General features: G+C 44.2%; 1 protein-coding gene across 1 annotated transcript; it reads right to left on the reverse strand.

The window, feature by feature from the left end:
- Positions 1–6,585: 6,585 nt before the first annotated feature.
- Positions 6,586–50,558, reverse strand: LOC115096207 (solute carrier family 35 member G1-like). The gene is made up of 3 exons (XM_029610718.1): positions 50,348–50,558; positions 8,122–8,302; positions 6,586–7,516 (listed from the first exon to the last, which is right to left on the reverse strand). The coding sequence occupies exons 1-3, from the start codon at positions 50,556–50,558 to the stop codon at positions 6,697–6,699; spliced, it is 1,212 nt and encodes a 403-aa protein (XP_029466578.1). The 3' UTR covers positions 6,586–6,696.
- Between the last annotated feature and the right edge of the window lie 21,531 nt (positions 50,559–72,089).

Genomic DNA, 72,089 nt, shown 5'->3' on the forward strand with positions numbered 1-72,089 from the left:
GAGGATAATCGTAGTGGGTTTTTCAACTTGATGAGGGGGATCCTCAAATATTCCACTAGACTTCTGAGAATGAAGTTGCTCCTGCCCTCGAGTCCACCAGGGCAGGAGTCTGAACCGTGACTGGTCCGTAGGTCAAGGAGACTGGGAGAGAGAGTGTAAGAGAGGGCGCAGTAAGGCCTAAGAATAGTCCTCCTGTAGGACTTTGGCCGATCCGTGCTTTCGGACGAGTGGAGCATGCAAAGACATCATGGCCGGGCTGACCACAGTACATGCAAAGGCCGCGCTTCTTCCGAAATCTTCTCTCCTTGTAAGTCAAGTGTCCATGACCAATTTGCATAGGTTCATCGGTATCGGCAGCAGGGACTACTGGAACCATCCGAGGTGTAGAGACCGCACTGGCCTGTTTCAACCCGGGTAACACCCTAGGCCGGAGTTCCTTCACCTTGTCCCAGAGACTTAGATCAATCCGAGTAGCCTGGGATATTAATTCATCCAGCGAGTCAGGTGTTTGGCCAGCGGCCAACTCGTCCTTCAAACGGTTATCCAGGCCTCTGCAAAAGAGAGTCTTGTGACATCTGGGGTCCCAGTGTAGCTCTGCCACAAGAGCTTTAAACTCGATGGCGAATTCAGCCAATGATCTGCTGCCTTGCTTCAAATCCACTAAAGCAAAACAGGCTACAGACATTCGAGCAGGGTGATTGAAAACGGATTTAAATAAGTCCATAAATCCTTCTATGTCCTGCAAAATGGAGTTCTTGCATTCCCACAAGGTAGATGCCCAAGGCAAGGCCCTACCATCCAGGTATGAAAGGATGTAGGTAGTCTTGGAGAGAGCTGTAGGAAATAGAGACGGCTGTAAGGTAAAGTGCATGCAGCACTAGTTAAAAAAGCCCCAGGTTTTCTGGATTTCTCTGGAAAAGCGAATTGAAGCCGCCAGTGGTACAGCAGTCTTTAAAGTTATCTCCTGTGACTGACCTTCTCGGTTGGAGGCTGTGTCTTGAACCTTCTGTGTGTGTAGCTGATGAAATGCTGCAGTAAGTTTCTCCAAGGCGTCTTCCTGCTCTACAATGCGCTGGGCCAGGCCCGGTATGGCCTGTAAGACATTCAGTTGTGCCGGATCCATGGAGTTAGCAATCTGTTCCGTTCGTAGTTAACAGTCTGCTTGGGATTAGCAATGTGTTTGTTATTTAGGAGAGTTGTGGGTGGATCCTTGGACCGGTGGCAGATGACCACGTCCCTGGGGGGGAAGATCCCGAGAGGGACCACCGGTCAGGCTCAGAGTATGGAGACAGACACACAGTAGTTCATTTATTAGACAGTATACTGAACCACCAGAGGTGGCAGTAGTGAGCTGGAATGCACACCTGGGCTGTAGTCCCTCAGATACTGGAACAGCGATTCCTGGAGGCTGAGCTGTAGAGAAACTGAAATAAATATAGTGAGTAGGCAGGGTATGCAGAGTTCATGTACTGAACCAGATGGTAACACTCACACAATGTCTCATAGAAGCCCAGGAGCTGGAATGTATAGGCCCTCGAGGAGCGAGTACCTGGTTCCAGGGAAAGCTCTGAGAGAGTGATGGTAACTCACTGATGGAGACGGCAGTGATGACTTCCAGACAGAAGAGAGTACCGAGTAAGTCTGGGAACGAGGGCCCTTGAGGAGCGAGTACCGGTTCCAGACTGTCATCTGAAAAACAAAGGAGAGAGCGAGGTCCCCGAGGAACGGGTACCCCTAGTAAGTCCGAGGAGGCAGAGTAGCTTGGGTAGAGACCCTTGCTGACTATGAGGAGGCAGAGTAGCTTGGAAAGTCGAAGCGAGTCCGAAGTCAATCCTTGCTAACTCAATATGTTAGCAAATTCTAAGACCTTATATATCCGTTGCGGGTGACGTCATCTTCGGGGGTTGCCCCTGAGGTTCGCGCTATCCCCGGTACTTTAGTCAGGGCTGCGCCACGCGCGCGCCTTTAGTCCTCCAGGAAACATGGCGGTTTGCAGCGTCCAGCCGGTCCGGGGACGCCGGAGGACTTCGGTAGAAGAACGCTGCGGCAGCCAATTTTCCCGCGGACGAAGAGGGAGGCGCCAAAGAGGTAAGGAGGGCGGAGAGAGGGCGTCGGGAGCCGACGGACACAACATTTTCAATTTGCATCATTCGTATGAACTGAAAATGCCCTAATTTGTTATGTTTTCAACATTCCCTCAAAAGAATATCCATGCCTACTCGCTACATGTAGCAAGATTTCTCTTGGGTTCTGCCCAATACCCTATACTAATGCTATGACCACCATTCAATTTGTATAATATGGGGCTGAAAACCAAGTGGTGCAGGCTGGCCTGTTGGTACAGGTAGCAAGAGTCGCACATCACCATGCAGAAAGTCTCCAGTTTGATCTCCAAGTCGAGTCTTCTGCCTCTATATCAGCTGGAGCTTGGGATGCTGCCATGGTAGCATTCACAGTCCTTGAGAATGGGATGGGAGTCATAGTCATGGCCTAAGGACGAAGCCTAGTGGCCAGATCCAGGGACCCTGATTGCAGGATTCTGGAAAGAGCCCTAGTGTATCATGCACCATGCATGGCCCCCAGCCCAGGACCATCACTATAATGTTTAGGCTAGGTATGTTGTTGGAGGGAGGATGTAAAATGGGGGAAAAATCCCCTGTATTTGTGAATGAAGGCTCATGGAACCAGACACCAGACCTGGCTCTGACTGATCTGGAAGTACAAAAAGAGCAGGAGGAAACTACCAAATAAAAACAAAAATCAAGTGCTGCTATGAGTGACATGATGCTCACATGACTCTGAAAGCAGTAGAAAATCTATTCTGGTCATGGCTTTGGTTAGTCTGGCCCCACTTATGTTGACCAGAAGACAAACATTATGCAACATACATACTAGTAATGAATTATATCTAAAATTTGAGATAAAACTTAGACAGTCTTAAAGTATCATGGCACCAGCTCAGCATTCAGGGTAAACGGATACCTACTCCCCTCACTACTATACAAGACCCAAACTATTGCACTGTCAACCCTGTTTTGCCAACCACTACATTTTGTTTATCAACCTCAACTATTTAAATAACACACACAAAGTTATATGTGGACAAAATGTCAAGAAGAATGCCTCCTTCATATGTCTATGAAAGACAATTTTAGCAGGTGTTAAAAGCAGCTTCAAATAGTCTGTTTTATAGTGAATGAAATTCACTGGTTTTAATGTGCCTTGGGCCTATAAATTTAAGGAAGGCTTACCAGGTTACAGTTATAAGACTATTAAGCAGCTCAAAACAACAGCTCCTGCAAGGTTCCTCTTGTTTATTTCTCTTGTTTATCCAGCTGACTTACATGGGATATTCAGCAGAATAGCTGTGCTGCTGAATATCCCCAAATTTGCCCCCATTTAGCTAGATAAGTTATATTTGGCTAAGTTTAGGACTGCTATTAACTTAACTTAACTGGATAAGTCTGAATATTGGCACTTATCTGGCTAAACTAGCCTAAACTGGCCAGATAAGTAGCATCACCCCGATCTGCCCATTTCCTGCTCCTGAGTTATCTAGTTAACTACTTAACCAGATAAGTGACTTATCCGATTAAGTGGCACCTACGGAACGTAACCAGATATTCAACGGATGCCACATAGCCAGATAAATCTTAATTATCCAGCTAAGTACTGTGTGAATATTGACCTCATTGTGTCTTATTTTCTGCAGCTTTGCAACTTTTGGAGTTATCAAAGTGTATCTTTCATTATAGCCATACCTTGTTTAAAAATTCACTATAAAGAGTCCATTCTTCAAGTCTGCATGCTGTGTCCATTCCGGACATGTATTTGGGTGGTCTGAGCATATGCTTTCAACAGCGCCTCCCTAAGGGGCCGATGCAATACAGTGAGCTCAGCCGAGCACACTGTTTAACCCGCTGTCGGACGTGGGTTAAATAAGTGCTAATCCACCCCCTAATGCAATAGAGGGATTAATGCCTATTTAAAATGCGTCCGACGGGGAGTGAATGAGTTAGCGCTCATCACATGCAAATGCACGTGAATGAGGCTATTACTCATTCACTCCAAATGCAAAAAAAGAAATGTGCATCTCAGGAGCAGGCGTTAATAGCTGAGCGCACTGAAAAAAAAGTTCAAAAAACCCTTTGCTGGCCGCTTTGAAGACCGACACCGATATGCTCAGCTTCGGTTTCCATAACCGGCCGGTTGCAGTAATGAAAACCGACACCAAGAAACTTGACATCGGTGTTCATAACCGGCAGACCGCCAGTAACCGCGGGGTCGTGTTAGCAAGGAGGCGCTAAGGTCGCGCAAGCGACCCTAGCGCCTCCTTGCTAGCGTGACCCCCTAATTTGCGTATTGCATGGCACCCCCCCCTTTGAGGGCGCCATGCGTGCGTTATGAAAGCGGGCGCTGAAAAGTCAGCGTCTGCTTTCCGTGAATAATATTGCATTGGCCCCTAATTTATTTATCGAGCATAAACATCAAGGGACAAAAACATGAACAAGTATCAAAACCGTAACACAAATCCTAAAAAATGAGAAGTGCTTCATTTGTTTTTGTTTTAATTGCCAACTGAACTATTTATACATAGTTTTCTTAATTGCTAGTACTGCTCCTTTAAGGCAAAATGCATGTGTGATCAGAAATGTGCAAAAACACTTCCAGTGAAAGTGATGAAAATGAAGGTTTTCTCCTGTGCTGGATATTTAGGTAGAAAAAAGTCTACTTTAGCAGATTTTTTCACTTCAGAATTTAATGGGAAACTTGGAAAACTGAAGAAAAATACATAAAAAATAAACAAAATTGGTGGCAGTCTCCATTTCTTGCTATTCAGAGAAATTCTCCCATTAAAGTGAACAGCAAATACTTCTGCAAATTTCTCAGTTTTGCCAAATTTTTAGAAAACTATTCCAGAAATGAAAACTTTTTTCTGTATGTTCTTATTTGTGCTAAAAGGCAGCAAGACCAATACTATTTTGCCATTCTTGTTTTTCATGCTTTTTATAAATCAAATTAATTGGATTTGAACACTATAATTACATTAGAATTGAATTACTAAAAATGCTTCTACAATGCTATCTAGCTAGGGGATGTAAGGCCCCAGTGGATAGAAGCTGGAGATCTCAGAGGATGCGTTGTGCTGGGCCTATGGGTGCTGTGGAAGTGGTAGCGGGCAGCAGATTGTATATGTGCTCCTCAAAATCCCACCACGGTCAGCTGAGACGAATGCTCCAAGGGGTTTGCAACACCAGTACTTGAGGGCCCCTAGCAGGTAGGGTTTTCAGGCTATTCCTAATGCATATGCATGAGATAGGTATCCATGAACACTGTCTCAATTATATGCAGATCTATTGTACTGGTGAGAGGCCCTCAAGAATCAGAACTGTCCACCTCTGCTCTGACTTTGCAGGATACATCATGTCTATGTCCATTTTGTGTTACAAAGCAGAAATGACAATTGGAGGAGGAAACAAAAGTTACTTGATATGCAACAATTATCCAGGGCACCCAAACTGACTCTGGTCATCAAACAGCTTTGTCTATACAGGAAGCTGAGCTATGAGGTCGGGGATAGAACGCTGACTACACCATTACATGCCAGTAATGTCTAAGGGAGTGATTTTCTACCCAGTCCTCAGGTACCCGATAACTGGTTTTCAGGATGTTTGCAATTAATATGCATAAGATATATTCACATACAAGTCAATCTCATGAAAATTTATTGTAGAAATCCTGAAAACCAGACTGGGTTAAGAAACACTGCTTTAGATACAGAGGTGATCTGTGCTAAACTATCTCGAGGACCCAGAAATAGGACAGATGTATGTCTCAGCTCCCATGCTTAACTAGTTAAAAGAAAACATTCAGAACTTCTAACCTAGCCAAATAGTACAACATAAGCATCTGACCTTCCTGCTGAAAAGTGGCTGCAGCAAACAAATTCAAAGAACCATTGTTTATTAAGTTTCTGGGAACACTCATCTCCTCCCCTCTCTAAAAAGGAGCAGCAGTTTGGCTTTACCTGTAAACTGGAAACATTTTGTTTTAGCTCAAGGAAATCTGAATGACTATTAACTACTAAGGGCAAACATTTATTACTTTGACTTTGCTAAACAGCAGAACTTATGTCACAGTTATCCAGAATGCTTTCAAAGTGAGACATTGGAACATGAAGCTATCAAAAAACTAAACTGGAGTTTGTGGAAACATATTCAGCCAGTTGAGAAATAACGTGCAAAAACTAAAGCCAGCAAGATTTCAAGGAATAACAATGATTTCTAGAGAAGGAAAAAGTTACACATCTGTCGGATATCTCAGGTGACCAAGAGGTACTACAGAATGTAGAAACACGGCAAAGCCTAGATAAATATTCCAAGGTAATGGAAAGAGACCAACTGCAGTAACCTCTGCAAGTTTCTGTGGTCTCTTGAAGGAATTCAGCATGGAATCTCTGCAGTAAAGAGCACGGGGCACGTAGCCTTTCTGCAGCCAGAAACCCGCAGAACAGCAAAACCTCTCAATGAAGTACTGAGTGTTCTATAAGCAGGACTGCCTTGCATGAACACCTTGAAAGAAAGCTGAATTCTTGGGAACGTTTATTATTCAGTAAATAAATAAGAAAACAACAGTTTCAAAATACAGCTTACTGAGTGAACTAAACATCTGAAAATGAAAAAAAATATTTTCAGCTTAACCATGAAAGCTCATACTGACTGACATGTCGATTTGCCTACCTTCTCTTTCTGTTCTGTTATACGCATCTTGTTTGGCAGACTGCAATGCAGCATACCACTTGCGAATGGCAGTGCCAGCTGTACTGGCTACTACACAGAAAGCCCCCCCGACTGACCACCAAGTTGGAGAATGGCTAAGGAAAAGAAACTGAAATATAAATGCAAAAACCACATCCATGGTTCTCATTATTGCCACAGGCCCAGCCTTTTCTATCTGTAAAGCTTTGGTCAGAAAAATCTGACCTCCTAAACCAAACACTACCATAACAATTATAAGCCATCTATCTAGTCCACAATTAGGTAAACGCCATTCACCTAATACAGAGAGTACAATGACACATGCAGTCAGCCCAATGGTGGTGTAATACCAAATAGACAACATATAGTGTGCCGACTTTCCCATCTTTCTTAGCAAAACCAGGGTTAATGCTGAAAACACGGCACTTGTCAGAGCTACTATTGTTCCTCTGAGGTGATTTGAATAGTCTCCTTCGATGCCTGGAAGGTCTGATCCAAAGAGAAATGGTGGTCTTGCAATAAGCACCACTCCCGTAATCGTACAAATATTAAAAATAATATCCCAGATGGTGCACATCTCCTTCAGAAATATGCAAGCAAAGATGGATGTAAACACCGGGCTGCTGAAAGTTATCACAGTAGCATCTGCCAGTGGCATCACCTGGACAGCGTAATAGAGCAGAATCGTTGCACTGGAGCCAATAAATCCTCTGAGGAGAAGGAAAATTCGCATATCTTTTGGTCCCAAAAATCCAGATCTGAAAATAAAGATAAGAAGACACATTCATTCTTCTAAATAAAGAATCAACATGTGCTTATATAGCCTATCAAAATGAAGATGTTTATTAAGATCTATTAATTAGGCAAATGAAGCCTATACTGGCTAATATTAGGTTAAAAAGTATTTCAGTACCTTAGACAACATGTGAAACAGTAAACATATAAAGGAATCTTACTTCTTCGGTGCAGTAATGTTAATCTAGAATAAACAATAAGGCTCTAAAAAAAGCTGAATGTATAATAAGTACTGAAATGTTATATGTTATGATTAAAAGCAATAAAAATTAACAAAAAAAATCAATAACAATCGTTTGATGTGTTAGATTTATTAAATTTGATTTCATCCTCTGCAAGATGCAAATTCTAGACATAGAGAATCCTTTTAGGTTACAAATGTTTCCATGCATCTGCCTTTAAAGCAACAGCCTTCATTAGTAGAAAAGTAGATAGAGAGCTCCCACTGCACCTTGTCCCCCACTTCCCTGGTTCTAGGTATTTACAACATCCTTCCCCACCCCCACTCCCGGCCTATATTTAACACTTTAACTTAAAAAGCTGAGTACTTACTTTGCATATTACTTACCTGAAGTATATTGTTATAGGGATCATAAGTAGCAATTGAAAACTATAGCGAATTGCACTGATTTCCACTGAATGGATATCTTCTATTTTTTTGACTAATAACGAAGCCACTGAGAAAAAGGCGCTAGCCAGCAGGCTGTAAAAGAGCCCTAGCCCTGGGCAGGTGCAATTATTCTCTGCTTCTGAAATGAAAATTATATTTCAGTTAGGTAATTAAATCACTTCAAACAAGTTATCTTATCTTCATTTGGCACTTACATCATTTACTTTTCCACTTGAACTATATTTAACCTGTATTACTTAGATACTTAGATGTTACCATTCCTCTTGTTTTCTCTCCTTCTTCTATTTTTGTTGGGGTTCCCGTTCCGACCCCCAGTTACTCCTAGCTCTCCCACCTCCCCCCCCCCCCACCTGTTATTGTAATTTCCACCTTTTGTTATCATGTAAACCGTTATGATGTGTATTTTAATGTCGGTATAGAAAAACCTGTTAAATAAATAAATAAATAAATAAATAGTCACAATCCATGGTTCCCTTCCCCATTCACATTAACTCTTTCCATTGTCAATTTGCCTTCCATCTCTTATCACCTCTGCTATTTTTCTTTCACCAAAATTGATCGTTCCTTGAACTGAGTTGTTTTCAAGGCTCTAGTTGCTCTGGGCAATTTCACTCTTAATCTACATTCCCTTCCAACAATCACTTGTCTTTTGAACTCCTGTTTCTTTATTCATCCCCCCAACTCCAGCACACACAGCAGGCCACAGCCATGGCGCCATAGCTGGTATGTGCTCTCTGTCTTCTCCAGTCCTCTTTTACTTTCTTTATTCTTGTTCTTCTTTCTACCATAGCTTTAATCATCGTTCCTTCCTGTATTGCTTGTCTGTCTGTCTCTTCTCCTAGTTTTTCATCTGATCAAGGAATTTGAACTCTCACTGCTGCTCAGATGAACATCCTGGAATCTTCTGCCTCCCAGTGCATACCCCCCCCCCCATCTTACAGACTAAATTGGGCTTCTCAGAAAATAAAGTCTCACCAAGACCTCTTTTCTGTCATTTTTTTCTCCAGCACCTTCCTCTAATCTCATCCAAGGAAAGAAACACAAAGTTATTAGAAAGCTAGCATTTCTACTAAGGACACTAACGTTTAAAACCAAATTTCCACCTTCAACCCCACCCTTTTCCCCCCCTCTCTTTTAATGTTTATATTTGCTGCTGAAGTCCGATGTCTTTCATGAAGCTCTTTCTGGCATCCTCTCCTCCCACCACACTAGTCTCTTACTACATTTGCTAACATCTTTTAGGTCAGCTTTCTTGCTCCTTTGGTGAGTCTGTCTCTTAGCATCTCCCATTCATCTTTCTCACTGTCACATCAAAATTTCATCAGCTTATCTTCTCAGCTGCTTCCTCTGTAAATTTGATACTGTTCTCTCCCCAGCCTTCCAAAATGTTGCTCCCTACTAACTGCCATTTTTGTCATTATTATCACCACCACTGGAATCTCTTGTCTTTACAACTGGTTTGTATTTCCCCGTTCTAAAAAGAACCCTACCTTTGACCCCCAGCTACTTTCCAGTTATCATACAGTCACCCTTCTGCCATTCTTCTCTGAAATCCTCAAATGTGTTTTTTTCTAATAACTGCCAAGCGTCCTTTCTCCATGCCACATTTTCAATTGACATCCTTCTTTGGGATGTTGTTGTCTGCCTCCGGGGCTTTAATCCCTGCCTACATATTTTAATACTAGTTGATTTCTCCTCTGCTTCATTAGTCTTATCTCTTCATTCTAATGTTTTGCCATTTGAACTTATTCTGTCTTGGAGCGCTTTGTACCTACCAAATCACTTCTGTTACGATTCCTCCCATAGCTGTGCCACAGGAGGCTTCTCACCTTCTCTGGAGGCCACTCCGAAGCCGGGGTCTCGCCTGAGTAATCATCTGGATCTTGCTCCACAGCCCGGGGGAGGCCTTCGGTGTCAGCAGGGCCTACTCAAGGCCTATTCCATTGCAGCCTGGATGCTCTGGTGTGGGCCACACCCTTCTCCTAGGGGCAGGCCCACGGCTCTTCTCCACTCTTCTACAGCCAGAGAGGTTGGCCCATCTGGACTCCTCCCAGGCAGTTGCCTGCTCCTAGGTATATAAGCTCTTCTCCAGCACTCATGCTTTGCCTTGCATCGGAGTTACTTTGCTCCTGGAGGTTCCTGCCTTCCAGCGCACCGTCAGGTCCTTTGTTCGTTGTTGGAGCTCCATGTCCTGTGTCTCGTCTGCTCCTGTTGTTTCCTGATGTTTATGTGCACTACCCTGTTCCTGACTGCCGGTGTGCAGTACCTCGTTCCTGACTGCCGGTATGCAGTACCTTGCTCCTGATTCTTCAGTACCTCGTTCCCTTCCTGCGTTGTCCCGCTTCTGCGGGTGTAGGACAGGGTGGTCTGTGACCAGTCCATTGGGTCCGCCCGTGTCGGTGGACTGTGTAGGGCGCCCTGTGGGATCGTGCCTATGTCCGAATACCTTGAACCTTGTTCCTGAATACCTTGCACTTCGTTCCTGAATACCTGGACTCTTGTCTTCGTCTACAGTTTCCGAACCTTTGTCTGCTCTAGCCGAGTCCGGCCTGCTGCCTTTTGCCATCCCAGCGGCAGGTCCGAAAGGGCCGGGAATGGTCGGAGGACTGTTCATTACCAACTATTCATAGTTGGTTCCAGAGGCATGCAGGTCCGGCCAAGGGTCCATCGGTCCGTTTCCTCCCATACTTGGATGCACCACACCTACCCTCGGCGCTGCCTTGGATTCTTCTAGGGCCGTGTTGGGGTCCAAGTGCAAACTCACCTTTAAGGGGACCGCTCTCCTAGCGCTCCCATAACAACTTCTTCAAGTTTTCATAAATAAATAGTAACACCATAATTAATACATGGCAACAGAAAATCACCAAGTGGCCCATCGCGTCTGCCCAATATGCCAGTCCATATTGCCAAGGATATATCCCAGTTGTCAGCCATAAAAGCTTGATTGTTGTAGCATAATTTATGTATTCCATTTATAAAATATCACTATTAGCAAACAAGTAACAATTTACAGACATTTAAAAACTGTCCACTCACTCAGAAAGTCATCAAGTAAAAAATATAAAAATCAATTATAATCCCATCCCCACCTAACACAAATAGTATACAAAAATCATAGGGGCGGATTTTAAGAGCCCTGCTCGCCTAAATCCACCCAAATCCGGGCGGATTTAGGCGAGCAGGGCCCTGCGCGCCGGTGAGCCTATTTTACATAGGCCTACCGGCGCGCGCAGAGCCCCGGGACTCGCGTAAGTCCCGGGGTTCTCCGAGGGGGGCGTGTCGGGGGCATGTCGGGGGCGGGCCCTGTCATCGCGGCGTTTAGGGGGCGTGTCGGCAGCGTTTTGGGGGCGGGTACGGGGGCGTGGCTACGGCCCGGGGCGGTCCGGGGGCATGGCCGCGCCCTCCGTACCCGCCCCCAGGTCGCGTCCCGGCGCGCGGGGATTTACGCCTCCCTCTGGGAGGCGTAAATCCCCCGACAAAGGTAAGGATGGGGTTTAGACAGGGCTGGGCGGGTGGGTTAGGTAGGGGAAGGGAGGGGAAGGTGAGGGGAGGGCAAAAGAAAGTTCCCTCCGAGGCCTCTCCGATTTCGGAGCGGCCTCGGAGGGAACGGAGGTAGGCTGCGCGGCTCGGCGCCCGCCGGCTATACAGAATCCATAGCCTTGTGCGCGCCGATCCCGGATTTTAGCGGATACGCGCGGCTCCGCGCGTATCTACTAAAATCCAGCGTACTTTTGCTTGCGCCTGATGCGCCAGCAAAAGTAGGCCAAATCGTGTGGTTTGAAAATCTACCCCATAATAAATAGTTCATAAATCATATCAGATACTAAACAGAGAAACAACATATTTATTTATTTATTTATTTATTTATTTATTTATAATTTTTTATATACCGCCGCTCATCAAAGATATCACGTCGGTGTACAGTGAACAGGAACTTACGCCAGAGCGTTATACATTTAACAGGGTTATATAAGTGTTATACATTTAACAAAGGTAAGTATATAAATATTTGAACATAAAACATGTAGAATCTTTTAAAAACAGAACTATCATTTAGGTGTAACTTAACTGAGCTGAGTTAAACAGAACTGGAGAGTAAAAGGATTTTAGGAAATTAGGTATGAGATTAGGGAAAGGGTTAGGAGGAAATGGAGTTCTAAATTAGAGGTGGTAATATATATATATATTACCTCAATCTAAACTTAACACATAAATAAGGAGAACATAAGAACCTTCCATACTGGGTCAGACCAAGGGTCCATCAAGCCCAGCAACCTGTTTCCTACAGTGGCCAATCCAGGCCATAAGAACCTGGCAAGTACCCGAAAACTAAGTCTATTCCATGCTACTGTTGCTAGTAATAGCAGTGGCTATTTTCTAAGTCAAATTAATTAATAGCAGGTAATGGACTTCTCTTCCAAGAACTTATCCAATCCTTTTTTAAACACAGCTACACTAATTGCACTAACCACATCCTCTGGCAACAAATTCCAGAGTTTAATTGTGCATTGAGTGAAAAAGAACTTTCTCTGATTAGTTTTAAATGTGCCACATGCTAACTTCATGGAGTGCCCCCTAGTCTTTCTATTATCTGAAAGAGTAAATAACCGATTCACATCTACCTGTTCTAGACATCTCATGATTTTAAACACCTCTATCATATCCCCCTCAGCCATCTCTTCTCCAAGCTGAAAAGTCCTAACCTCTTTAGTCTTTCCTCGTAGGGAAGCTGTTCCATTCCCCTTATCATTTTGGTCGCCCTTCTCTGTACCTTTTCCATCGCAGTTATATCTTTTTTGAGATGCGGCAACCAGAACTGTACACAGTATTCAAGGTGCGGTCTCATCATGGAGAGATACTGTTTCTGCTCCTGTTCCATCTTTGTTGCCTCACCTTGTTTCCCTGCCTTGTCTTTGTCCTTATCCTAGGAGTCTTTTCTTGCCATGTCTGTCTAGTCCTGTCTTGTTCCTTCAGTTCTATTGTAAACCGGTACGATAAGACCTTCGTCTTGAGTATCGGTATAGTAAAAAGAATTTAAATAAATTAAATAAATCTCTTGTCTGTCTTGGCCTGTCTCTCCAGTTCTGACCTCAGGTTTGGACTCAGACTTATCCCTTACTTGTTGCCTGGACCTGACCTTAGCCTTGAACCTTGATTATGTCTTGCCTACCACTTGCCCTGACTCGTGGCCTATCTTTGGACTCTGTCTAGACCCTTTGAATCACTATGTCCTGGTGGCCACTGGAAACCAAGGGCTCAACCCAAGGAGGAGGTGGCTGGTACAAGTAAAGCTCTAGCCTGGCCCGTGTCAAATGCCTTCTGAAAATCCAAGTACACTACATCTACCAGTTCACCTTTATCCACATGTTTATTAACTCCTTCAAAAAAGTGAAGCAGATTTGTGAGGCAAGACTTGCCTTCGGTAAAGCCATGCTGACTTTGTTCCATTAAACCATATCTTTCTATATGTTCTGTGATTTTGATGTTTAGAACACTTTCCACTAGAACACTTTCCACTATTTTGTCTGTAGTTTCTCGGATCGCCCCTGGAGCCCTTTTTAAATATTGGGGTTAAATTAGATATCTCCAGTCTTCAGGTACCAATGGATGATTTTAATGATAGGTTACAAATTTTTACTAATAGGTCTGACATTTTATTTTTGAGTTCCTTCAGAACTCTGGGGTGTATACCATCCTGTCCAGGTGATTTACTACTCTTCAGTTTGTCAATCAGGCCTACCACATCTTCTAGGTTCACCGTGATTTCCATCTGAATCATTACCCATGAAAACCTTCTCCAGTATGGGTACCTCCCCAACATCCTCTTCAGTAAACACCGAAGCAAAGAAATCATTTAATCTTTCCGTGATGGCTTTATCTTCTCTAAGTGCCCCTTTAACCCCTCGATCATCTAACAGTCCAACTGACTCCCTCACAGGCTTTCTGCTTCGGATATATTTTAAAAGGGTTTTACTGTGAGTTTTTGCCTCTAGGGCCAACTTCTTTTCAAATTCTCTCTTAGCCTGTTTTATCAGTGTCTTACATTTAACTTGCCAACGCTTATGCATTATCCTATTTTTTCTGTTGGATCCTTCTTCCAATTTTTGAATGAAGATCTTTTGGCTAAAATAGCTTCTTTCACCTCCCCTTTTAACCATGCTGGTAATCGTTTTGCCTTCTTTCCACCTTTTTTAATGTGTGGAATACATCTGGACTGTGCTTCTAGGATGGTATTTTTTAACAATGACCACCCCTCTTGCACACTTTTTACCTTTCTAGCTGCTCCTTTCAGTTGTTTTCTAACAATTTTTCTCATTTTCTCAAAGTTTCCCTTTTGAAAGTTTAGCATGAGAGTCGTGGATTTGCTTACTGTCCCCCTTCCAGTCATTAAATCAAATTTGATCATATTATGATCATTATTGCCAAGCGGCCCCACCACCTTTACCTCTCTCACCAAATCCTGTGCTCCACTGACAATTAGATATAAAATTGCTACTTCTCTTGTCTTATTTACACATAACTTGTATTCCTTATATTCCCACAAACGGGCAGATATAGTAACGTCCGCGGGAGAGCGGGCAAATGCCCGCTCTCCCGGCGCGTGCACAGGCCACGCTCCTGTGCGCACGATTCAGTATGCAAATTAGGCCCGACGGTAAAAACAGGTAAAAGGAGGCGCTACATAAGAACATAAGAAATTGCCATGCTGGGTCAGACCAAGCGTCCATCAAGCCCAGCATCCTGTTTCCAACAGAGGCCAAAACCAGGCCATAAGAACCTGGCAATTACCCAAACACTAAGAAGATCCTATGCTACTGATGCAATTAATAGCAGTGGTCATTCCCTAAGTATAATTGATTAATAGCCATTTATGGACTTCTCCTCCAAGAACTTATCCAAACCATTTTTGAACCCAGCTACACTAACTGCACTAACCACATCCTCTGGCAACAAATTCCAGAGCTTTATTGTGCGTTGAGTGAAAAAGAATTTACTCCGATTAGTCTTAAATGTGCTACTTGCTAACTTCATGGAATGCCCCCTAGTCCTTCTATTATTCGAAAGTGTAAATAACCGAGTCACATCTACTCGTTCAAGACCTCTCATGATCTTAAAGACCTCTATCATATCCCCCCTCAGCCGTCTCTTCTCCAAGCTGAACAGCCCTAACCTCTTCAGCCTTTCCTCATAGGGGAGCTGTTCCATCCCCTTTATAATTTTGGTTGCCCTTCTCTGTACCTTCTCCATCGCAACTATATCTTTTTTGAGATGCGGCAACCAGAATTGTACACAGTATTCAAGGTGCGGTCTCACCATGGAGCGATACAGAGGCATTATGACATTTTCCGTTCTATTAACCATTCCCTTCCTAATAATTCCTAACATTCTATTTGCTTTTTTGACTGCTGCAGCACACTGAGCCGATGATTTTAAAGTGTTATCCACTATGATGCCTAGATCTTTTTCCTGGGTGGTAGCTCCTAATATGGAACCTAACATCTTGTAACTACAGCAAGGGTTATTTTTCCCTATATGCAACACCTTACACTTGTCCATGTTAAATTTCATCTGTCATTTGGATGCCCAATCTTCCAGTCTTGCAAGGTCCTCCTGTAATGTATCACAGTCTGCTTGTGATTTAACTATTCTGAATAATTTTGTATCATCTGCAAATTTGATAACCTCACTCGTCGTATTCCTTTCCAGATCATTTATATATATATTGAAAAGCACTAGCGCGTCCCTAATCGCCTCCTTTTGGACCAGAGCGGCGGCTGTCAGCAGGTTTGACAGCCGACACTCAATTTTGCCGGCGTCGGTTCTTGAGCCCGCTGACAGCCACGGGTTCGGAAACTGGACGCTGGCAAAATTGAGCATCCGGTTTTTGACCCGCAAGCCGCGGGCCGACTTCAAATTTTTTTTTTTTTTTTTTACTTTTGGTAACTTTCGGGACCTCCGACTTAATATCACCATGATATTAAGTTGGAGGGTGCACAGAAAGGCAGTTTTTACAGCTTTTCTGTGCACTTTCCAAGTGCCCGAAGAAATTTGCGCCTACCATTGGGTAGGCGCTAATTTCTGAAAGTAAAATGTGTGGCTTGGCTGCACATTTTCCTTTCTGAATCGCGCAGGAATACCTAATAGGGCCATCAACATGCATTTGCATGTTCTGGTCGCTATTAGGTTCGGGGGGGGGGGGGGTGGCCGCGCGTTTTCGGCCCCTTACTGAATAAGGGGTAACGCTAGCGCGTCGAAAACGCGCGTCCAATTGAGGGTTAACAGTGCGCTCCATCGGAGCGCACTGTACTGTATCGGCCCGAAAAGTAGTACACAACAGATTACAATCTAACATTCATAAAATTATAAAAAACAGATTATAACCGAAACACTGACTTCTGGTTATGGCTGCAGGCTGATCGGTTGCACAGGAAAAGATCTCCTGACTGATTCCCTCCAAATTTTGCATTTACCACCAACTATTTAAGAATTACTCCGAGGCTAGGAGTGGCTAAGTGCAGCTCGAGTTGTATAGAGATTCCCGTGGTTTTTCACAAGCAGAGAATATTAAAATGCAGCGATTATGAGCTCGAAATCACAATGTAGTACCAAAGGAAGCCGCAAGTGGGAGAAGCCCTGCAGGCCGCTACAGAGCGCAGTGAAAAACCTATGGCAGTTATGACGCAGGAGATGCTGCTACAAATTTCAAATGCTGTAACTGTGGCATTAGACAAACTTCTCATTAAATTACAGGTTGGTATGGACAAGATCAAAGGCAGCTTAGAGGTCCTAGCATACCTTCTGTATGTGGCGGAGTAGACGGTTTCCGACCCTGGAGATCGATTGGCGCAGATGGAACTACAGGTTGCTGTTCTCCAGATGCAGAACCAGCGTCTGACAGAGCAGATGGTGGAGCAGGAAAATCTTGGGTGCAGAATTAACCTGAGATTAACTGGGCTGCCTGAGACTGTGAAGGAGGCTGAGCTGGCTGCAATTTGTGAGAAATGGCTGCCACGTGAGTAAGGCCTTGACGGCCATGACATGGCATTTATGTTGGTGTTTGAGGTAGTTGTGGGTGGATCCTTGGGCCGGTGGCAGATGACCACGCCCCCGGGGAAGATCCAGAGAGGGACCACCGGTCAGGCTCAGAGTATGGAGACAGACACACACTAGTTCTTTTATTAAACAGTATATTGAACCACCAGAGGTGGCAGTAGTGAGCTGGAAGTGCCCGGCAGGGCTGTAGTCCCTCAGGTACTGGAACAGCGATCCTGGATAACTGAGCTGTAGATAAACTGAATATAGTGAGCAGGCAGGGTATGCAGAGTTCAGGAACAGAACCTTGATGATAACACTCACACAATAGTCTCTACAAGTAGTCCAGGTGTTGGAATGAGTTAGGCCCTCGAGGAGCGAGTACCTGGTTCCAGGGAAAGCTCTGAGAGAGCGATGGTAACTCACTGGTGTAGTAGGCAGCGATGACTTCCAGGCAGAATAAGTATTCAGCAACTAGTCCGGGAACATGGGCCCTCGAGGAGCAAGTACCGGTTCCTGACTGACCTGAAAAACAAAGAGAGAGTGAGGCCCCCGAGAAGCGGGTACCCCTGGTAAGTCCGAGGCGGCAGAGTAGCTTGGAGAGAACCCTTGTACGTATCCAACTCCTATACAACTCCTTGCTAACTCGATTAGTTAGCAAATACAGAGACCTTATATATCTGGTACGGATGATGTCATCTCAGGGGGACGCCCCTGAGGTTTGCGCCACTGCTGGTACATCACATGGGGCCGTGCCGCACGTGCGCCCCTAGGCTCCCGTGAATCATGGCGGATTGCAGCATCGAGTCGCTCCGGGGACGCCAGAGGAAGATGGCAAGAAGACGCCGCAGCAGCCAAACTTCCAATTGAGCAAGAGGGAGTCGCCAAGGAGGTAAGAAGGGCGGAGTGGAGACGTCGAGCAGTGACAGTCGCAACAGTACCCCCCTTCAAAGGGCATTTTCCTCTTCAGGTACCAGGCTTGGATCTTGAAGGATGCACGAGGTGGAACTGATGAAGCATCTCCTTGACCAGGATATTGGTCTGAGGTTCCCAAGAATCTTCTTTGGGACCGAAACATTCCACTTCAGAAGGTATTCAAGGCAATGCCTCTCTACGAACATCCAGAACCTCTTCGACTTGAATCTAAGTTGTCTTCTGCATTGATGACACTTGGATCTTGAGGCTTGGAAGAAAGTTCGCTGAGTAAGAGTGGTTTCAGATGAAACATGAAAAGCGTTATGAATATCAGCAGCAGTGGATGAGCTGCTGGGACGTCACTGATGTTCAGTGGAAGTGGCGGTGTTGGGGAACGTCCATAGCCCACTTCAAAAGATGACACAGTAGTGGATCTTTCAGCTTGATGCAAGGACTCTTCACGTCTTCCACTAGACGTCTGAGAATGAAGTTGCATTCTGCCCCTGAGTCCACCAGGGCAGGAGTCAGCGGAGGAAAGGACGCGATATGGCCTAAGAACAGTCCTCCTGCAGAACTTAGGCCCGTCCGTTTTCCAGACAAATGGGGCATGTAGAGACATTATGGCCGGGCTGACCACAGTACATGCAAAGGCCTCGCTTTTTCCGAAGTCTTTTTTCTTTGGAAGTTAAATGTCCATGACCAAGTTGCATCGGTTCTTCTTTATCAGCAGCAAGAATTACTGGAACCATCCGAGGTGCGGATATAGAACCAGCCTGTTTCAACCCAGGTAATACCTTAGGCTGGAGTTCCTTCACCTTGTCCCGGAGCCGGTGATCAATCCGAGTGGCCAAGGCTACTAATTCGTCCAGGGAGTCAGGTGTTTCACGAGTGGCCAGCTCGTCTTTTAAACAGGTATCCAGGCCTCTGCAAAAGAGTGTCTTGAGACATTTGGGGTCCCAGCGAAGTTCTGCCGCAAGAGTTTTAAACTCGATGGCGAATTCAGCCAATGATCTGCTGCCTTGCTTCAATTCCACCAAAGCAGAACTGGCTACAGCAGTTCGAGCAGGGTCATTAAAAACGGATTTAAACAAGTCCATAAATCCTTCTATGTCCTGCAAAATGGGGTCCTTGTGCTCCCACAAGGTAGATGCCCAAGACAAGGCCCTACTATCCAGGTATAAAAAGATGTAGGTGGTCTTGGAAAGAGCCGTAGGAAATAAAGATGGCTGTAAGGCAAAGTGCATGCAGCACTGGTTTAAGAAGCCCCGGGCCTTCTGAATTTCACCGGAAAAGTGGATAGGAGCCGCCTGTAACTGACCTTCTTGGTTGGAAGCTGTGCCTTGAACCTTCTGTGTGTGTAGCTGATGAAAAGCTGAAGTAAGTTTCTCCAAGGCGTCTTACTGCTCCACAATCCGCTGGGCCAGGCCCGGTATGGCCTGCAAGGCATTAATCTGTGCCAGATCCATGGAGTTAGCAATCTGTTGGTGTTTGAGGTAGTTGTGGGTGGATCTTTGGGCCAGTGGCAGATGACCACGCCCCCGAGAGAAGATCCCGAGAGGGTCCACCGGTCAGGCTCAGAGTATGGAGACAGACACATACTAGTTCTTTTATTAAACAGTATATTGAACCACCAGAGGTGGCAGTAATGCGCTGGAAGTGCCCGGCAGGGCTGTAGTCCCTCAGGTACTGGAACAGCGATCCTGGATAACTGAGCTGTAGAGAAACTGAATATAGTGAGCAGGCAGGGTATGCAGAGTTCAGGAACAGAACCTTGATGGTAACACTCACACAATAGTCTCTAGAAGTAGTCCAGGTGTTGGAATGAGTTAGGCCCTCGAGGAGCGAGTACCTGGTTCCAGGGAAAGCTCTTAGAGAGAGAGAGTAACTCACTGGTGTAGTAGGCAGCGATGACTTCCAGGCAGAATAAGTATTCAGCAACCAGTCCGGGAACATGGGCCCTCAAGGAGCGAGTACCGGTTCCTGACTGACCTGAAAAACAAAGAGAGAGCGAGGCCCCCGAGGAGCGGGTACCCCTGGTAAGTCCGAGGAGGCAGAGTAGCTTGGAGAGAACCCTTGTACGTATCCAACTCCTATCTAACTCCTTGCTAACTCGATTATTTAGCGAATACAGAGACCTTATATAACCGGTATGGATGATGTCATCTCAGGGGGACGCCCCTGAGGTTCGCGCCACTGCTGGTACATCAGTCGGGGCTGCGCCCCTAGGCTCCCGTGAATCATAGCGCATTGCAGCGTCGAACCTCTCCGGGGACGCGGACGAAGGTGATCCGGATCCGCAGAAGGGACAGAGAGACAATAGACATGTGAGATTCAGTGAGAATAACAGGGAGCATGGTCAGGAATCTGCCACATCTCAAAATAGTTTTTTAGAACAACATCCCAGAGGCGGCAAGAACAATCGAACCCCCAGATTTCAACGGGGTCGCAACACCACGAACAATTACAATTTACGTCGGTAGAGTTGGAGTCTACAGCTCACAATGCTGTATTTAATTTATCTTCAAAGAACTTGACTTCTGCCATTATGAGCCTGTTAAATAAGGGCTTATCATTTGTACCTACATGTACACATGATTCCCTATTTACTAGGGTTGAGTTACAAAAATTTTTTCATCAGTTGCATTTGAAAGAATTCTTTGCGGATAATATTGTTCAGAATGTACCCGTTAAGTTGTATAAGCCTTCCAAGTGGGTACCTCCTACAGTACCAAGCCCCCTGTTACAAGCGTTTCAAACACTGGTTTTAGCTGATGTGGAGGAAATAGAACGTGAACAAGAGTTCTTATCATTTAATCTTACAAAAGATGAATGGAGTGCCTTAGATCAGTTACAGGAGGATACATCGATATGCATTGTTTCAGCGGACAAAGGAGGTGGTGTAGTTGTGATGGATCAATTGGATTACCATGAGGAAGTGTTAAGGCAACTTGGTGACACCGAATCCTATGCCCGATTGGAGGTTGATATTTCAGATGAGTTGTACATTAGGGTTAATGAAATTCTGAATAAAGCTGTTAAAGATAAGATCATATCTGAGCAGGAATATAGATTTCTCACAGTTTCTCATCCTACAACTGCTTATTTTTATATCCTTCCGAAGGTTCACAAAATGTTAGAGAAACCACCGGGTAGGCCAATTGTGGCTAGAATTGGCACAATTTTGGAACCTCTGGCTAAATTATTAGATTACAATTTACAAACTAATGTATCTAATATTGAGTCTTATGTTCGGGATACGTCAGATTTTCTTATATAGTTATCCAATCTCCCTCATGCAGAAAGTAATTGGTTGTTGGTCATGGCAGATATTACGGCGCTATATACGAGCATACCGCAGAAGGAAGCATTACAGGTTGTGGAAATAGAACTTAAGAAAAATCAGCTATCTGTGCGTAGAATTCAATTTCTATTGACTATTGCTGAGATTACTCTCACTTCCAACATTTTTAGTTACAACGATCAGTTATATTTACAGGTTAAGGGGATCCCTCTGGGATCCCCCATGGCACCTAGTGTGGCCTGTTTATACGTTTCTCACTTTGAACAGAAATATATATACTCTTCTGAATGGTTCTCAAAGGTGGTGTGTTGGAAGCGATATATTGACGATTTATTTTTTGTATGGGGTGGATCACGAGAAGAACTTAATCAATTTTTAGTGATTTTGAATTCCAGTGATGTTAATTTAAAGTTCACCATGTCTATACATTCCCATACAGTTAATTTTTTGGATACACAGGTTTTCATTCATGGTGGAAAATTGGTTACCACAGTGTATAGAAAAAAGACAGACAAAAACACCTTATTACATTACGAGAGTTTTCATCCAAAAAGGTTAAAAAACAACATTCCTGTTGGACAATTTTTACGTTGCAGGCGCCTATGTAGTTCTAAATTGGATTTTAAGATACAGGCTCAAAAATTGTGGGATAGATTTAGAGCTTGGGGGTATTCCAATTCCTGTATAAAGAAGGCGTACAAGAGAGCTCTGTACGCAAACAGGGAGAATCTTTTTTTGCCTAGTAATAAAGACCGTCCGTCTAGAGTGATATGCACTGTTCCTTTTTCCATGAAAACTTTTGAAATAAAAAGTTCTATTTTGAGGCACTGGTATATATTATCTCCGTTAAAGATTTTTGACCAACCTCCAATTTTTGTTATAAAAAAACGTCAATCTGTACGTGAAAGGCTGAAGGGATCCACTATTAGGAGTAAAGAGAGTAATCAGGTTCAGGGCCAGATCCCTTGCGGATCTTGCTCGATCTGTCAACATGTCCTTTAATGTAAACGTTTCTATCCACCAAACACGAATTATGCTTACAGTTTACCAGGCTTGTTCTCATGTGAAAGTAGTGGAGTTGTGTATATTATTCAATGTCCGTGTGGTTTAATATATGTGGGACAAACTTGTAGATCGGTTAGAACTCGCATTATAGAGCACCGCAGCCGGATAAAAGCATTAAAAGAACACGCTCCTCTGGTTGATCACTGGAGTGAGTTTGACCATTCATGGAAGGATATCAAGTTTTTTGTTATTAAGAAAATTTGTTTGAAGAATGGCGGAGATTTGTCTGCGGCTATGCGACGTACAGAACAAGGTTTCATTTTCAAATGGAATATCACGATTCCGCATGGACTTAATGGCCCGGTTGAGTGGAATGCATTCTTTTAGAATGTGTATGACTTTAAAGGTATGGATAGGGTCCTGTGGGTCAGCTGATTGTCGTGAGCATATATAATACAGGGAAGGGAGTTGGACGTCAATTCCGCTTTTTTCAAATGTGAAGTAGATGTCATTTCCGGGTATGTGTCTGTTGAGAGATCGCGTTGGTGAGTTGATGAACATTTGCTAGTCCTACGGGAAAGAATTTTACCATTTAAAAGCATTTTTATATGTTATAGATGGTGAATTCCCCTCCGGGACATGAAGGGATATGAATAATATTGGTTGATCGGGTAATCATTCAGCTGAAGAATTTTTGAAGGTATCTTAGGCTCCATGATTATGACTATACGGTTGTTAACGTATTGGAAAGGATTTGACCATTAAAAATATTTTTATGTGTTACAGATGGTTAATTCCCCTCCGCGGATGTGGTATGAATAATAGTGATGGTTTGTGTAATCATTCAGCTGAAGAATTTTTGAAGGTATTGTAGGCTCTGTGATTATTTTTATAAGGTCACTCTGGGTTTTGATTTTAAGTGTGGGTAGTGAGGATGATTTTTTGATCATTTCATTGTAGAATTAGACATCAAAAATTTGGGCGCATGATGCAATAGATCTGAGATCAGGATTATATACTGAGCAAGTGGGTGGTAAGCAATATAAATCTTTCGGTTTTTGCATGTCAATAAGGTACCCATCCTTGAGTAAGATGTTAATTATAACTTCATTATCGTTTGTTTAGATCTTTTGTGAAATTGATGATGATATTAAAGATATCTGTTGGAAAGGACTAATCAGGAAGAAATGTAAAAGAGTTACCGGGAAGAAATATTATTTGGGAAATCAGTTCGGTTGTCCTTTGATGTTTAAGTCCATCCCTGAAGAAGCCTTTAAGATAAAACTGGCGAAACGAAGATCTTTGTTGGATGTTTCAGGACTAACATCAGTATTTTATAAAAATTATTAAAAATTAAATGTAAACATTATATACATTGTATAATTATAAAATTATATACACTGTATACAGAACGTTTGTTAATGAACATTGCTTTTAGATGTGAGTGTATGTGTGATGGATGAATGTGTTAGAGAGATTTTTAATGTTAGATAAATAATTGGTATTCATGAATAAACAAATTTATTTGTTCAATAGGTCCTCTTCTTGTGTACATTTTGCAATATTATCACGCGGCAGCTACAAAAGGGGGGAAATACTGTGGGGTGGGAATACTGTTTTCCAACCATATTACAGTGGAGGTTGGCACTGTTCTCCGTGATGTAGATGGATGTTATGTCATATTGAAGGTGAAGATTCAGAATACACTATACACGCTAGCTAATATATATGCACCAACAAGCGATCAGGGGGAATTTTTTCAAAAGGTCTCTAAGATATTGGGAGAGTGGTCTGAAGGCCACCTAATACATGGGGGATACTTGGGGGGGATTTCAACATCACCAGAACTTCTTACTTAGATAATACAGGAACAGGTACTGGAGGAGGGAAAAGGGGGAGGACAGCATTTAAACATTTAATGGGAGACAGGGGACTCACAGATATTTGGAGGCTGCTAAACCCATCAGCCCGTAATTACACTTTTTATTCACACCCCCATCAGTCCTACTCGAGACTTGAGTATTTCTTAATAGACAAAGCGTTGGTGAGTAGGATAGTAGAAACTGAAATTGGTAATATCACCTGGTCCGATCATGCTCCAATTTGGTTAAAAATCAGTCAGGTGGGAGAGGACCAGGGGACGAGGTTTTGGCGCCTTAATGACCGATTGTTAGATGACAAAGGCTTCATAGAGGAGATCAAAAGCAAATGTTGCTTACCTGATGTAACAGGTGTTCTCACAGGACAGCAGGATGTTAGTCCTCACAAATGGGTGACATCGAGGATGGAGCCCTGTACGGAAAACTTTTCTGTCAAAGTTTCAACAAGCTTTGACTGACACTGGCACACTGGGTGCACTGAGCATGCCCAGCCTGCAATTATCCCTGTGAGCCACAGGTGTCTCCCTCAGTCTCGTCTTATAGCTAAAAAGCGCAAGCGAAACTAAAATAAAAGTATACAGACCCAACTCCGCGGGGTGGCGGGCGGGTTTCGTGAGGACTAACATCCTGCTGTCCTGTGAGAACACCTGTTACATCAGGTAAGCAACATTTGCTTTCTCACAGGACAAGCAGGATGGTAGTCCTCACAAATGGGTGAGTACCGAGCTGAGGATGCCCGGGAATGCACCAGATACACCGCAGATGCGCAAAGGCGTAACGACTGAGGTGGAAATGGGAACGGAGGGCATCCGCAACACCATAATGGGTTCGTGGAAGGATGTTGGGTAGTGAATTGAAAAAAGTAAGAGTAGGCGGACTGGCCAAACATGGAGCATGCCGGCTAGTCAAATGTAAGCAATAATAGGCTGCGAAGGTATGGAGAGGACTCCAGGCTGCAACCTGATAAAAAAGTACAAGCAGCAGTAACCAAAGGGAAGCTGTTAAGGCTAAGACGGACACAACAGTATGTGGATACCCACAGTGTTGTAGTGAAATGTCTGCTTGTTGGTAGGAAAGGAAATATAGACCACTTAATCAGAAGGATTAGGTCTGTGTGGCCACTGGAAGTAGCAGCTTGATCCTTGCATGAAGGAAAGAGTCAAGTGGAATTCACATGGAATGCAGTGCAATGTAGATAGAATGTAAGCGCAGCATTACTGTCCAGGAATGTGGAAAACCCAGTCTCTCCCTAGGGCGAGAGAGAGAGGTTAGGAAAAATTAATAGAGTATTTCCTGAGGAAAGGAGATACAACATCTACCTGAAAAGGATAGAAAGTTGAATGCGTAGAACTACTCAGTGGCAGAGGAACGGAGTCAGGTGAGTATGGAAAGAGTGCATAACTCACGGACCCTGCTGGCAGGAATGACATTAAGAGGGAAAGAAGTTCCCTTGCCAAACTGTGGAAGAGAGGAATGGAAAGGCTCAAACGTAGAATGTATGAGACTTATAAGGAGAATATATATGTTCATTCCGTGATTAGAGAAATAGAAGCGGCTTGATCAGTGGATAATCCATGGTAAGCCGACTCAGAGAGGATTACCGAAAACGGGAACCCAACTCCCAAAACGATACACCTCCTAAGAGAAAGGTGTATCTATGTGGAGGATGTCTGGAGAACAGAATCCGAGGGAGTAAGAAAAAATGGTGGAAAAGTAAAAGGGGTAATACCTCTTTTTTTTTTTTTTTTTTTTAGCGTCAGGAGGTAAAGCCTGCCATATTAAACGGCAAGATTTATGTTTAGAAGGTTTTGTGACGCTACCAGAACCTAAGAACATCAGTAAGTCTATGATTTGGGACTGACTGGTGAGAGAATAAAAGGTTACTGATATGATGGATTGAGAAGTATGGGAAAGCATACTGATCTCAGTCAGGGAGTGGGGAAAAGAATACTGAACCCCATCCCAGTTCAACATTAGAAGAATGCTGGCTACGAGAGGCAGCAGAAGAGATATATTGAAGAGGCCTTTGATGGAAGAAAAGGCATCTAAGGGAACGCATAGGAAACATGTGCAGGGAGCAGAACCTGTGCATCGTATGGAATGATGCAGACGCCGAGGAAAGTTTAGTTAAACTCAGCGTTAAAAGATTTGCCCTGTACACATGTAATTGAGACCATTCGAGAGGATAGAACCTACGTGGAGAAGGTCTGATAGAGCGTTCATTAAATCTCTTAGATATGTGGCCCAAGGACGCATGAAGTGAACAAGGGCCAAGGGTAGAGCTGCGCAGCTGTCTAGCAGAGCAGCTAAGAGGTAATGCGTGCTTATGAGTTGGAAAGCACATTGTCCCTATGCTGTCTGTCTGTATGCACAAAGAATTGTTGCAAAAGCAGTATTGGAAGGCATAAGGGCATAACTCATGGGTGCAACGTCCAGGAAGTTTATGAGAAACTATGCTGGAGTGCAATAGATGCATAATGGGTTGACAGCTTTCAGGAGAAACTTTATAACCCTAAGGAATTGCGAGCATGAGTCGAAGGAGACTAGGTCCTAGTTCGAACTGGGATAAGAATCAGGGACGAAAGCAATGAAACCACTTAGGTCCATTGAGTATAGAATGTCACTGAATATAACCCATAGCAGTTTTGAATTATGAGAAAAATGCATAGTGGGAAGAAACCCCATAGCCCAACCATGAAAAGTTGAAAGGCTGAGGTTATGGAAAATATGCGCAGGGACATATAACAATGTATCAGAATGTCTGTGCGCATGCTGGACAAGAGGGTCTTAAGACTGTGGTGTCCAGAAGTGTTACAGAAGGGATTTATGGCAGTGACAGTAATCCCAGTTAGTAAATGTATAGTGAGTCCTGAAAAAAGTGAGAGCTCCTTGCATGTACTGAAAGTGGTTAGCAGTAGTCTATGCAAGGAAAGTGAATGATGTTACACTCCGCAGAGAAAACAGCATTCACCAACAGTGATGCAAGAGACAGTTCACTTACCGAAGCTGGTGCCAGCGGCAGAGCTTGGGGTTGTAATGTTGACTCACCATAAAGCACATAGAAACATTAAAATAATGTACTTACTGCAGTATGGAGTGATGGTAACCAAAGATACCATTGTACCTGTGACATCTAAAGAAAGTTGGATTTTCTTAGGTCCAGGATGTGTGGAGAGTAACTATTTTCTGTTAAAAGAAAGAATAGTGCAATTAAAACTCCCCAACCCCCCTCCCTTCTCCCCTCTGCACTTCGTAGCGCCTGGGGGAGTGTACCGGGACTTTGGTACAAGGTGGGGTGGCCGCTCTGATATCTGACCAGATGGGAGACCAGGAGGTGTCCCAATGGAGGATATCATGTAGGCTCCTGCAGGTGTGTGAGCGGTAAGTGGTACCCGCATTTCTGTATGCTGTACAAGGAGACACTGAGACCTGTGGCCAGGCCTCAAGGTGGACTTGTACATGGGGCAATGGTTGCTGAATCTCATGTTTAGCAGATCAGCCAATGCAGCTGGACCTTGGTTGGGAGGGAACCAAGAGTCAGAGCATTGGTCGGCACAGGGACTTGTTACTGACAAGAGAAGAAGCCCTGCTGCAATCCCAAGAAGATAGAGGGGTTCTCCTGATATTGTGGCTAACATAGCTAACATAGCGATATGTGACACTAATACAGTTCTAAAAGGCACATGACCCAGAACTTTTCGAACCACGGTCCGAATGGGAGAACACAACTCTATGGGAATGCCGCCGAAGCGGGTACTTACCATCTGACGTGGATCGCCGCAAGACGAGCCGGTGAAGATTGTTGACTCCGACGGTCTCCGGAGTCCTCGAGGGTAAGGCCGGGGACGTAAACGTCCATCTCGCTCTGAAACCCGGTATGGTGGCACAGGTACAGAGGAGACAGGCCAGGCGTGAGTGGCGTTTAGACTGCTAAGTGTAACAGATGGCCATAGTCCCACACCACTTGACGGTGGGGCACGCCAGGAACAGAGGAGCCCTAACGGAACTCATGTTCCCTTCCCTCGTCACAGCGGCTCGATGTGTCGTGACGCCAATGCAGAAGCTGTCGGACCTGGATCCGGAAGTTCTGGATCACCAAGGACTGTCAAAACTGTAGGAACAGTGCTGATGGCAGTGGTGATGTCGCTCTGCCCGAGCGTTGTCCAGCCTGGAGAAGGATGGCACCGATGTGCTGGATGGCGTCAGCGGCGGACGATCACGATGTCGGCGATGATGGGTGCCACGGTGCTCGGCCCGGTCTTTCCCCAGCGCCGAGATGGAAGCCCTCGTCGTCCTGGAAGGCGATCGATGACGAACTGTCAGCACGCCTGCTCTGCTCCTGACACAATGGAGTGTCTTAAGCTAATACGGGGCTTAAAAAAGAACCCAAAGCGTGGAGCAATGTGAGGAGGCGAGGGTATTATGTGGCGGTGCTATGTCGGTATTGACGATATTGAAGGCAACCTAAGGGGCTTCGAGGATATCATCAAAATGGGTATGAAAAATCGTCGATGACTGGCCAGGAGAATGATGACAGTGACGGGCACTGACAGCAGTGGCATAGGTATCTTTGAAACGATGTGGAATCGAATAATCGAAAAACATTGCCATTATTGAAAAAGATACCGGCATCGACTGAATCGAAGTCGAATCAATAGGGCGTCAAGGACACCGAAGGAAAACGGAGGTGTCGAGGGCATCGATGCTTGGAGGCGGGCTTTTATGCCGTTTGTGGCATGGCCACGGGCATCAACTATAGGGCCACAGACGTTGACGGTATCGATTTGGACAGACTCAGATTTCCAAGTGTACATGGCATCGGTGCCCCAGACACGTGTGTCGGTGGCATCGATATGGACACGTATGGAATCGATGGCATGGATCTCCCAGTCGATGAATTCCATCCCGGCATCAACGCCAGTCCTGGAATCGGCATGGGCATCGATGCCAGCCATAAGGCTGGCATTGGCATCAACGCCCATCCACGGAATTGAGCCAGCATGGATACCCACCGATGGGACCCACCTGGGCATCGAATTTCACCGATGGGAGCAGCCTGGCATCGACTGCCCTCGATGGATGCATTCTAACATAGATGCCCATGGATGAAACACCTGGGCATCGGTGTCCATCGATGCAAAAGGACCTGGCACCGATGCCATCGACGGACGGCCATCCGGCACCGATGCCATCGACGGACAAGCCATCCGGCACCGATGTCCACCGATGGGGACCATCCGGCACCGATGTCCACCGATGGGGACCATCCGGCATCGATGCCCACCGACGAATCGATGTGGCACCGATGCCCACCGATGGAAAAGGGCTGGACATCGGTGGGGAGGATGGGGCATCGATGGCATCCCCAAAAGGGGGGGTGGCATCGATGAAGTGACCCTGGGATCGTTAAAAAGTGTCTCGGGCAGCGGTGGCGGCGACCCGAGTATGCATGGCAGTGACTAACAGCGTGTGCGTCAATGGCATGCATCCGGGTAGGGACGGCACCGAGGAAGCCCAAGGAAAAAAACAGTGCGTAGGAGGAAAAAGCCTGGTAGCACTGAAAAGCAAAAAACATGGATAAAGGCATCAGGGCACCGTGGGGGGAGGGGCGCTGATGACATATAAAAGCCCAGGGCGGTTTAGGAGGGTCCCGGTGTAGCGATAGGGTATCGACTGCGTGAGGGTACCAGGGAACGAAGGACTTGAAGCTACAGAGGTCCTAAAGTTAAGGAAAAAATCCCTACCCCACTAGCATAAGCAAGCAGAGTGTCACAGAGATACTCGCAAGCTGTTTAAAGCTAACTGAAAAATGGGGGAAGGGAAGGCTTCAGTCAGTTAACAGCCTTAAGATAGTGACAGGAACCGACCGAAAAATAAGAATTAGTACTCACCGAGCGTCGTAAAAACGTACGCGGAGGGAGACCTGTGCAGGGAAAAGTGTTTTTTGAAGTGAAAAGTTAAGTGTTTCCATGAGGTAATTAGTTAAAAAATCCTCACAGAGCTCCAACCGCTATGCTGACTGCAGAGCGGAAAAAAGAAGACTGAGGGAGACACCTGTGGCTCACAGGGATAATTGCAGGCTGGGCATGCTCAGTGCACCCAGTGTGCCAGTGTCAGTCAAAGCTTGTTGAAACTTTGACAGAAAAGTTTTCCGTACAGGGCTCCATCCTCGATGTCACCCATTTGTGAGGACTACCATCCTGCTTGTCCTGTGAGAAAAGGCGATACAAGAATTTCTTGATACTAATGACGATAGGGTAGTCACTCCGGGTACGCTATGGGAAAGTATGAAGGTAGTGTTGCGGGGCCTATTCATCTCAAGGGCGGCATTTATCAAAAGGGAATCTGAGAAAAAGAGGTTGCAACTCCTGGAATCTATAGAGAGGCTGGAATTACGCCACAAGCAATTCCTGGAAACCTCTGTATTGCAGCAGTTGAAGGAGGCGAGCAGAAAGCTGCAGGATATGGAGTTAGGAAGAATAGCCCACCAACTTGATTTACTTAAACAACAACATTTTGAATATGGCAATAGGGCAAGTAAACAGCTGGCGAGGAAACTAAAAGAACAAGAGGCGAAAAGCCAAATCACCAAAATACGAGATATTGACGGGCACTTTATCCATTCCCAAGGGGATATAGGGGTACGATTCAATAAATTCTACCAAGAGTTATATGATTCTGACGGGACAATACCTGATTCTGAGATTTCCCAATATTTAGGTGAGATTTCCCTCTCAATCTTAGCTGACAAAGAACGTGAGCTTCTAGACAGTGCAGTGAAGTTACCAGGAACGCTACAGGTTATTAAAGAGTTAAAATTGGGGAAATCACCTGGGTTAGACGGGTATACCGGGAAATTTTACAAGATTTTTGGGCCGCAGTTAGTAGGTCCGCTAACAAATATGTTCAACGGCCTGCGGACTAGCGGTACGATATCTCAGCAAGCTAATACTGCAGGGATCACCATATTAGCAAAACCGGGACGAGACCACACCTTGTGCAGGTCATACCGACCGATATCGCTTATTAATATTGACCTAAAATTTTTGGCGAAAATCTTGGCTAAACGATTGGGTCAGGTAGCCCCGTCCTTAGTAGCACCTGATCAATCGGGTTTTATACCTGGTAGATTGGCATCAGACAATGTTAGGAGAGTCGTTGAGCTCATTGAATACACGCAGCAGAATAACATACCAACCACACTTTTGTCCGTGGATGCAGAAAAAGCCTTTGACAGAGTTCATTGGCCTTTCCTCTTCCAAGTGCTCACGAAAATGGGACTTGGTGTCCATTATACTAACTGGGTGGCTAAAGTTTACGATCACCCTCAAGCTCGAATTAAGATAAATGGAACCTACTCACCCCCATTCGAGGTGAAAAGAGGGACTAGGTAGGGGTGCCCTCTCTCCCTTCTACTATTCGCTTTGGCGCTCGAACCTCTTGCTGAAAAAATAAGGAACCTAGTGTCTATCCAGGGGATCCGGGTGGGGGAGTGTGATTATAAAATCTCCCTCTTTGCAGACGATCTATTGTTCACGGTAGCTGATCCTGGGAACTCCCTACCAGCATTAGTACAAGGGATTAGACATTTCGGGAGAGTGTCGGGGTTTAGGATGAACGAAGACAAGTCGGAATTGATGAATATTTCTATGGAAGAGGGTCTATATGAGGAGCTAGCAGCACAATTACCGTTTAAAAAGGCTAAGCAGTGGGTAAAGTACCTAGGGGTTAAGCTATGTGCTAACCTCTCTAAGTTGGTGGATTTAAATTACTTTCCCCTGGTCAAAGCAATACAGCAAGATCTTGATAGATGGGACAGAACCAACCTCTCATGGATGGGTTGCATAGCAGCCGTAAAAATGTCGGTTCTGCTGAAGTATTGCTATCTCTTTCAAACACTCCCTGCTAGATTACCTGGTAAATTCCTGAAGCTCTGGCAGAGGAAACTGTTCCATTTTGTTTGGAAAAGGAAACCTCCTAGGGTAGCCAGAGCAGTTGTATATAAGGATAATGTTGCGATTCTGGGCCGGCCCCGGAATCGCCACTCACCCACGACCCGGTCCCGGTCTTGCACGAGCTCCCCCCGGGCCATGCAGGTCCCAAATACGGCGCTGCCACGCCGTAGCAGCAGCCGGCGTCCTCCCGCGGCTGGCCCCGCCCCCTAGCCGCGCGCGCGCGCTGAGCCCCTGTATTTAAATGGGCCAGCGCGGGAACAGGCCAGGAGCAGCTGATGACGTCAGACGCTGCAGGGCTACATAAGCCCTGCAGTTCCTTCACTCCCTGCCTTGCAACGAGATTCCCAGGGTCTCCTGCTTCCAGTTGCTGCGTTCCTGATCTCCGATCCGGCTTGCCTGCTGACCTCTCTCCTTCTCGACTCGGCTCCGTTCCTGACTCCGCTTCTGGACTTCCCTTCGGCTTTGGTACGACATCTGACTTCTGGCTTGACTCGGCTCCGTTCCTGACTCCGCTTCTGGACTTCCCTTCGGCTTTGGTAACGTCATCTGACTTCTGGCTTGACCCGGCACCGTCCCTGACCTCGACTTGCTTCTCTCCTGGACCTCATCTCGGACATTCTTCGCTCCTCTGGCCCGAAGACTCTCCTAAGTCCCAGCGGCTGGGTCCCTACGGGCTCCTCCTGGGGGGGCACCGGCTTCCAGGGCGAATCTCCAGAAGTCCCAGCGGCCGGGCTCCTACGAGCTCCTCTCGGGGGAGCGCCGGTCTCCAGGGTGAAGAGTTCACTACTCCAGGGCCCAACGTTCTCCTGTCTTCAGGTCATCCTCGAGTCCTTGGTCGCATAGGGCTCCATCCAGTTCCAGCACCCAAAGCCTTTACGTCCGTCCAGCCGCCTCCCGGTTGGGACCTGTACTGAGGCTCTCCACAGCTTTCCTCTCTTGTCCCGACCGGCCCAAGGGTCCACAACCCCTAACAGATAAGATTCACGGGGGGCTCAGTTTCCCAATTTACTATGGTATTACACTGCCAACCTTTTGGCAGTGGTAGTTCACTGGCACTGCAGTGGATCCCCCAAACCGTGGCTAACGATAGAACGGGTACTGACGGGAAATCCATCTCTACTCTACAGAATTTGGTCCCCACACAAACTGAAAGGGGCGAGTTGGACGACCTTCTCAGAGGTGGTGATGCAAACTTGGTTAAAGTGGAAAGGGAAATTGATTGGGGATAATATTGCCTACCATAATATGTCATTTTTGTACAACCCTCTATTCCCCCCAGGTATGGAGGGGCCGTTTATACAAAGATGGCAACGTAAAGGCCTCACTACTATTGGCCAACTATGGAAAAATAATAAATTTATAGCTTTTGATGATTTACGACAGCAATACTCCCTGGCTATGACCGACTTTTACGCATACACTCAACTTGCACACTTCCTTTCCACACATAGAGTGGCCACCCTCCTACGCCAGGAGAAACCACCATTTGTTAGGTTCTGTGACAATGCAAACCAATTCGGGAAGCCCATTTCAAGGATATATGCTCTTTTAAATAGTCAGGAGAGGGCTAAACCAACTCACCAAACGAAGTGGGAGCGAGACTTTGAAGAAACCCTCCCGGATAAAGTATGGGAGAAATGCCACTTACACATTGGTAGTAGTTCAGTTTCCGCGCTTTTAAAGGAAAATGGATATAAGGTCCTATATCGATGGTACTTAACACCAGACAGGCTACATAAGATGTCAGCTAGACTTGATGATCACTGCTGGCGGCAGTGTGGTATAGTGGGTACCTTCTTTCATATGTGGTGGGAGTGCCCCAAGGTACAGAGCACCTGGCAGGCAGTTAGTGCATACATTCAGAATACACTAAAGATCTCGGTAATATTAACTCCACAGACGTGACTGCTACAGGTTGCTCCGGAAGGGGGCATGACTTGGCAACGCTTACTAGTCATGCAGGTGGTCTTAGCCACCAGATGTGAAATTGCTTTCTGGTGGAAAAGGGCGGAACCACCTGCCTTGGGTGATGTGCTTACTAGATTGGGCAGAATATAACATTTAAGTCATTTAACACACAGCCATACATGATGACAAGCTACCAAAATTTCAGAAAATCTGGGGACCATATCTTACAGGGACACCCATCAACGCATAGAAGGGGAGTCCATTGTTGCTATTTCCACAGAACCTTTCCTAGAGCTATCTCTCAAAAGGAACAGGTGCTTTTTATCTACCCACACCCGAGATAAGAGCCCAGTACTAAGAGCTTTTTGTCACCAGGCTCCATGTAGCTACACGCGCTACGACCTTAGGCCTTAATGTTGTTCTCTATCTTATATATGGCGCTTCTTACCTTGTCCTTCCTTGGGTTGTGTTAACTTAGGACAGCTGAACTTTGGGCTTTGAGCCCGTGGATTGGACGTTAGAGGGGTCTGGGTAGGGTGGGAAGGGGGTGGGATGTTAAAAGTTACATACCGAAAATTAAGGCTTATGCAGAAATGACAGTACATACGAAGATGATAGGTTGATGATCACCCGTTTAATAAGAGTTAATGGTTTTTTGGAGCATTTGCCATACATTATTTATTGATGCTTATTAAGAGCATTACATCTCTGTATTCTCTCATTATTATCTGCCTTGTTAATGTCTTCATAGTCTTGTAAACCAGTTAATTCTTCCTTAGTGACTTGAATATTTGCTATATCCTGCGGTCATACTGGAATAAGTCTGTAAAAAGATAATGAGAATTGTTACTGTTATGTTATTTCTGTTATAAAGTCAATAAAATACTAATTACAAAAAAAAAAAAAAAATGTATTCAAGAGTGGCCTGAGGTTTACTTATCGGAGAGGTAAGAATCTCCGTGATTTACTAGTACACTCTGACATGGCTATGGTTGAGAGAAATTGGAGCACTGTGGAAGAATACAAACCTTGAGGGCACTGCTCTGTCTGCCCGCATACAGCACTGATGTCATCGTTTGAACATCCGATTTCAGGGAAGAACTTTGTCCTAAGAGATTTTTCAGATTGTAGTTCGAATGGGGTGGTGTACATTATCAGATGCCCATGTAAAAAATTATATGTGGGAAAGACCTCAAGGATGATAAAAACACGGATTATGGGGCACAAGTCAAATATTAATAGGCTACGTGAAAATGCACCATTAGTCGAACACTGGGTTCAACTATCACATTCTTTATCTGATCTGGTTTTTTTTGTATTAAAAATTGTTGCCCCCCCCCCCGACTTGTGGGGGGAATTTTGCAGAACTTTTAATTCAGAGAGAAGTGGATATTTATGCTGAATATTGTAACACCTGTGAGTTTGAACAAAGAACTGGAATGGTCTCACTTTGTCTGATGTTGATTGGCTAACCGTGCTGTCTCCCGATTGGCTGGCCCCCAAAGAAAGCTGATTGGTTGTCTTGACTTTCGCACCTTTTTCCCTGTTAAATACCTTGTATGTTAGGCGCTCAGACGCGCTCCCTGTCAAATTTTGTGAAGAACAATATAAGGTATGTGGATTGCGCTGTACATATTTAAAGCTTATATTTTTGCTGGTTGGCTATGGTATTTTCTCTACATGGTCCTCTTTTATATTTTATTCTAAATCCATTGATTATTCTTACTGTCCCTCCCGACGCAGCCTCGGCAAAACACGGGACTGTGTTGGGGGACGCACTATATTACACTGATTGAAAATTTGCCATACAACAGTGGAGTTTGCCGATATGAAATAAAAACTGTATTGGAAGTTTATGGACTATGCAAGTTTTACTGCACTTTTTCTGGTTGTCATTTAAATTACAAGCATATATCCATGGGGTTACAGTTCTCAATAGCAATCCAGCTACATTCCACAACAAGCATACCAAACATACCCAATCATAAGAACATAAGAACATGCCATACTGGGTCAGACCGAGGTTCCATCAAGCCCAGCAACCTGTTTCCAACAGTGGCTAATCCAGGCTATAAGAACCTGGCAAGTACCCAAAAATTAAGTCTATTCCATGTTACCGTTGCTAGTAATAGCGGTGGTTATTATCTAAGTCAACTTAATAGCAGGTAATGGACTTCTCGTCCAAGAACTTATCCAATCCTTTTTTAAACACAGCTATACTAACTGCACTAACCACATCCTCTGGCAACAAATTCCAGAGTTTAATTGTGCATTGAGTGAAAAAGAACTTTCTCTGATTAGTTTTAAATGTGCCACATGCTAACTTCATGGAGTGCCCCCCTAGTCTTTCTATTATCCGAAAGAGTAAAAAAACTATTCACATCTACCCGTTCTAGACCCCTCATGATTTTAAACACCTCTATCATATTCCCCCTCAGCCGTCACACCTCCCTGCTATCCTTTCCCCCCCCCTCCCACCCCATTCCAACTATATTCCCTTGCTCACTCCAAGGGACCACACCTCAAGCAATTCGCACCCCTCTTCAGGGGTGTACCCATACTGATTTCCTCCAGTGTAACATATAAGGATATTAATAGATGGAACCATCAAGAAAATAACTATTAATAATTTCACTTTATGGAACAATTGCATTTGCAAAAACTAACCTGTGTTCTCTCACAAGCCCATTAGGTATGTGAGCTATAAGGGGAGTTACAAAAACACAGAAACAAAGAAAAGAAAGGAAAAACAAGCAGTTTTACAGCCAGAAAAACAAAATACAGGTCTATGTTATGTCTCTTCTTTTCTGAGCTGTCCCCTTCATTGGGTACTCAATGAGAAAGTAAAAAAAAAAATCTTTGCAGTCTGCAAGGCCAACTGAAAATTCAAATTTGCTGAAACTTGTACACATATCATACACACCAATTTCCCTCAAGTCACATATTTATAGTGAGGGCAAAGGCGATCGGCGGCATTTTGAGTATTGGCGGGACGGCGATTTTGAGTCTCAAAATGGCGGCGATCGGCACCATTTTGAGTATTGGGATCGGACAGACGGCGTGAAAGGAGGTCGCTCCCGGACCCCCGCTGGACTTTTGGCAAGTCTTGTGGGGGTCAGGAGGCCCCCCCAAGCTGGCCAAAAGTTCCGGTTGGGTCCAACGAGGGTCCCGGAGCGACCTCCTGCCACATGACCTGTCACGTGGTAGGAGCACAAGATGGCGCCGGTGACCATGTGACAGGGGCTGACCAATGGCACGGCAGCCCCTGTGACACAGGCTAACGGCGCCGTGAGGAAACCACAAACGAGTGCAGGGATGGCTTCCTGACTCCCCGCTGGACCACCAGGGAGTTTTGGTAAGTCTTTGGGGGGGGGGTCAGGAGGGTGGGGGGTTGTAGTTAATTTAATAGTAATGTATTTACAGATCGACAACTTATTGAATTCTCCATACTTCCGCATGAAACGGAATTGACCCCCCACGAATACCTATCGCGTACGCAACGAAAACTTTTTGCCTGCACATCTCTATTAACAACACAACCAAGAACGGCTTCTACAAGCTGCAGGTAATCAAAAGAATGAAACCACTCCTACACTTTCATGACTTCAGAACAGTTCTACAAGTCGTAATATTCTCCAAGATAGATTATTGCAACTCTATCTTGCTGGGTCTCCTGTCCTCATCCATCAAATCACTGCAGATGCTCCAGAATGCGACAGCCAGAATCCTAACAAATTCCAGAAGAAGAGGCCACATCTCTCCCATTCTAAAAAATCTACACTGGCTACCAAAACACTTCAGAATTCTACATAAGTCCATCACCATTATCCATAAAACTATCCACTCCCAAGCCCCTCTCACCCTCCAAATTCCACTCAGTCTACACACATCATCCAGACTCATCAGAGAAGCCTACAGAGGATCCCTGTCTGTTCCCCCAACTAAATCTACACACCATCTAGCCTTCAGAGATCGGGCCTTTTCTACAGCAGGTCCCTCTCTCTGGAACACTTTACCACCTGATCTTAGACTGGAACCTTGTTTATTAACATTCAGGGAAAGGCTTAAGACTTGGCTATTCAAACAAGCCTTTCCAGAGTCAAATATCCACATACAAGCCTCTTCCCGAGTCTAATATCCATTGAGAGACCTTACTGCAAAATGTAAATAAGTTATTTCTGTAAAGATTCTTCTCCTGTCTCCTTCCTCCTCCGGTTCAACTACCCTGTTATATTGTAACTTTTGTTTCCGTTGCACGTGTTAAATGCACAAAGTTATTGCACCCCCTGTTATCTGTAAACCAGCATGATATGATTGTATCATGAATGCCGGTATAGAAAAGCTTTAAATAAATAAATAAATAAATAAATAAAATACATCCCTCTGGTTAGGACTACAGCCCCCAGAGTTCCTTGCTTCACTGACTTTGGCTGATTGACAGCAAGCAAGAATGAGCATTTTATATAACTGTTTCTGTTATATAAGAGGTGTTGCATTAGCCCAGGAGCAGGAGGGCAACACAGGAGAGCAAATAGCTCCTCTTCAGCCCAGCTATGGAGGAGAATGCTGAGGCAGACAAGACAAACCACTACAAACAGTTAAGTTAAATGCTATGACTATTCTGGAAGACTTTGTTTTACTTTAAACTACTGAAGTTTGACTGTAAAGAAAAGCCAAAGTGAGTACTATACAAGTCTGTTAAACACCTATATTGAAAGGATAAGAACAAGGAGACTAAGGCCTGGATTTTCTAAAGTCGCAGGCCTTTGAGAATCGCGCAGAACCGGGGGGGGGGGGGGGCGAAGCAGGGGACGGGCCTGCGAAAGCCGGCAGCGATCGCACCACCACAGTGTTATCGCTGCCAGCTTTCGCAAACCAATAGCGCCACCGAGAAAGGTGGTGCTATTGGGCGCGCTACTGGCAGCAATAAGGTGTCCTACCTTTTCGCCGACAGCGAAGTCATCGCAGAGTCTGCCCCGATGCCGCCCCGACTTCACCCCTTCCGGTGCAGACTCCACCCCGATTTAGCTATCGCACGCGTGCGATCCCTTTAGAAAATGACCCCCTAAGTTAGGCATTCAGCATTGAGATGCTGCATATTGGAGGATGGGATATGCTAACTAAAGTACCTGCTGCTAATGGTGCTTCTTAGCTATCTGCAACTGCATAATAGCTTAAAGCTACTGTTGAAGAAGGATTCTAACTAATATAGTTCAGTGGAGATCTGTGTGTTAGGTTTAGTTTCAAGCATCCTGTGTTGTGTTTAGAAGGTTAGCAGTTTACACAGAGTTGTTGACTCGATGGCCATTAGAAGAAACTGCAGGTTTGATTAAATAAATACACTGGAATGAGCCCATTGTTTGTGTATGTGTTTGTGGAACCTTAATCTGTGAATGCAATTATTAAAGATTAATGGAAGCTGTCTGTAACAAGTTTAAATGCTTCTTTCAGCTGGTAACACTGTCTCATGCCCTACTGGTAGTAAATCCAGCCTTGAAGTTAATGGGAATTTCCTAAACTCTGTGAAGTGTTGGGATGTCCTAATGTATACTTGAGTGGCTGTGTGATGACTGGGAAAAACCCAGGGATCAGTGAAGCGGTTAGAGTGATAGCATTTCTAATCTTTGGAGAAGTGGAATTGATCACGGATATGATAGGTGATCAGAGAGGGAGGCATTATTAAAGGCATATCCTAGGGCTTTAGTAAAGGAAATACCTCAGGATATGACAGACTGACTGCCCTCATACTTCTACACTGCCAAACCTACTAGTTGTCCTAAATCTCCTACATAGAATCCAGCTGAAGAAGTGCTCCCTTGAGGACCAGGCGCAAGTGCATTGCCACATAGATATTGCTTCAGATTTTTCAAAGCTGTGTGAAGAGGCTAAAAGAACAGTTGGGGGAGGCCTATAGGTTGACTGCAAAGTCTGCCTACAAACTGAGCCAGAGGAACAAGCACCGATATGACCAGAAAGTGAGGTAGAATGACTTGATATTAGGAGACAGAGTGCTCTTAGAGAACTGAGGGCTGAGTAGAAGACACAAAATGACTAACAGGTGGGGGTTTACCCCTTATATTGTTGAAGAAAAATTGAACAACCTGCCTATTTACCGGGTAAGGCCAGAGTGGGGTGAAGGACCAATAACAAAATGCATACAGAAACCACCTCTTGCCCATTGGACAATTGACATTTCCCAAGAAGACCCCCAAACTATAGCTGAACCCCCCTCAGCCCTGACCAAAAAGGAGAATAACAATAACGCCTGAGATCCAACCACATTGGGAGTTTGACAGTAACCCTCATCAGAAAATGGTAGGAACCCCCAAGTATCCACTGGAAGAAAGATGTAGTGGGTATGATAGTGAGGATTCAGAAGAAGAGTTTAGTGGGGGGAATATGAGGATCACCTGTGAGCCTCAGTGGAGAGACAATACCCCTGACAGGTATATGATGAATACTTAGTAAGACAGCTCCCGGAGATAGAGACCCAGCAGAGAAAAATCCAAGAAGCCTCCCAGAGTAATGATACAACTGAGGGTGGTGCAGGTGCAAACAGAGGGATAGACCCTTTAACAAGAAGGGAAAAGAGTACCACAGATGAAACCCATCCCCAGAGAGAATCAGAAACTACACAGGCTGAGGAATTGGTTCCACTGCACCCCAAGAGCGCAGAAGGACAGGCAGGGCTGTGCAGCCCACAATAAGGTTGAATTATGATATCCCTGGAAACCCAATGAATGACCCCCTTATGGAAGCACACAAACCAGTTGACTGCCTATTACCGAAAAAGAACGAAGGAATATTTTGAGACTTTGGTCTGAAAGGGAGGTGCATCCAAGAGAGAGGCATCTTGAGGGCAACAGAAATTTAAGTGAAACCTCCCAAAGGAAGCGGGAAAAGAAAGAGCATGCTAACAGTTAAGTGAACTGCAGCAGAGAAAAAAAGGGCAATGCACTTTGTAACATAAGCCGCCAGTCTGGGAAAGCCAGAGCAAGATTAAAAAGGATGCCAGACTCCCTACCGTAAGGTGCTTAAATGACTATTGAATAGAGGGGTCAGAAATTCAGATAGAGGATTTGCATGTCATGACTCCCTGACCACTGCTGTTGAATTACAGTGAAACTTCACCTTGAAAACAAAGGTTGGCAAAATCCTAAGTTAATATCCAAAAAAATGAGGTTCTAATAATCAATATGCCTTACTATCTGTACCATATATAACAGTTTATTTCAAACTACAGAACACAGCATCAGCTTTTTTCTACAGAGCTAAAATACAATCTACCATCTCTTACCATGTAATAGGTTACAAACAGTGTCAGAAAAATACACAACAAATTCAATCACCTGCTGTTTATTGAAAATCTATCAACCATAAAACTGTCCTTTGAGAAATAATTGCAAGGTTAAGCTATGACAAATACTTAGCTCGAAAAAAACTGTCCAACGCAGTGCAGCAGATCTCAATAAAGCTGTGCTCAGAACAAACGCCCAACCCAACATAGGCCATGTTTTGACGTGCAAATGCCTGCATCAGGAATTCAAATTACCTAGAAAATAAAACATAAATCATAATACCAGAAATGTCAAAATTATCAAACAAAATAAATAAATTAAAACTTTGTCAAAAAAGGTTTTACGTACTTGTCATCTGCCTTAGTCCACGCCACAAATTTCAAAAGATGGCGGCAAGCTCCACCTCAAATGCCAAAACATGTCACTCTTTAAAGACCACACCATCACAACCACCCACAGACCTTTCAAAAATTGTTAATAACAAACCAAATTTAAAGACAGGAACACTCCTAAACCACATTCAATAAGCAATCATACTTTTGGTATCTCAGCAAATCATTATGTAACCCACTCTATCTCCTTATTCAAGCCATTTGGCCAAACAGGGTCTAGTTGGTAAATCCATCGCTGCTTTTTTCTGATTAATGTCAAATCAAAATCTCCACCATGTAAACTGGGTTCAACTTTCTCTAACACAGAGAAAGTGAAATCTGAGAAAGTATGTTGGGAAGTTACACAGTGGGCAACCTCAGGGGTCTCAACTTTCTGACACGTAATAGAATTACGATGTTCTTAACAGCCTCTTGGTTTTCCCAATACATATCAAAGGACATGTGCACCGCATAATGTACACTACTCCCTGGGATCCACATGGTACAATCGATACTTAGAAAGCATTTCAAAAGATAACAAAACACCATCAAAAGACTGCGGACATACTGAACAATTTCCACATGGGTGATGTCCACTAACTATTGGGTCAACTTCCACTGGTGACAAATTTTCTTTATATTCTGATCTCACTATCATGTCCCAGAGTCGACCTCAAGTAAAGGCGATCATAGGTCATTCATGAAAAAAACGGATAAAATTAAAAAGTCTGCCAATGTTTTTTATACTTCGCTAAAACCTGAAACATCTGAAGAGTAAGGTAGTACACAAGTAATGTGACTGCTCGTTGATGTCTGGCATGACTGCACAAGGAGATCCCATTTAATCCAACGAGCTCTCTTGTAAGCCTTATTGATAAAAGATATAGGATAACCACGTTCATGAATATACAGCTTCACTGAAGTCGCTATTACTTTGTAGTCCATTAATGAAGAGCATAATCTCCTTAACCAAAAAAATTGGCTAACAAGAAGACTATCCTAAAGTTGTTGGGGATGACAACTATGGTAAATCCAACAAGGTGTTGCATTCCGTTCGCTTCCTAAAAATAGCAAACTGAAACTGGCCCCCTTCTATGGATATTAAAATATCCAAAAACCAACACAGGATTTATTATGTGTGAATGTAAAACACAGATGTTCATTACACTGAGTGAGCCAAATCATAAATTCATTAAATTGCTGAGGTTCCCCCTGTCCAGAGTACCATATCGTCTCCATAAGTCAATGGAAGACCGATAAGGGCAAACAGCGAGCAATTGATGTTGGGAACCATTGTGGACCCCATGGCCACACCCTTAATTTGTTTGTCAAAAATGCCATTAAATACAAAGAAATTTTCTTGTAACACCAACGAAGCCAGCTCACAAATAAATCTAGATGGAACTCTGGTCTCAAATTGGCGATCCTCCAATATATGTTGAATCGCCAACATACCCTTGTTCTGAGGTATATTGGTGTATAATGTCACCATGTCAATAGCAGACAAACTGACTGACTTCAAAGAACCTGTAAAGCTTTGCAATGTATTTTGATGTCCATTGAATCTCTTATATATGATGGTAACTCCAGTACATTGGGACGCAAAGATTTATCTACAATAAATGACAGTGGTTCAAGTAAAGACCCTCGGGATGAAACAACTGGTCTTCCTGGAGGATTCTCGAGGTATTTATGTATCTTCGGGAGTCTTCCTGGAGGATTCTCGAGGTTTTATGTATCTTCGGGAGTCTTCAGGCAATCAATCTTCAAAAATCTATATTGCCTTGATGTAATCAACGAATTGGCTAAGGCGGATTCCAGAATAGTCAATTCTAGATTTTAATATATTTGTAGGATTATCATCTAATGTAGCATAAAATGACATGTCCAACAATTGCCAGAGAATTTAATTCTTGTATATTAGTGTGTCTAGCACCACTACTGCTCTCCCTTTTCAGCAGCCTTGACCACTACTGTACTACCTGAATGTTCATAAAATGATAAATTATATTTAAAATTAGAGGGTTCCTTAAGACTTTTTTTTAATGTATTGATGCACCAATTCACAAAAAGTATGAATCATTGGGACAACTGGTCCCAGAGGAGTCCACATAGATTTCGAAAAAACAACACATGCATCTTCATACTTCACTGCTGCAGAAAAATACTGCTTCAACCTTAATGTTCTGATGAATCTCTAAAAACATAAATCCACCTCAAAATAACTGGTCCTTTGGGTGGGCTCAAAGCACAAACCCTTGTTTAAAACACATGTGTTGTAGATGGAACCTCAGAAGAAAAATTGATCACCACTGATTGCGTTGTGATTATTAGAACTTCTTATATTTTTTTGGATATAGACAATTGAGGTTCCTGCTCTTGTGTTGTTCGCACAAAATCATAAGTTATACAACTTTGATTGAAAAAGTCTTAAATTGCAGAATTCTGACAGAGAGGGATTCATGAGAGAAATGTACTGAAAACCCATTCTATCAAACAATATATTCATTCTCTCCACCCCCCACCCTTTTTGGGTATCCTCCTCCCCAACTTATCACTAATATACTTTTCCCCTTGTTAATAACCTGTCTGCTTTTGATTAACTCCATTGTTAAAAAAATATGTATATCATCCACCTTTTATCTCCTCCCATCCCTTTTAGCATAATCACTGTTAGACTTGAAATTATTGTAAAGCTTGTTGCTATGTTATGTTACATTGTGAACCGAGGTGATGTTTGCAAACGTGCCTCGGTATATAAAAAACCCTTAAATAAATAAATAATAAATATTCACTCTGAATGCCATGGGGGAGTAAGAACCCTTGGGTACTTAGTTCTCAGAGCAGAGAGAAAAAGGCCAGGCAGGATCGAAGGGTTTATACCTATTCACTTTCCATAGTTCCTGCCTGGGTCTTGGCCTTTCGGCTAAGAGGAGATGATCCTTCCTCACTGGGTAACAGTGAATGATTGGCCATGAGCTTAGCTAAGCAGGAATCACTGAAAGCTGAAATTACTCAGAGCCTGAATCATTTGAACAATGCACAAGCAATAAGTCTAGTAGAGCTGTAAACCTGAGCAAAGAAAACCCTCCCACCAAGGAAGAAAAGCCTGAAAACAATAGTGGATCTGGAGGTGGAATTGGGTCTCCCAGGAGAATGCTGACCCCAATGGCAGATTGGGAGGCAACGTCAGGTCCCCCAGAAGGACAGGGACCCCAATGAGGCGTTGCTCAATTTAAATGTGGTGTTCTAAGTACCTGATTCACTAAGGGTTTTTCCCATAGACACAAAATATAAGAAAAGCCTTAATGAATCTGTCCCTAAGTTTGCAGTGCTATTTAACCCTGAAACAGCTAATGCAAAACACTGGCCAACATCCGCAGATTGGCTTTTTGCCCTTTTGATCTAACTTCAAATGAACAGCTCAAGTGTGATGGCTGGGTGTAGAAGCATTTTTTGTTATAGGCAAAACATAAATATTTGTAATTAATTAACGAAATAAATAAACTCTTTTTTGACTTCACAACAAGCAACCAGCCTGCTTTTTGAGAAGGGAAAGTTTTTTGGGCTAAAGATAAGTTGCTTTTTATATATAAAATTCCAAAATTCTTTTAAAAAAATAGTAGTATGTGAACTGTTAAGTCAGAGAAATAAAGGGAGGTTGGAGGTTTTTGACCAATGATTATAATGGTATGCAGCCTTAACTGTGTTTCAGTAACAGCATACAAATACATCTCAGGCCTTTTCCTCCTCGTTCATGCTTCTAGTTGTATTTGCTGCATCCAATGCTGAAAATATTTTTGGTGAAGAATATTCTCTTTTTTATGTATAGTTTGTTTTCTTTTTTGTTTTGTTATATCATACTGTGTAGCTCAACAACCCCAAATAGCTAAGGGGCGGATTTTAAAAGGAGCGCGAATAGCCTACTTTTGTTTGCGCTCCAGGCGCAAACAAAAGTACGCTGGATTTTAGTAGATACGCGCGGAGCCACGCGTATCTGCTAAAAACCTGGATCGGCGCGCGCAAGGCTATGGATTTTGTATAGCCGGTGCGCACCGAGCCGCGCAGCCTACCCCGTTCCCTCCAAGGCCGCACCGAAATCGGAGCGGCCTTGGAGGGAATCCTCTAACACCCTCCCCTCACCTTCCCCTCCCTTCCTCTACCTAACCCACCCGCCCGGCCCTGTCTACACCCCCCCCTTACCTTTCTCCGGGGATTTACGCCTCCCAGAGGGAGGCGTAAATCCCCGCGCGTCAGCGGGCCTCCTGCGCACCGGGCCGCGACCTGGGGGCGGGTACGGAGGGTGCGGCCGCCCCGGGCCGTAGCCACGCCCCGTACCCGCCCCCAAAACGCTGCCGACACGCCCCCGAAACGCCGCGACGACCGGGCCCGCCCCCGACACGCCCCCCTCGGAGAACCCCGGGACTTACACGAGTCCCGGGGCTCTGCGCGCGCCGGTAGGCCTATGTAAAATAGGCTTCCCGGCGCGCAGGGCCCTGCTCGCCTAAATCCGCCCGGTTTTGGGCGGATTTAGGCGAGCAAGGCTCTGAAAATCCACCCCTTAATGTTCTTCCTACCTTGTAGAAATTTAAATCCCCAAATCCAGGTGTGCCAAGATTGTAGTGTCATACCCAAAAAGACTTGAGGCTCTAATCACTGCAAAAGATGCCTCTACAAAGTACAGTGGGCCCTTGACTTTCGAATGGCTCGCATTACGACCAACTCGGGCTACAACCAACATGGCAGGGTTTGTCTTATGAACAAAATTCGAGTTACGACCATAATTTTCGGTTTCGAGTTACGACCAAATTTTGAGTTACGACCCCTGCTGCGTGCGTGCCGCGTGCGTGCATTTTTTTTTTTTTTTCGCGGATTGGTTGTGTATCACATTTTTTTTGGTCTTGGAGGGTGGGACTTCTACAGAGATTGACTGGCTACTGTTGCTGCTTCTACTAATGGGACCAGTCCATCCCAGGCGCACGTGGGCAGGCCCAGCATGCAATTGCAGCAAACAGCATCGGAGGACATCACTCAGCTGGCAAGGTACAGTAATGTGCTCAGAAGTGGTTGGGAGGGGGAAAATAGTTTCTGGAGGGCAAGAGACATGCTCAGAAGTGGTTGGTAGGAAGAAAAGAGTGTCTGGGGTTGGTGTTTTTTCTGTTAGATTTCTTTTTTTTTTTTTCTCCCTGCAGAACAGCACTTTTATCAAAGAAGTGTTCAAAATGGCCCCAAAGATAAAGAAAGCAATCACAATCGAGAAGAAGGAAATTGTGCAGAAATTTGAGAGTGGCGTTCGAGTGACCGAGCTCGCTCTCATATACAGCAAGTCAAAATCCACCATTTCGACAATCTTACAAAAAAAAAAGATTTGTACAAGGAAGTTAGTGTGGCTAGAGGTGTCACTCAAATTACCAAGCAACGATCAACAGTGATAGATGAGGTAGAAAGCCTATTGCTAGTGTGGATAAATGAAAGGCAGATGGCAGGTGATTGCCTATCTGAGTGTCTAATTTGTGAAAAAGCTAGGGCTATAAATGCAGATATTGTAAAGGATAAACCATCAACAAGTGAAAATGGTGAAATATTTCATGCCAGTAAGGGGTGGTTTCACAATTTTAAAGCAAGAACTGGGGTTCATAGCGTAGCTAGGCATGGTGAAGCTGCCAGTTCTGATAGAAAGGCTGTTGAAAATTACATACCCCACTTCGAAACAATGACACAGAGAAATGGCTTTTCCTGTCAGCAAGTTTTCAACTGTGATGAAACTGGACTTTTCTGGAAGAAAATGCCCAAGAGACCATACATTACCCAGGAAGAGAAGAAAATGCCAGGTCACAAGCCAATGAAGGATAGGCTAACCTTATTGCTATGTGCCAATGCGAGTGGTGACCTCAAGATAAAGCCTCTCTTGGTTTATCATTCTGAGACCCCAAGAGTGTTCAGAAAACAGAATGTCATGAAGAATAGGTTAGGTGTCATATGGAGATCTAACAGAAAAGCCTGGGTAACAAGAGTACTTTTTCTTGAGTGGTTCAGGGAGGTTTTCTGTCCTACTGTACAGAAATATCTTGAGGACAAAGGATTACCACTCAAGGCTCTCCTCATCATGGACAATGCTCCTGCTCACCCACGAGACTTGGAAGACGAGTTGGCTGAAGAATTCCCATGGCTCACAGTAGAATTCCTCCCATCTAACACAACTCCTCTACTGCAGCCTATGGACCAGCAGGTCATAGCTAACTTTAAGAAACTATACATCAAGGAACTGTTCCAGAATTGCTTCCAGATGGTTTCAGTTACAGATTTAACCCTTAAAGAATCCTGGAAAGAACATTACAGCATCCTTTCATGTGTGGGGTTAATAGAGAAATCCTGAGCCAATGTCTCTCAAAGGACATTGAGATCTGCCTGGAAGAAAGTGTAGCCTAAAATTATAGAAGAAGAGGAGCCGGACCCTGCAACTGACCCTGTGGTTAATGACATTTTCACTATAGCCGAGTTCATAGGCTTGCAGGTAGACAGTGCTGACGTTGAGGAACTGGTGGAGGAACACTCAGAGGAATTGTCTACAGAGGAACTTCAGCAACTTCTGGCTGAGCAACAGAGAATGGCAGCCGAGGAGCTTACTGAAGAGAAGGAGGTTCAACAATCAGTGCAGCAAATTTCCTCTTCTGGAATTAAGGAAATCCTGAAAAAAAATGGACAGAGCTACAAACATTTGTAGAGAAGACCCACCTAGACAGAGGAAAAGCCAATCATTGCATTCACTTGCTTAATGATAATGTTATGTCATACTACAGAACAGTGTTGAAGAAAAGACAGAAACAGACAACCTTAGACCAGTTTTTAGTTGCAAAAAGGTTGAGACCAAATGAGCCAGAAGCAGGTCCTAGTGAGCTACAGACTCCCCCCAAGGAGAGAAAGGATACCAGAGAGCCAGATTCCAGATGTTCTTATGGAATGGGACTATCCTTCTGAACAATAACCACCTTCCATTTCCTCCCCTGATGCTGTTTGCTTCCCCCTCCCCCATTCCTGCAAACCAAAGATGTCAACTTTTAAATAAATAAATGAAAAATAAACTTGAATTGTTTTTTTCTGGTAGGCTAAGCACATTTTATAACTTTTTGGTGAGTACACTAGGGAAGTATAGGTGTTTCTGGTAATTACAGACCTCATACAACCATTTTTTTTATTATAGAAATGGTTAGGTAAGGGGTGCTTTTCAGAGGTCTGGAACGCATTATGGGTTTTTCCATGGTTTCCTATGGAAAACAAAGTCTTGACTTACAACCAACTTGAGTTACAACCAGCCCTCTGGAACCAATTGAGTTCAGAAGTCAAGGGCCCACTGTACTGAGTAAAGAGTCTGAATATGTAAATGTGATATTTCAGGTTTTTTTTTTAATTAATTTGCACAAATTTCTACAAACCTGATTTCACTTTATCATTATGGGGTATTGTGTGCAGACTGAGGAGGGAAAAAGCATATTATCCAATTTAAAATAAGGCTGTAACGTACCAAAATGTGGAATACGTGAAGGGGTCTGAATACTTTCTGAATGCACTGAACATAGTCATGTAAAAATGTATACTGTATAATCATATATTCTAATAAACCTGCATATATTTGTACATTCTGCCAGTCTTAGTCACAGTCCCATTTGTTTTCATGAAGTGAAGGGATGGAAATCTCACCCACTAACAACTTCTTCCCCAGGCAGTGGCACCAGGCACCAAGAAGGCGAGGACTGTCAGTGTCTGCCCTGGGGGGCTTCCGCCAGGTTGGTTCCGGACCCAGAAATCCCCTATGAGGTAAGCAGTCAAAGGGGTGTTACATTTTTAATAACTTGTATAACAATGGCCATAGCCATCCTTATGGGGTACAAATAAGGGCAACTGCCTTGGCCCCGCACATTGGGGGGGGGGGGCATCACAGTCATGGTAGCCCCATCCTCAACAATATAATTTCCGTCAGTTTGGAAGTGGATCAATGCACATCAGTGTTCCAGGGCCCAGTTGTAGTTGATTCATCTGGGGCCCCCCATTTTCCTAAGGTCAGCCCTGACAATGGCTGTTTGTTCATCACTATAAATCAAGGCACATTATGCAGCAGTGTTCAGTTTTCCAATCTAGGAACTCTCCTGTTCTTTTCAGTCAGTTACTAAGAATCATTTGAAAGGCTTTCTTTCTAAACTCTGGATTTCTTTCTTTCTTTTTTACTAATTGCTAGCTACTGGATTTTCTCGGCGGGAGGGCATTACCCCCGCCCGCTCGCTCCTCCCTAGATAGTCAGCAATGAAATTCATGTCCGTCCGTTTCCTCGCCTGATGCCCTCGATTGAGTGCGCGACTACATCACGCCCCCCCCCCCTCCCCCCTGCCCGAGGGGAGCATAAATCAGGATCTCTTTCACCGCTCGCAGGGTGAGCCCGTGCTGGGGACGGGACAGTATCCTCCCGGGGGCCGTTGCTGCCGGTGGCCGCTCGCTCTCTCACCGGCTGTTTCCAGTATCTGCTCGGAACTTATCCGGACGAAGGAGCTGCTCGTCGCTGGAGCCTGCGTGTCTCCCGCCGGGTCCCCGTTACCGGCCGCCGTCGTCGTCGCTGCTTCTTCATCGTCATTGTCTGCTGCGGTAACCGCCTTTGCCCCCTCTGCCGCCGTCGTTGTCCTCGTCGCCGCCACGGCGGCCGTTGCCTTGGAGCCCATGGTGGCCGCTGCTCCCCGGCTCTGCAGCCGCGGCGGCTTCTTAAGCCGCTTCTAGCTTTTGGGGGTCAGCGGGGGTGTGGAATCCTGCGGCAGCCTCGTGTCCCCGGCCGGCCGAGGAGGGGGAGAGACACCTGCCGGTGACGGGACCATTGCGTGTCCTGCTGTCTTCGGTAAGCCGGGAGCCAAGGTCTCTTGCAGTGACAGCAGCCCAAACCCCCATCCCGCCCCTTCCCTTCCCGCCCGGGGCAAGCAGCGTTCCCGTCGCCGGCCAGTGTTACTTGCCACCTGTTTCCCCCGAGGGAAGAATGGAGCGCGCTACCGGCTCGCTTCACATCCGATTCCCCTCCCCACCGCTGCCGGGTTTGTACCTGAGACATTACAAGGCGAAGTGTCTTGTTCAAGATCAGTAGGAGCTGGATTTCCTCCCTGGTTCTCAGCGGCTGCTCTAAGCACGTGGCTACTACTGCACTTATTCTGTGTCTCGGGGAAAACTGGGCCCCCTACTGTTAAGGTTTCAGTTTACTTTATTGTAACGGGACAATAAAAGTATTGTTCCTTCTTTTCTCACTTCTTTAGAAACTTTTATTATAGTTAAGCACCAGAAAATTCCCAGTTCACTGTGTGTTGCCTGATGTTTCTAAAGTATTAAATTATTTAAAACTCTGAGAACCTATTTTCTTAGGGAAAAAGTAATATAAGCAGGGACAGTCAGTGCTAGCATTTTTTTTGCTGTCCTGTACAAATTACTGTATTGCCCATCCCACCACCTTCTAGTTTTTGTTAACAAAGAATTTTTGTTTTTCCAATAACCAAAACACAGTAGAAACACACTGTCTCAGGCCCTCTTCCCCAAAGAAAAAAGTTCTTGAAAGATCCTCAAAACTTTCAAAATTGACATATCCCCCGAACCTGTCTTATCTCATCTAAAGGGCTAAAACACCTACAGTAAATTGGGCAGGAGTGATGTCCAGGTGCTCCTGCCCCACCAAACACTGGATGGCACCCTAGCTGGTGTTGTGCTCCCCGGCCGTGGCAGGCCCATGGCCGGGCTCACTCACACCCGACGCCGGGTCTCCAGAGCTGGCCCGACCTCCTTGGCAGCGGTGGGCAGCTGCCTGCGTGCCTGTGTTCCCTCCATATTCCCGGGGTCCTCCTGTGCCGCCTCAGCCTCCTCCGGGGCTGACCGGGCCTCCGAATGTGCGCCGCGGGAAGACGCCGCCACTTCCTCTTCCCTAGCCCGTCAGCCTTAGGCGTACACACGTGCATATCTAGACCCTAAAGGGGCCGCGGCAGGAAAGCCGACCTTGGCCCTGGATGATGACGTCAACCAGTTCCACTATATAAGGTAGGCTCAGACATTCAGAGCCTGCCTTGGCAACAGGTCTCCTCGCTTCCCTGTCGTGCGCTGCTTTGTTACTCCTGTTCCAGTTCTTGTACCAATACCTGCTCCAGTTCTGTTCCTGTTCCAGTACCTGCTCCAGTTCCAGTTCCTGTTCCAGTTCCTGTCCTTGTGCCTGCTTATCTTCTGATGGACCTCCTTGGCTTTGATCCTTTGCTCGGACTTGACCTCAGCTCTAGGCGCCTGCCTCGACCCTCTGCTTGGACCTGACCATGTCTCTAGCCGCTTGCTCGACCCTGTGCTTGGACCTGACCCTTCGTCTCTGCTGCCACACGGCACTCTGCCTTTGGACATCTTCTTTGGGATCAACCATGTGGAGGCCCGCCTAAGTCCAGCCGGCCCCGGTACCCAAGGGCTCAACCTGCGGAGAACAAGGGCTGATATTGGCGAAGCTCCAGTCAGCCTCCACTTCCCGCTTGGCCTCTCCTCCCAACACCATCTCAGGCCAGGGGTCCACCTCCGCAACAGGTTGCCAAGGCCATGGACCTGGCGGAGCCATCAGCTCTCCAGGCCATACCAGGCCTGGCTCTGAAGATCCAGGAACAGCAGCAGTTCCTTGAGGCATTGGCTACATCCATCGAGCGCCTCAATGCTCACCTGGACTCTCATCCAGGTTCAGTGTCTTCCACGCCTGTCTCGTCCAGTTCTCTGGCCCCAGTTACTTCGGTCAGGGCTTCACTCTTCCTGCCTGCTCCACTCCGTTTTAATGGGGACCTGAAGCTTTATAGGGGCTTCATAAACCAGTGTTATATGCAGTTTGCCTTGCAACCGACCGTGTTCCAGGATGACATCACGAAGGTGACATTCATCCTGTCTTGCCTAGAAGGCAAAGTGTTGGCTTGGGCTTCTCCCTTATGGGAGCAAGCGGACTCTCTTCTTCAAGAGCTACCACTTTTCGTCACAACCTTCCATCGGACTTTTGATGATCCAGGAAGACAGGCAACAGCGAGTTCGGATCTTCTGCACCTAAGGCAAGGCCATCGAGCTCTCAACGAGTATACTGTTTTGTACCCTAGTGACTGAGCTGGGCTGGCAAGAAAATTGCCTCTGATCCATTTACCTAGATGGTCTGTCACTTCAGCTCAAGGATGAGCTTGCAGCCCACGAACTATCGACCTCTCTTGAGGACCTCATCGACCTCATGGATCGCATGGATCATCGCCTCCAGGAGCACCACCAGGAAGTCCGAGCACCTTGTCGCCCAGCTACAGAACGTTCTCGTTCTCCTCCCGCTGAAGGGCTCGCTGCCAGCGGAGCTCCACCTTTTAACAAGCTTGAGGAGTCCATGCAGCTAAGGCATTTCCCATTGGTACAGGCACATTCACATAATCCAAAATAGGACGAACTAGTTTCCTCTAAAGCACGGGTCCCCAGAATTTTCAAGAAAAAGGCCACATAGACCATTTCAAATCACTGAGAGGTGTGGGGTGGGTCCCTTCTTGGAGTTTGCTGAAGCAGAGGGAGAGAGGAGATAAAAATATATAGAAATGATGGCAGAAAAAGACCAATCGACCCATCTAGTCTGCCCAGCAAGCTCCCACACTTATTTTCCCATACTTATCTGTTTCATTATTTCCCATACTTATCTGTTTCACCAATCTCCAACTTCAGGGCTCTTGTTGGTAACTGTTTGATTCAAATTTCCTCAAAGCAAGGTAACAAGTGAAGCAAGGATACTTCCAAACGAAAAAAAACTTCAATTAACTGTCTGCAACTCCAACTTAAAGTGTGAATCTACTCAGAAATTTGCAAAAATGGAGGAAAAGACTTCATAGCCTCATGTTTGTTCTATCCAGAACATATAACATGTACGAGGTAAATGTAATCATTGGTCTAAAAAACCTCCAACCTCCACACTTTTTATTACAAAAATTACCCCAAAAGTTTTTATTATCTAATTTCTTCTATTTTCTTAAATTTTTCTTCGATTTTCTTTAAAAAAAAAAAGGTGCACCATGTATTCCAATACTCTGGTATACAAACTTCCTGAATATGTTGCTCAAATTGATGAAGTATATTTATGAAAACACAGTTCTATTCAACTTATCTGTGTTAATCCATTGTAGTTGCCCAATGATATATGCCGACATCTTTAAATCTTTAAATCGCCATTAGCGGTGAGTAACCACATGAAGAAAAAGATCAGATGTTGGATGTGCTGGATTAAAGGTATTTCAAAGACCTTGGTTGAATGAGACTTGCAAGTTTTAAAATAATGTTGTTCATGTTCTCAATTTTGTGTTCAACAGTGACTGCCTTGAGACAGCTTTTTTGGCGAAACATTGGCTAATGTCGGCATATATCATTGGGCAACTACAATGGATTAACACAGATAAGTTGAATGGAACTCTAAATTCATAAATATTCTTCATCAATTTTAGCAAGATATTCAGGAATTTTGTATACCAGAGTATTGGAATGCATGGTGCACCTTTTTTAAAGAAAATTGAAGAAAAATTTAAGAAATTAGAAGAAATTAGATAATAAAAACTTTTGGGATAATTTTTGTAATAAAAAGTGTGGAGGTTGGAGGTTTTTTAGACTGATGATTACATTTACCTCGTATATGTTATATGTTTTGGATAGAACAAACATGAGGTTCTGAGGTCTTTTCCTCCATTTTTGCAAATATCTGAGTAGATTCACACTTTAAGTTGGAGTTGCAATCAGTTAAGTGAAGTTTTTTCCTTTGTAAGTATCCTTGCTTCACTTGTTACCTTGCTATGTGGAATATTTCAGAACTGAAGGTATGTCTAACGCTTGGCGCAGCACCTTTAGTTACAGCCCTGAATCAGTTAATTCGATTTTACAAAATGTTACATCACTATATGGAGATACATACAAAAACACCTCTCAACAGTGGTTAGACATTGTGGGGCGGATTTTAAATGCCCTGCTCGCGTAAATCCGGCCGGATTTACGCACGCAGGGCCCTCGCACGCCTATTTTGCATAGGCCGCTGGCGCGCGCAGAGCCTCAGGACGCGCTAAAGTCCCGGGGCTTCGTAAAAGGGACGGGGAGAGGGCGTGTTGGGGGCATTCCCGAAATGACGCGGCGTTTCAGGGGCGTGACGCAGCGTTTTGGGGGCGGGCCTAGGGGTGTGGCGCTGGCCCGGGGGCATGGTTGAGGCCTCCGGACCAGCCCCCGGGTCGGGTGATGGCGCACCAGCAGCCCGCTGGAGCGCGCAGATTTACGTCTGCTTTTAGCAGGCGTAAATCTACCAACAAAGGTAAGGGGGGGGGGGGGGTTTAGATAGGGCCAGGGGGGTGGGTTAGGTAGGGGAAGGGAGGGGAAGGTGGGGGGAGGGCGATGGAAAGTTCCCTCCGAGGCCGCTCCGAAATCAGAGCGGCCTCGGAGGGAACAGGCAGCGCACGCGCCAACCCCGGATTTTATAAGATACGCGCGTATCTTATAAAATCAAGCGTACTTTTGTTCACGCCTGGTGCGCGAACAAAAGTATGCGATCACGCAAATTTTTAAAATCTACCCCTTTGTCTTTATACAAAAGATCAATTTGTGCTGAATTACACAGTAGCACTTTGGGAGAGTATTGTAAAAGTGAAAGAATCCCTAGAGGTCTCAGGGTATTAAAGGCCCCCAAATTATTTATGGAGGATGATGATTTCATTGCGAGGTGGAATTCCATCATGAATATATGTTCCCTGGTTTTGATGCTTTTAATAATTGAAACCTCAAATAAATTAGTTCAAGATTTAAAAGCAGATATTGACACATAAATCAATGAGCTCAAAAGGAACACCAATACTGAAATTTTTGATTCAAATAATGATGAGTTAATAAAATCTGTTGAACGTTTCAAAAATCATTTGAGGAAATACAAACTTAACAAACTTAGCAGGGATGAAAAAGATTACAAGAGTGGCAGTATATACCCCTGGACCAAGGGACAAGCACAGGAGAATAGACATGTTACTTTTAATTTGTATTCTTCAGAATTCTTCTTCCGATGGTGAAGAAGTTGACAATAGATCTGGGAATGATAACACTCGTTTTTTGGATCACGGTTACAAGCAAAAAAGGAGAGGCAGAGGCAGGTCGAATTGGCAATATCAACGGGGAGATTTCAACATACATCAGGATCAGCATATGGTGACAAGATCCACAACCAGACAACACACTTGGAATCAGCCGTGATTAACTTGTCACAGTACCAGCTCACTGAGATAGAAGATAGAATTCTTAATAAAGGACTTTTGTTTGTTCCTCAATGTAGCCATGACACTTTTCAATTTAGAGTTGATTTGGAAACATTTTTTCGTTCTTTATCTTTGAAAATATTTTTTTCAAAACAAATTAAAGATTTTCCCCAAACATCTAGAGTCAAGGATAAATCCACTTGGTGCCCGCCAGGTTCACCAGATCCTATATTAGAGACCTTTAAAAAGTTGGTATTGCAAGATGTGACAAAATATGAACATCAATATTGTCAAAAGGGTTTTCATTCTATGAACAATTTAAGCCAGATGGAAAGGAAAGCATTATCTGATTTCAAAGATAATCATGCGATTGTGATCAGGAATGCTGATAAAGGTGGTTCCATTGTAGTACAGGACCGGCAGGTTTATGTAAATGATATTCTATGTCAATTACAAGATACAGCTACTTACAAAGTGCTAAAATTTGATCCGACTAAATCAATTCAACAAGAGATTAAGAAGCTAACAGATAATGCATTGGATTGTGGCTTCTTGACAAAAAAGGAACACAAGTTCTTAAATGTGAAATATCCTACAATACCCACAATATACACTCTCCCTAAAGTGCATAAAGATGCTCAGAGACCTCCGGGAAGACCGATAGTTTCGGCCAATGGGTCTGTTCTTGAGAAGTTATCTATGTATGTAGATTGGTTTTTAAAGCCTTTTGTCAGACAGATTGATTCGTTCATCCAGGATACAACTCATTTTTTAAGAATATTGCAAGCATTTGAATATGACACACGAGATTGTTTTCTAGTAACACTTGATGTCAAATCTTTATACACGATGATACCACAAATACCTCTGATTGAGACTATATATGATACACTTAATTTAAGATCTCGTCCGCATGAAGTTCCCACAGAATTTATTGTACATTTGATGAGAATAGCTCTCACACGGAATTTTTTCATTTTTGAGAACAAGTTTTATGAGTAAATTTCTGGCACATCCATGGGGGCAACAATGGCTCCATCTTTAGCCAACCTCTACATGGAGAGGTTTGAAAAATCATGGATTTTGTGCTCTCCATTTAAAATGAAGATCCAATTATGGAAAAGATTCATAGATGATATTTTTGTCATTTGGTCAGGTTCTGAAAAAGGACTTTTGGATTTTCATACATGGATAAATCCCTGTGAGGAAGAGATCCAATGCAGTATGATTATACCACTATACCATTTTTTGATGTCCGTGTGGTTAAAACAGATGAAGGCATTTTGGAAACCACCCTGTATAAGAAGTCAACAGATAGAAATACTTTTTTAGAATATAACTGCTTTCATTCTATCCATTTGAAAGACAGCTTACCTTTTTCACAATTACTGAGAATACGAAGAAATTGCACCTCTACACAAGAATTCAAACATTCAGAAGACAAATGTAAAGATCTGTTAGCAAGGGGTTATCCAGTTAAATTGCTGAAAAGATGTTTCAAGAGAGCAAGATTTGCCAACAGAGATCATCTATTGCATAGACCAGTGGCAGCATGTCCGGCTGGCAATAAGTTGAATTTTGTCACCAGATTTTCTAGTTTGACTCCCGGTCTGACCAAAATTGTAAAATCGCATTCAGACATTTTGTAGTTAATACCTTGTTTTCAGGAGTCTAACATTCAAACATCATATGTAGGTTCCAAAAATCTAAAGGAGATTGTAAGTCCGTCCTTTTTGGCTGATAAAAAGAGAAATATCATCAATACAATAAGTGGAACCAGTCCCAAGGGTCATCACAAATGTGGAAAATGCTCCTTTTGTTCAATCATGATGCAAAGTACAGTGTTTACCAATCCAACAGATTTGAAAAAATTCACACTAAAAGACTTTACTAACTGTAATTCTGAATTTGTGGTTTATGCTTTATTGTGTCCGTGTAAGTTGGTATATGTTGGCAAAACCAATAGACCTCTACGGATCAGATTATCTGAACATAAAAGCTGCTTGAAAACCATGAAGATTGAGGCTCTGTTGGTTAACCATTGCATTGACAAGCAACACAAATTTAGTGAGTTGAGGTGTATTATTCTTGAACAGATCAAAACTAATGCTAGAGGTGGAGACAAAGCAAAAAGATTACTGCAACAAGAAATGCGGTGGATTTTCAAATTAAATAGCTCTGCACCTACAGGTTTAAATTTAGAAATTGACTTGTTCCCGTTCTAATAGGTGTATAAAGTTATCATAATGTGATTCTTTTGATATGCATGTGGTGTTGAGTGTATATCATCTGCTTTGGATACGTTACTACAAGAATAAATTTGACGAGTCTTGGGCTTGATTCTAAATAGGTTTGAACTGATTGATCAGTTTTGACATAAAGGTTGGGCGCATGCGTTAGTGTTTTTGCTCTTTAACTCACCATTAGCGGTGAGTAACCACATGAGGAAAAAGATCAGATGTTGGATGTGCGGATTAAAGGTATTTCAAAGACCTTGGTTGAATGAGACTTGCAAGTTTTAAAATAATGTTGTTCATGTTCTCAATTTTGTGTTCAACAGTGACTGCCTTGAGACAGCTTTTTTGGCGAAACATTGGCTAATGTCGGCATATATATTTGGGCAACTACAATGGATTAACACACATAAGTTGAATAGAACTGTGTTTTCATAAATATACTTCATCAATTTGAGCAACATATTCAGGAAGTTTGTATACCAGAGTATTGGAATACATGGTGCACCTTTTTTAAAAAAAAATTTGAAGAAAAATTGAAGAAAATAGAAGAAATTAGATAATAAAAACTTTTGGGGTAATTTTTGTAATAAAAAGTGTGGAGGTTTTTTAGACCAATGATTACATTTACCTCGTATATGTTATATGTTCTGGATAGAACAAACATGAGGCTCTGAGGTCTTTTCCTCCATTTTTGCAAATATCTGAGTAGATTCACACTTTAAGTTGGAGTTGCAATCAGTTAAGTGAAGTTTGATTCAAATTTCCTGCCATCCCCTGTCATTGATGCAGAGAGTAATGTGGAGTTGCATCAAAGGTGAGCATAAGGCTTATGGTGAAGGGTTGTAACCGCCGCATCAAGCAAGTTACCCCAATGCTTGTTTACCCAGATTGCACAGATCAATGCCTTGTTGGATGATGTCTGAATGTAAATCCTGTTTTCCTCACTTCCTCCTACCGTTGAAGCAGATAGCAATGCTGTATATGCTTTCAAAGTGATGTATCAGGCTTAATTGGTTTAGGGTAGTAACCGCCGTAATAAGCAAGCTACCCCCACGCTTATTTGTTTACCCAGATTATGAAGTTCAGTCCTTGTTGGTTGTTGTCTGAATGCTAATCCTCATTTCCACAGATGGGGATGGAGGGAGCTCCCTTGGAGTTGTTTTCTGAGAAGGCTTTAAGGAGGTAAAGTGTCTGGTCCTTTTTATGATTTGAAATGTTGTGGAAGGAGGGAGGCAGGGCGTAAGGTTTCCAAAGTTGCAGGGCTGTGGCAGATAGTGTCAGTAATAATATTTCTATATATTTCCCCAAGATTGGGCATCCAAATGGCAGATGAAATTTAATGTGGACAATTGCAAGGTGTTGCATATAGGGAAAAATAACCCTTGCTGTAGTTACACAATGTTAGGTTCCATATTAGGAGCTACCACCCAGGAAAAAGATCTAGGCATCATAGTGGATAATACTTTAAAATCGTCGGCTCAGTGTGCTGCAGCAGTCAATAAAGTAAACAGAATGTTAGCAATTATTAGGAAGGGAATGGTTAATAAAATGGAAAATACTCCATGGTGAGACCGCACCTTGAATACTGTGTACAATTCTGGTCGCCACATCTCAAAAAAGATATAGTTAGGATGGAGAAGGTACAGAGAAGGGCAACCAAAATGATAAAGGGGATGGAACAGCTCCCCTATGAGGAAAGGCTGAAGAGGTTAGGGCTGTTCAGCTTGGAGAAGAGACAGCTGAGGAGGGATATGATAGAGGTCTTTAAGATCATGAGAGGTCTTGAAAGAGTAGATGTGAATTGGTTATTTACACTTTCGAATACTAGAAGGACTAGGGGGCATTCCATGAAGTTAGCAAGTAGCACATTTAAGACTAATCGGAGAAAATTATTTTTCACTCAACGCACAATAAAGCTCTGGAATTTGTTGCCAGAAGATGTGGTTAGTGTAGTTAGTGTAGCTGGGTTCAAAAAAGGTTTGGATAAGTTCTTGGAGGAGAAGTCCATTAATGGCTATTAATCAAGTTTACTTAGGGAATAGCCAGTGGTCACTGCTATTAATTGCATCAGTAGCATGGGATCTTCTTAGTGTTTGGGTAATTGCCAGGTTCTTGGGGCCTGGTTTGGCCTCTGTTGGAAACAGGATGCTGGGCTTGATAGACCCTTGGTCTGACTCAGCATGGCAATTTCTTATGTTCTTATGTTAACCTTTCCCCATTCCCCCCTTAAGGGAATGGGGTAGGATAGGTGGATGAATGGATGGGGTATGTCCATGTGTGTGGTACAGTCTCTCTCTGTCTCTCAGCCCCCCTCCTCCCCCTCCCTGAATGTACTCTTGCACCCTCTTTTCTTCTTTCCCCTTTCTCATCCCTTTCCCTCACCCTCCCTTCTTTTTACCGTCCTCTCACTCCTTCCCCTTCTCTTTTCTCTCCTCTCTTGTCTAGTTTGTGGAATGAGCAAAAACAACCCCTTCAGGAGCCCCTAACTCGGGGAGGAACAGGCTCAGTATGTGGGTTTGTGAAGGAGCATGCCTAAGAAAGCCTCTAGAACAGCTGTCTGGTCCCAGTCCACTGACAGATCCTTATGGGTACTGGATGGCTCTCAGAGCAGGATATAATATAGGTTCAGAGGGAATTACAGGAGAAGCCAGCTCCTTCATACAGAACTGTGAGTAAAGAGGGCAGCAGCCTTGAGATTAAGCATGCTTAAATGTTCTGTGACTATGAGTTTATGGATGATGAGGATTGGAAGTTCTGTAAATCATAAGCACTGAGAAAAGTCTTGTCCACTCATGTTTTGTGCCACAAAGATATTATAATGATGATTTCTGCACGCTGCACCTCCAGCGTTGGTAATCTTAGGGAACGATGTCCATGCCTCCTCCCCCACAGTTCTGAAGAGGTGGCAACCTGGTGGGGAGCTCCAGGCACTACCATTCTTATTTGTCTCCAGCAGTCCCGCAGAACCCACAGCTCACTACCGCCAGTGCCTTCCTCTCCGTGGCATGCACTGCCCCACAGCAGCCAAAAATCCTTCTTGGCCATATTGGCAATCTCTTTCGCTGATTTCGGCCCAAGTGGCTTCACCTGTACGAGCAGTGCTAATTCCAGCAATGCATAACGTAGCTCATCAGTGCTGGCCTCTCACCAGCATGCCCTACTCTCTCCGCTCTGATGTGATGCCTCTTGCACTTCCAACTTCAAGTATTAGAGTTAGTGGCCACAGTGGAACTGCAGGCCAAATCAAGCTCCTTCACTGCTGAGGCCTGGATCAAGCTTCTTCTGTAGTTATTGAGGGGGGCCGGATGCAATTCAGCTAAGGGTCACATCTGGTCCTTGGGCTGTGGTCTGGGGACCCTGCTCTAAAGCAGTCAATTAGTTCACAGAACAGTTACAAGTTGATATGGGACATCCTAATGAAAAGTTATTTTCCTACATACTTTTAACATTGTACCATTCCAGGTATCATAAAGGATACAAACAAATGCTTTAACTCAGTACTAATGATATTTTGACCCTATTCCAGGGGAGGGGTCTCTAGAGTCTCTATTGCCAATATTTCCTACACTTTGGGCCGGATTTTAAAAGGGTTACGTGCATAAGGTACACGTGTAACCCTTTTAAAACCCCCCTGCGCGCACCAAGCCTATTTTGCATAGGCTCGGCGGCGCACACAAGCCCCGGGACGCGCTTAAGTTCCGGGGCTTCGCTAGGGGGGCATGTCTGGGGCATGTCGGGTGGGCGGCGCGACGATCAGGGCGTTCCCAGGGGCGTGGTGCCAGCCCGGGGGCATTCTAGGGCGCGGCTGAGGCCTCCGGAACAGCCCCCGGGTCGGGAGATGGCACGCGAGTTACACTTGCCAGAGGCAGGCGTAACTTTTAGAATAAAGGTGGGGGGGATTTTAGATAGGGCCGGGGGGGGGGGTGGATTAGGTAGGGGAAGGGAGGGGAAGGTGCGGGTGGGTGGAAGGAAAGTTCCCTCCGAGGTCGCTCCGATTTCGGAGCGGCCTCGGAGGGAATGGGCAGCGCGCACAGGCTCAGCGCGTGCAAGATGCACAAATGTGCACCCCCTTGTGCGCGCCGACCCCGGATTTTATAAGATGCGGCGGCTACGCGCATATCTTATAAAATCCAGCGTACTTTTGTTCGCGCCTGGTGCGCGAACAAAAGTACGCGCGCGCGCTGTTTCTTAAAATGTACCCCTTAATTTACTGTCAGTTCAAGGGGCCTAAGTGCTAAATATTTTCTCCCATTTTTTTGTCAATGGGAAAATGCTTAGCAGCACAATCAGTAGACCTCATGTATCAGTCTGCCTTTTACATTTTTCTGAGTTCTAATTGTTTTTATTTCATATTTAATTCATATTCTGCCTTTCATGATTGGTCAGCCACTTCAAAATGGATTATATTCAGGTACTGTAGCTAATTCCTGTCCCCAGAGGGCTTACAATTTAAGAGGGTCATTTATTAAGCCATGGTATTTTCCTTGGAGGGGGAAAATATCATAGGATTTGCTAAGCTGCAATCATGGTAGTAAAATACCAAGGGGAAAAATACCATGGACAGCAGCCCCCAAAAACGTCCGCACAATGGCGGCCCCACAGCTCAGGGCCACCATTTTGTTAAGGAGCCCAAGTGGCCCAAAGTACCCTCCCAATTTTGACAGGATCCCCCATCTTAGTAAGGTTGAATATCAACATCAGTATGTCTAACACAAAAGTATCACCTCCAACAGGGGAACTCTTCCAGATTAAAGCACCATTAAGCTTTAACCCCTACGCACTATGGTATCACTTTGTATTTATTTATTTCCTGCCTCGTCTTCCTTCCAGCTTCCTGCAAGCTTCCAAGTTCTCTTACCCTGTTGATTGTAACGTTGACTCATTCCTACCTATTGTTTACCTTTTGTTTACTTGAATTGCTACCCCAGTTATATTCTTGTTTATTGTAAACCGATCCGATATGGTTACTTACTATGAAGGTCGGTATATAAAACTGTTAAATAATAATAAATAAATAAATAAACTCAAACTGGTCCTTGGGGCCCTTCCAGCCAGTCAGGTTTCTGGAATATCTCTAATGACTATGCATGAGATGTATTTGCATGCACTGCCTCCTATGTATGTGAATACTTCTCATGTATATTCATTAGGGATATTATGAGAACCTGACTGGCTTGTGGGGGCGGGGAGGTGGGGGGTTGGGGGGGGGGCTGGTGCCTGTGGACAAGTTTGAGCACTCTGAAGTAGAACCTGTTTTTTAAGCCTTATTTCTACATATTTAATTGCCAAACAAGCAACCACAATGCTATGCTTATAAAACACAGAAACAGCCTTTTCAGTGTTACTTAGGAGAAAGATCAAGGCTTGGGGTTATTTGCCAGTAGTATGAATTCTGTATACTATAAAGTAAAAATCTGGTATTGGATGACATAGAAACTAGAATACAATATTCTTAAATTTTTTTTGGACAATTTTAGCACTATGTTAAAAATATGAGTTGCTTATGAGAGCAGCTGCAGCTCACTGTCTATATACCACATGCACCCAGTATAAAACCTTTGGGGTGAATTTTCAAAACATTATAGGGTACATTTTAAACGGGCCAAGCGCGAAAAAGCAGGGGGTTACGCTCGTGGCCAGGCCTTGTGCGCACCACGTGCATCTTTAAAGGGGACTGGCCACGCACGTAACCCCCATTACGCGCCAAAGTGCCGGGCCCAGATAAAGGGGCGGGGAGGGGCGGGACTGGAGGCGCCGATACAGCAGCCATTTGCTGCTGTGCCAGGGAAGCACATGCCGGCAGCCTGCCAGTGCGCACAAGTTACTACTGCTCCAGAGAAGCAGCAACTTGTAAAATTAAAAAAAAGGTAAGGTAGGGTAGATTTAGGGAGTAGGAAGGAGAGGGGAAGGGGAAGGAACGTTACCTAGGGGGCTCTTTAACTGGAACGGACTGGGAGGGAACTGAGTAAGGCCAGGATGTGTCGCCATGCGGGAATTGACTAAATCTTCCCCCCCCCCCCATGCGCATGTGGATTACAAAATCTGGCATGCATGTACATATGGCCCAATGATTTTATAATGTATGTGCGCCAACGCGCACATGTTATAAAATCGGTACATCCATGTGTGCATGCCGGGAAGTGTGCGCACATGGATATGCGCACCTTAGAAAATCTACCCCATATGCATAAAAATTTAGTATTCCATATTTTCTAAAAATAAAAAAGTGTTTGTATTTTCACTTTCGTGTGCACATATTCGCACATAAAAAGGAATAGTCTAGGGGCATTGGAGCCGGGCCAACACTTATGCATCTAAGCTGATATTTTAAAAGATGTGTGTACACCTGCCAACTTACTCGTGTATATTTATACCTGCTAATTATCTGGCATAAGTGATATTAAATGTGTTTTTGTGTAGTACTGTCTGGATGGGAGGTTTGGGTGAACTGAGAGGAAGGGGGAGTTCAGCAGAAGAACCAGGAGGATCTTGAAGACCTGGAAAAGGACTGGGAAAACTGGTAGACTAATTGATAAACTGGTTAATTTAATTTACAAATGTATGTTTTAAAATTGACTAACTTATGCACGTAAATTGAGACTTATGTGAATAAGCCCTACTTTACTTTTGTGTGTAAAATATACATGCATATATTTTTAAAATAGAAAAAGTATGCATATTCAATGCATTGATATATATGATTTTAATGCATTGCATGTATTCGCACATAAGCCTACATATGTGCATATGTTGTGGGGTGGAGATATGTGTATTTTATAAAACGTGTATACAATAAACTTGATAGATTTGTTTGTAGTCATATACACGCCTATATGCCACTGCGCACATTTGTCTGAAAGTTTTCTTTCCTGATTTGCAAAAGCTACTAATAAAATGCTGCTGAAAGAGAATGTTTGAGGACGTCTCTATGGTATGTATAAAAACACCAATAATACATTCAAATTTGCTTAGATACACTGAGCTAGATCTTAAAAAAGTACGTGCGCACGTACTTTTGTTCGCGCAACCGGCGCAAACAAAAGTACGCCGGATTTTATAAGATACGCGCGTAGCTGCGCGTATCTTATAAAATCCGGGGTCAGCACGTGCAAGGCTGCGCAAAATCGGCAGCCTGCGCACGCCGAGCCGCACAGCCTGCCTCCGTTCCCTCTGAGGCCACTCCGAAATCGGAGCGGCCTCAGAGGGAACTTTCCTTCTGCGTCCCCCCACCTTCTCCTCCCTTCCCCTATCTAACCCACCCCCCAGCCCCACCTAAATCCCCCCCCCCACCTTTGTTGTGCAAGTTACGCCTGCTTGAAGCAGGCGTAACTTGCGCGTGCCGCCTCGGCATCCCCCGGCACAGGCCGCAGTGCCGGGGGACTCGGGACTGCCCTCCCGGCCCGCCCCTGAACTGTCGCCACGCCCCCGGACCCGCCTCGGACCGCCCCCTGACTCCCGGACACGTCCCCGGCCTGCCAACACGCCCCCCGTACACGCCCCCTCCCACCCCTTTTACGAAGCCTCAGGACTTACACGCATCCCGGGGCTTTGCGCTCCGGCGGCCTATGCAAAATAGGCACACCGGCGCAGGGCTTTTAAAATCTACCCCAATGTTTCCTACAATGTGGGGTAGATTTTAAAAGAAGCGCGATCAGCCTACTTTTGCTTGCGCATCAGACTCAAGCAAAAGTACGCTGGATTTTAGTAGATACGCGCGGAGCCGCGCGTATCCACTAAAATCCTGGATCGGCGCGCGCAAGGCTATCGATTTTGTATAGCCTGCGCGCGCCGAGCCGCGCTGCCTCCCCCCGTTCCCTCCAAGGCCGCTCCGAAATCGGAGCGGCCTCGGAGGGAACTTTCCTTTGCCCTCCCCTCACCTTACCCTCCCTTCCCCTACCTAACCCACCCACCCTTACCTTTGTCGGGGGATTTACGCCTCCCGGAGGGAGACGTAAATCCCCGCGCGCCAGCGGGCCTGCTGCGCGCCGGGCCGCGACCTGGGGGCGGGTACGGAGGGCGCGGCCACGCCCCCGGACCGCCCCGGGCCGTAGCCACGCCCCGTACCCGCCCCCAAAACGCTGCCGACACGCCCCCGAAACGCCGCGACGACCGGGCCCGCCCCCCGACACGCCCCCCTCCGAAAACCCCGGGACGTACGCGAGTCCCGGGGTCTGCGCGCGCCGGTAGGCCTATGTAAAATAGGCTTACCGGCGCGCAGGGCCCTGCTCGCGTAAATCCGCCCGGTTTTGGGCGGATTTACGCGAGCAGGGCTCTGAAAATCCGCCCCTATATGTATAAAAACACCGCCATGTAATTGCAATATCTCGCAGTCAGTGTTTCTGATTACTAATGGTAAATACCAACCATAATAAAATATAATATCTAAAAGCACTCTATAATGTATCCAAAGAGCTGACTGTAGATTCACTGTTATCATGCACTTGTTACTGATGAAATTTCCCAATTTCTCAGTGACAGATTTATTTCACTCTACTATTCACAAATTAAATGTATATTGATATTGAATCTTCAGTGTACTAATTGTTGCATACATACATGAAGCCAGTAGTATGCAATTAAATTTTTTTTTTGCTTCCAAAAAGACAGAAAATTTAAACATTTGGCAGTTTTTTTCAAATAGGTGAATACATGGAAAAGTACATTTATATATTTTTCATAGTAAGAGATGTATTATTTACAGACTGTAGATAAAAAGACCAGTTAACAATTGCATTTTTATTTTTAGTTGAGCCTCTAAAACCACTAGACATGACAAAGATGAAGATACTAGTGATGCTTTGCTTCAGCATTCCCAACTTCTAAAGGCATTCATCCAGAAGTATGATAAGGGGAGTCATCATGCATTTGCGTCATGTCTGTTTACCGGCAGCATGTCTTCTGTGGTAAAAGAATTTCGTGGCTCATGCATACAAATCAGTTATAACATATTTATAAATCTATGTAGTTCCTTTAAAAATTGAGGCAAAAAGAAAATCATGCCTGTCTATGGAAATGCACATGAAAGATCTCGGAGTCTGTATGTTGTTTAGCTCTTGAAATTTCACAAATTTTGCTTTTTCATTGTCCCAGCTATAGACTTGGGTAAATAATCGCTTCCCAGAACTGCATATTTATGATTATTGATTTCAACTGGCTGGAATGCCATAGATCCTCATGATGGCATTCTCTGAATATCCATAAAAACTGACCCTTCCCATTTCATAACCCTGGAATCACCAATAAATCTTGTTAAGCAAACATATACATCATCTTTGACTGTGAAATGTTTCACTGCATATACATCCTCCATCTCTGGAATATCCATGCGTTTCACAAACTCACTTGTAGCTTTGTTCCACTGGTATATTACAGGACGTTGGGAACTACTTGACAAGATTAGGTGAGGCTTGTTTATTATTTCAAGGTACTCCACATCGGTATCTCTGTACCATGGATGGAGGGACTGGAGGGAATAGAATCCATTTCCATTCCACTTATAAACAGTGGTAAAACCAGCTTTTGAATGGTCAGCAACAACAAAATACCAGTCTCCATCAATCCTGAAGGTTTCAATGTCATTGGGTTTTCGGATTTTCAGAATTTCAATATCCTGAATTTTAATAAACTTATTCGCCAAACTGTCTCTCTTGTAAATATGAGAGCCTCCAAACAGCTGAGCGACAATAACATAAAGCTGTTTATCAATAACAATGGGCTTACAGACAACAGTGGAAGAACCTGCAAAAAAATCCAAAAAAATAGAAGCAGGGCTTTGCGTTAGGGAAGGAAATAATGCAATGTTAAACGTTTTGTCCATTATTCATACCTGTAATGTTGTCATAGTTTCTGAAAACCATTTCTACATGGTCCCATTCAAGAAAGATGCACTTTCCAGTAAAAGGCTGAGCAAGAACCACATACTCATCGTTCTTGTATGACAAGGACTGATATGGCAAAGACTGATAAATGGCAAACTCTGCAAAAGAGCATACAAGAGTAGATTAATGCAGGTTATGTTAATATTTTTATTTTGAAAATGTGCCATAATATATTATTATTATTGTTGTATTTATACTGCATCACATATTAGGAATGGGCCAAAAATTGCAATCCAAGACTGTGATCCAAAACCCTGTGCATAAATAACAACAGGTATTACTTGTTGGGCTGGGTTAAATGGGTCATGTTCTAAGATTAGAGAGATATAATCTGACAAAATCCTGGATCACAATCCATTTAGCCCAGTCTGAAGGAAAATGCCTGGATTTTGGACAAGGTTTTGGGTTGTGCTCGCATATCATAATTTTCTAGCTCATCTGTACCTCACCCAAGTGTTTTCAAAGCATCGTATTGCCCACAGTGGACATCTGTAAAATGTTTATGACAGCATATAAAATGGCATATTTATGACTTAACTGCAAGAAGCTGACATACCCTAGACACTCATGAAGGTATTCTTCATATATCTGGAAAAAAAGAGCTTTCCCATTTCATAACCCTGGAATCACCATGCAATCTTATACAGCAAACATACACATGAACGTGGCTTGTGAAATGTGTCACTGCATATATATTATTCATACGTTTAGAAAGAAGGGATCAAACAACGTCATTCCGATAAAACAATACAGTGAGGGCAATTTTTTAAAAAGCCATTTAGCCGGATACATGGACTGTCTGAAAATTCCTCATCCTGTACATGGGTATAAGTACACATAGGGTTCAACAACATGCATACATTTACCTGTCTGAAAAGTAGGCAGCTCAGAGCTGAAGCTAGGAGGGGGCAGGCAACAAAACACATAATTTTGCATTTTCAAATATGCATTGTTTACCAGAGAAAAGCTTCCACAGAAAAAGCAGATGTGGATGCACACAACAATCACTATACAGATTTGTTTTTATTTTTAGCACTATTCCTCTCAGCCTCCCCAGGACTCTGTCCTTGGTCATCTGCTTTCCTTTCTTTTTTTTTTTGACCCTTCGGTTTATTCCCGCTCCTTTGAACTTCCAGCTCAATCATAACCAGGGCTGGGATTGGTGCCATAAACCTTCATTTGCAACTACCAGGGGATTTTTTTCCCCTCTGTTTTATAGCCCCCCCCCCAGGTACCTAGCCTGAACATTGTAGTGATGGTCCTGGGCTGGGAGTCAGGCACCAGGGCTCTTTCCAGAACCTTGCAATCATGGGCCTTGAATCCGGCTAGCAGGTGTCACTTTTAAGCAATGTGTAAATCACCACGGAGAGACAGAAGAATTAAATCAGTCCCAAAGCATCCAAATTTTTTTAAATATGCAGTATTTTTATTCATCAAATCGGCAACTCCATTGCTCAAAGATGCGGAATTAACTTAACACCGGGTCCCCCGACACGGACCCGTGTTTCGCCAAACGTGGCTGCGTCGGGGGGGGAACAGTGAATTCTTTATGGCATTCAAACTAAAATAGAAGAAAAACTATTAAAGTATTTAGCATAGAGACTGATAACAAAGGTGGATCCTATATTATCAAAACAATGAATACAGTATCATATCGATAAATATTTTTATGAACTCTATAAAAAGAGAGCAAACAGTGCTAATGCTATAGGATTTTAGCCTAAATCAAATTCGAGTACAAAATTCAAGTAAAGGCACCAAGCGGACACGAAAATCAAAACTTAGGAATACGTGCGAGTAACTATCCTAGAAGTGATAGCGGGTTTTAAAATACATCATATATATTTTTAAACTAGTGAAAACTCGAACTTAATATAATAAATCAAATTTTATCTATTTTAACCTGTTCAAATTTATATGATTTAGAAATATCTAACAACCATAAAAATCTAATCGCATGTCAAGAACTATGGCGGGTTACCTTTAAAGTTAGACTTTTAGACGGCGTTTTCGGCAAGGAGAGCCCAGAACGCCGACACTGCTCAATATTTAAAGTGTCAGGATTGGCGCCAAAACCACTAACCAATCACAAGTAAGTTACCAAGGTAACGCCCAGCCATTCAGAATCCAGCACGGCAGCAATCTGTCAAAGAAAGTATTGCCACTCGATTTCGTTATTGAGTCCCGCAGGGGTGAGACTATTTAGTTTAAAAATCCATTTTGTTCCCTGCGTGCTATTATATCAGAGAAACAACCTCCTCGTGATGGTGGCAAAACTACATCGAGAACATAAAATTTAATATCTGATTCGGTGTGTCCCATAGACGTCCAATGTGTGACTAGGGGAGCTGATTCTCTACTGTTTTTTATATTCGAACGGTGTTCAATGATGCGAGTTCGAATGGGGCGGGATGTCTTGCCCACATACAATTTTTCACACGGACATATAATTATATAAATCACACCCTTGGTTTGACATGTTGAAGTGAAATTCAAATTATGTCTAACGTGTGATATAGGATGTTCAAAAACAGTTAAATTGGACGTTAAAGGACACACTGAACAGTGTCCGCATGGACCATGACCTAAATTTTGAGTTATTTCAGTTGTGGTGGACTCCAACAGTTGAGAATGTACCAAAACATCCTTAAGGTTGCGACCCCGACGAAATGAAAACCTAATTGGAACATCAAAAATCTTGTGAATGGACAACATGGGCCAATACTGTTTAATAATGTTGGTGACACAATATATATGAGTAGAGAATGGGAGAACACAGTTAAAGCAATCATTAGACGATCTAGTTTGCGGTAAAAATAGATATTCACGATTGGCATACAGAGCTCTTTTAAAAGCTCTATGTAGAATTCAACGTGGGTACCCCCGTTCCTGAAACCTTACTATCATCTGCTTAGCTTCAGTAATGAACTCATCACGAGTAGAACAGATCCGTCTTAGCCTCAATAGTTGGCCTATTGGAATGTTTGATCTTAAAGGGGTAGGGTGATGACTGTCAAATCTTAACAATGTGTTCCTGTCCGTAGTTTTTCGAAAAATAGACGTACTGAAACTGTCATTATCCACTGAAACAGTGACATCTAAAAAAGCAATAGATTTAGGATCAATTATGAAGTTAAATTGCAAGTGTTTATTACGTGAATTTAACCAATCATAAAACATATAAAATTGAATGTCAGAACCCATCCATACTAGGAAAATGTCATCTATATACCTTAACCAGGTAAGTATGAAGGGAGCCCATGCTGATGTGTAGATGAAATCCTCCTCAAATTTACTTACATAGAGGCAAGCTAGGCTGGGAGCCATGGTGGCTCCCATAGCTGTCCCCTTGATTTGTTGAAACATTGTGGTTTGGAATTGAAAGTAATTTTTTGTTAAAGCTAACCGTGTGAGTGTAAGAAGAAAAGAAGTAGAAACACGTACTGGTTCTGAGCGTTGATTCAAAATTTCCTCAATCAAATTTAAAGCTTCCTGTTGGGGGAAGTTTGAGTACAATGAAATGATGTCTAGAGATACCAGAAAAACACCCGAATCCAAAGGTAATCTTAATTTCTCCAAAGTTTGAATAAAATGATTAGTGTCCTTAACAAATGAACGTGCCTTGCATACCAAGGGTTTGAGAAAAATATCAATAAATTGTGATAACGGTTCCAAAACTGAACCGATGCCCGAGACAATCGGGCGACTAGGTGGATTCTGAAGGGATTTGTGAATTTTAGGGAGTATATAAAATGTGGGAATGATGGGAAATTCGGTCTGTAAAAAGGAAGCTTCACGCTGTGTAATTTGATTAGAAAAGAAGGCTTCCTCTACTGCGTTCTTGATAGTCTCCTGTAATT

This window comes from Rhinatrema bivittatum, chromosome 7 (genome assembly GCF_901001135.1).
Source record: "Rhinatrema bivittatum chromosome 7, aRhiBiv1.1, whole genome shotgun sequence".
In the NCBI taxonomy this organism is placed as follows: domain Eukaryota; kingdom Metazoa; phylum Chordata; class Amphibia; order Gymnophiona; family Rhinatrematidae; genus Rhinatrema; species Rhinatrema bivittatum.

Bases quoted from the DNA above. Each gene is read 5' to 3' on its own strand.
- LOC115096207 (XM_029610718.1), bottom strand. From the start codon at position 50,558: ATGGGCTCCAAGGCAACGGCCGCCGTGGCGGCGACGAGGACAACGACG. The intron at 8,303-50,347 runs GTGAGAGAGCGA...TTTTCATTTCAG, and splicing joins GCAGATACTGGAAACAGCCG to AAGCAGAGAATAATTGCACC. The intron at 7,517-8,121 runs GTAAGTAATATG...CTTTATTTTCAG, and splicing joins CCTATAACAATATACTTCAG to ATCTGGATTTTTGGGACCAA.